We start from the raw sequence: 72,089 nt of genomic DNA on the forward strand, positions 1-72,089 counted from the left end.
TCTCATACTGTTATAGTACCAGGGTAACTACATCTGATGTTCGCGTTCTCTAAAATTGTTTATGTTCTGCACAGTAACAGCAGGCCTGGCTGGCAGCAACAAGCCAGCTACTAGCTGACAGCTGTTAGAAATTTCTCGATATTCTGTAATAAACAGAGTAATCTTTTTTTAAGTCTTATATTCTCTATTATAATTCTGATCATTCTAATATTTTTCAAGTACCAATTACTTAGTCTTTAATTTTTAAAAATAATTTATTTTAAATTCTTTTCAGTGTCTTATGCAAGTTAATTCCCTTTTGACTCCTCTTCCTTCATTCCATGTTGATTTCCATGTATTGTATCTTTTTTAATGTCTTCTCATCCCCCCAACCTCAGAATCTTTGGGTAATTTATTTCAAAGTTGAATGATAAGACACCATCTATTTTAAAATATACCTTTGGTCAAAGATTTGGTATGTAATATAATTTCATCAGTGGCCTTTAGACATGTCGGCACAGTAGTATGAACAATAAGATAATAGATCAGTTCGAATTGGAGGATAAGGCAGAACTTAAGTTCACACAGAAAAGTTCATGTGCATTCCTGTTTACAGAATATAAAGACAGGTTATTAGCTAGTATCAAGTAACTTGAGGTTTGTAATATATTTTTTAAACTCCTGTGTTTTAGATTACTTTTTAAATCAATGAATAGGAAATGCAAACACATGTAAGCAAGTGAGGCAAAACTAAGTGTGTAACCATTGGATTGAGGTTCCTGAAATTATTAAAATATTTTCTAAGTCAAAACAATAAATGTACAACCCTAGAAAAATCCAAGAAACGGTAGTACTAAGATGAGACATATGTAAGTTCCTTAGTGCTTGAAAATGACCCTGACTGAAACAATCAAAGTCAAGATTTTACTCTTTCCTTGAATCATTGTGATCTTAATAACACAGGGCACTGAGAAATCTCTTGTATGACTATAGAGGTGATTAACTCTTTTTGAAAAAAAAAACAAAAAACTATGCCTCAGATGCTGGTGGTGGTTTTAGTAAGACAACATTTTTAATAGGTTCTAAAGTAGATGCTGGAGAAGGCAATGGCACCCCACTCCAGTACTCTTGCCTGGAAAATCCCATGGACGGAGGAGCCTGGTAGGCTACAGTCCATGGGGTCGCTAAGAGTTGGACACGACTGAGCAACTTCACTTTCACTTTTCCCTTTCATGCACTGGAGAAGGAAATGGCAACCCACTCCAGTAATCTTGCCTGGAGAATCCCAGGGATGGCGGAGCCTGGTGGGCTGCCATCTATGGGGTCGCACAGAGTCGGCTTAGCGGCAGCAAAGTAGATGCACTTGAATATACATAAGCAGTTTTGAAATTCATGCTATTCTTCTTGTGAAGTGAAGTTGCTCAGTCATGTCAGACCCTTTGCGACCCCATGGGCTGTAGCTACCAGGCTCCTCCATCCATGGGATTTTCCAGGCAAGAGTACTGGAGTGGGTTGCCATTTCTCTTCTTCTTGTACCTATCTCTAAATTTCACCAAAATGTGTTTATGCAATTATAACTGTTTGTAATTTATTGTATACCAGTTGATGAATCTGATATTTACTTGTGAATTATTTTGGTATCTCTTTTGCTTTGTGTGGGGAAGCCTGGCATGCTGAAGTCCATGGGGTCACAAAGAGTTGTACATGACTGAGTGACTGAACTGACTGACTGACTTGCTTTGTGTTAGTAGTAATTTAATACAAAGCATGTTGTCTGGCATCCTGAAGCATGTATTATATTAGTAAACGGATTAAGGACTAACTGATTTTTATTTTGACTCTTAGAAAATTATTTCATGAGTAAGTGTAGTATAGTGATTACAATGTGTAGAAGAACTTCATGAAGCATGTGGCTATTTTAAGGAGCCAATATAAAACTAGTGTTAGAAATAAAGACAAATGTCATGGATTACCTTAATGAAGGCTTCCCAGTTGGCGCTAGTGGTAAAGAATCTGCCTGCCAATGCAGGAAACAAAAGAGACACAGGTTTTATCCCTGGGTCAGCAAGATCCCCTGGAGAAAGAAATAGCTACCCATTCCAGGATTCTTGCCTGGGAAATCCAACAGACAGAAAAGCCTGGCTGGAAAATAATTGGACACGACTGAAGTGACTTAGCACCTTAATGAAACATTCTGTTGAGATTCAATAAACTATTTCTAATATAAGAATATATAATATAAGAATGCTATACTTTCATCCATCTTTCCATCCCCCATTCCATTGTCATATTTTACTAAAATATATTATTCATGTCAAAATGTTATTGTTGTTAATTTAATATAAAGTTTTTTTTCAAATTAAGGTCTAAAAATAATAGTATAAAATATCTGAGATAGCTCAGAAGGAAAAACTTTCAAGAGGTGGATTGGGCTTACCTGATGGCTCAGGTGGTAAATAAACTGTGTGCAATGCAGGAGACCTGGGTTCTATCCCTGGGTCAGAAAGATCCCCTGGAGGAGGAAATGGCAACCTACTCTAGTATTCTTGCCTGGAGAATTCCATGGAGAGAAGAGCCTGGCAGGCTACTGTCCACAGGATCAGAAAGAGTTGGACACAGCTAAGTGACTAAGACACACACATTTTTTTTTTCAAATTAAGGGATTAAAAAAATAAAGTATAAAAGAACTGAGATAGCTCAGGAGAAGAAAAAAATCATGGGCTGGATTTAACAGCAGAATGGAGAAAAAAGAGAAACTAGTTATTAACTTGCATAGTAGATGAATAGAATTTATCTTGTCTGAAGAATACACAAATGAACTGTATAAAAAAAGATCTTAATGACCCAGATAACCACAATGGTGGGACCGCTCACCTAGAGCCAGACATCCTGGAGTGTGAAGTCAAATGGGCCTTAGGAAGCATCACTACAAACAAAGCTAGTGAAGGTGATGGAATTTTAGCAGAGCTATTTCAAATCCTAGAAGGTGATGCTGTGAAAGTGCTGCACGCAGTATGCCAGCAAATTTGGAAAACTCAGCAGTGGCCACAAAAAAGGAAAAAGATTAGTTTTCATTACAAACCCAAAGAAAGGAAATGCGAAAGAATGTTCAAAGTACTGTACTATTGCACTCATTTCACATGCTAGCAAGGTAATGCTCAGAATTCTCCAAGCTAGGTTTCAATAGTACGTGAACCAAGAACTTCCAGATGTTCAAGCTGGATTTAGAAAAGGCAGAGGAACCAGAGATCAAATTGCCAACATCCATTGGATCATAAATAAAGCAAGAGAATTCAGAAAAACATCTGCTTCATTGACTATGCTAAAGGCTTTGACTGTGTGGATCACAATAAACTGTGGAAAATTCTGAAAGAGATGGGAATACCAGACCACTTTACCTGCCTCCTGAGAAACCTGTATGCTGGTCACGAAGCAACAGTTAGAACCAGGCATGGAACACAGATTGGTTCCCAATTGGAAAAGAGTATGTCAAGGCTGTATATTGTCACCCTGCTTATTTAACTTATATACAGAGTACATCATGAGAAACACTGGTCTGGATGAAGCACAAGCTGGAATCAAGGTTGCCAGGAGAAATATCAATAACCTCAGACATGCAGATGACACCACCCTTATGGCAGAAAGCGAAGAAGAACTAAAGAGCCTCTTGATGAAAGTGAAAGAGGAGAGTGAAAAAGTTGGCTTAAAGCTCAACGTTCAGAAAACTAAGATCATGGCATCTGGTCCCATCACTTCATGGCAAATCGATGGGGAAATAGTGGAAACAGTGACTGACTTTCTCTGGGCTCCAAAATCACTGCAGATGGTGATTGCAGCCATGAAATTAAAAGACACTTACTCCTTGGAAGGAAAGTTATGACCAACCTAGACAGCATATTAAAAAGCAGAGACATTACTTTATCAACGAAGGTCCACATAGTCAAAGCTATGGTTTTTCCAGTAGTCATGTATGGATGTGAGAGTTGGGCCTTAAAGAAAGCTGAACACTGATGAATTGATGCCTTTGAACTGTGGTGTTGGAGAAAACTCTTAAGAGTACCTTGGACTACAATGAGGTCAAACTAGTCAATCCTAAACAAAATCAGTCCTGAATATTCATTGGAATGACTGATGCTGAAACTCCAATACTTTGGCCCCCTAATGCGAAGAGCCAACTCATTGGAAAAGACCCTGATACTGGGGAGGATTGGAAGCAGGAGGAGAAGGGGTGATAAAGGATGAGGTGGTTGGATGGCATCACCAACTTGACGGACATGAGTTTGATCAGGCTCCAGAAGTTGAGGAAGGACTGTGAAGCTGGTGTGCTGCAGTCCATGGGATCACAAAGAGTTGGACAAAACTGAGTGACTGAACTGAACTAACTGAATCTGAGGAATGGAAAGAAAAATGTTTAAAAAAAAAACCAAAAACAACTATCTGATAGACCTGTGGGACAGTATTATAGGTTTAACATACATACAATTAAAGACCTAGAAGACAAAGAGAGAAAATAGGTAGAATAAAATACAATATTTTTACAAAGCCAAAAATAGGTATTAAGTTTCCAAATATCATAAAAGAAATTTTAAAATTCAAAAGATACACCAGACAGCAAGCAGGATAAATTGAAAGAAAACTCCCTAGGCTCATCACATTCAAACTGAGGACTGGAAACCGAAGATAAAGAGAGAATCTTGAATATAGCCAGTGTGTGGGTGGGGTACGGGAGGCACAACGTATATAACACCAAGCATTTTATTGACTGCTCACTCAAAAACTGTGGCGATCAGAAGACAGTGGAATATTTTTAAAGTGATGAAAGAAATTCTGTATAGAATTTTATGTCCAGTAAAAATAGCCTTGAAGAGCTCTGTACCTATTTACTACATATATATATATATATATATATATATTTTAATCCAGTAAATTACCTTTCAAGAATGAGGGTGAAATAAAAATATTACCAAAACAGATACTAAGAGATTCCATCACCTACAGACCTCAATTATAGGACATGCCAAAGGAAACCTTTTCATACCAGATAAAAACCCAAATCTTCAGGCAGGAGTAAAGAGTACTGGAACCATTCTAGAATCTGGGAAATTTAAGGGCAAGATGAAGGCAGATTCATTGCTGTCCTGCGGTTCTTCCTGGGAATCCCTAGCAGGTTTCTCTCAGGGGCTCTGTATTTGAAGAGTAGTTTCTTTCCAGGAAATCCTGTATTCTTCATGTAAACAGGTGCTCAATCTTCTACTCCAGTCCTCTAGGCTTGCACTGTCAGTCTTAAACCCTTGAGTAAAATCAGCATAGACAATAATAGCTAACATTCTTTCATTCAACATTTGTTGGGTTCCTACGTTGTACCAGCGCTCTAGATGCTAGAGATGTAGCAGCGCACAAATAAAAGCAGCCGATAGAATCCTTGCCTTCATAAAACAAAGTTTAATATTAATTTAGTATAAAGTGTAATACTTTAAAAATCATCATCACAACCTAGCACAGTCTTGAAAGAATAACACAATTATAGACAGCACTTGAGATGAGAATAGAGTTAGAGAAATTACTCAGTTCCAAATATGTTGAGAGTATCAAAGATAAAGAGAAGTGAGGAAGCGAACAGAAAAAGATAATGCGATTGACTTAAGGTCAGTCATTACTAATGACTGCACAGTTGTAGATATACTAATAATTCCAACTAGAAAGTTAGAGATTATCAGCATCAATAAGTGAAGACACAACTGTATGCTGTTTATGAGAGAGAAACTATAAATATGAAGTTACAAATATTGATAGATTGCAGTTAAAGTGCTAGAAAAAATATATAATGAAAGTCATAAGAAACCTAACATGGTATATTACTATGAGACAGACTTGGCTTCAAGACAAAGACATGATCAGGCATAGACAGCCTCACAATTAAATTATGTATATGTCCCTAATAGAGCTTCACATATCCACCACAAAATAATAGTTCTGATCATACACATTCTTCCTAACAGTAGAAACATAACTGACAGATTAAAAAGGAAAAAAAAAATAGACAAAAATGTAATCTGAGGCTTAATATTCCTCTCTCCATAATTGTAAGAAATAGATAAAAAATTTCAAGCAGTAGAGATATATGCTTTTAAGGATAAAAATACCAAGGCAAATCAGAAAATATTTTGAACTGAACACAAATGAAAACACAGTATATAGAATTTTATATCTTGAGACTAAAGCAGTACTATGAGAAAAGTTCATAATATGAAATTACAAAGTTCATATTATGAAAAAGTAACATCTAAATCTAAACATTCTAAACTGTCATTCTTAGAATTTTAAAATAGCACAGCCAATGCAACATACACAGAAGGAAAAAAGAGAACATATCCTGTATCACCCTACTTATATGAAGTTGTAGAATTTGCAAAACAAATCAACTGAAATTGGAATACTGCTTGCCTTTCTGGTAGAGGCAGATAGCTGAAAAGGGCATTAGGGAAGGTTCTAGGCTGATGACACTGCTTTGTATTTTGACTGAGGTGTTGATTTCCTAGATGTATAAATTAGTCAAAACTCAGTGAAATATACAATTAAGATCAGTGTTTTTTTTTATATCTACTTGTAACTTAGAAAACAACTCAGAAATGCATTGTATAAAAATATTTATTTATATACCCAAAGGAAAATATCAAAGACTATACTTATCCTTACAGTAGGCATGCACTCTGATCAGTTATATTCTATTTTTAAAATCTATTCTATTTTTTAATTTAATACAGCCAGTTCCACATCTTTTTATTGGTTTCATCAAATTGAGATCACTGCTTACTTCACAGGAAACCATGCCTTAGAATTCAGAATGTATTTACCCTTTATAGGGACAGTGTGATCACTGACTATATGGAATGTAAGATTTGAAACTAATTTGTTTCTATATTTGAAATATGAACTGCATGCTAAAACTATTTTAATGCCTGCATTACTAATTCATTCCGTCTTTATAACCTTCTCCCTTGGAAAAAAAATTGAAGAAATCTAAATGCATTCTTTACTCAGCAGCTGTAATATGATTTTGGACTAAAATGGGACCAATGTTGTTTATCTGAAAGACAATTCTCACAGCTGGCAAATGTCAGAAATTTTCTTTCAGAACTGCTTATAAAATCTGTAGCAAATTCTCTTTTAAACTGCAAAAAATCAGTATCCATTTGTTTTATTTATTTTTTATTTGTTTTAATTGGTTAAGGGTCACACATATACTATACATGCATACACCTACATACATGCTCAAATGCTTTAAATAGACTTGGTAGAAATGTAGGTCAAGAAGCAAAGTGGAATTATCAGAAATGAAGAGTTACCAAGTTCTGATGGTAGTGGTAGTTCAGCTGCTAAGTGGTATCTAACTCTTGCAATCCCTGACTGTAGCCCATGAGGCCCCTCTGTACATGGGATTTCCCAGGCAAGAGTACTGGAAAGGGTAAAGCCATTTCCCTCTCTAGGAGATCTTCCTGACCCAGGGATGGGACCCAGGTCTCCTGCATTTGCAGGCAAATTCTTTACTGCTCAGCCATCAGTTTCTTTCAGACAGAGCAGGTAAGATCTGTCGGAGTGGGATGGAAAGATAAAACTGCTACATTCAGATAAATTATTTTTAAGACATAGTTTCTACTTCAAATGTAGATATTTGTGGGAGGCTCAAATGAACTGTGGTGTTGGAGAAGACCCTTGAGAGTCCCTTGGAGTGCGAGGAGATCCAACCAGTCCATCCTAAAAGAGATCAGTCCTGAGTGTTCATTGGAAGGACTGATGTTGAAGCTGAAACTCCAGTACTTTGGCCACCTGATGTGAAGAGTTGACTCATTGGAAAAGACCCTGATGCTGGGAAAGATTGAAGGCAGGAGGAGAAGGGGACCACAGAGGATGAGACGGTTGGATGGCATCACCGACGTGAAGGACATGAGTCTGAGTAGGCTCTGGGAGTTGGTGATGGACAGGGAGGCCTGGCGTGCTGCTGTCCGTGGGGTTGCAAAGAGTAGGACACGACTGAGTGACTGAACTGAACTGATGTAGCTCTCAGTGAAATTGTGTGTATAAAGTATGAGATGGATAGTGAGTAATTTGTTTTTAAAAGACACATCTTCTGCTTATAAAGACACAATAAAGAGTATGTTGTTACTAGCCCTTTTTGTTCAGATCATTATAAGTGTTGAGAGAATTAAAAGGAACTCAAACTGAATTGTGTCTTTTGCATTTGAGAATTCAAAGTATCTTAGGGGAGGACAGACTATGGTCAAAAAGGGAGTGGATGTGCCCTTTCAAAAAGCACAGAATTGGGCTGAATTTGAGGAAATCTGAGACGTATTGCACTGGCTGAGAAGGGAGGGGGGAAGACAGGGAGGGAGACATGCAATATCGGTGCTTGAGGCTTTGAAAGATAATTGGGTGACAGGTACTTAATGAAGTTTTCCCCAGATGTTACTGCAGCACCTTTAGCATTTTTCAAAAGACTGTTTTAAAGGATTAAATTGCTTTGTCATTGCTTTTGGATGTTCATCTGAATTCAACAACATCCTGAAATAAATATAAAGAGATTTACTTTTATTGAATTATACTAATATGTTCAGAGCTTATATCCTTTTAAAGCACATATCCCAGCTATTTTATGTTTTCAAAATTAACATGGCTCCTTATAAAAGAATGTATATGTCAGATTTTCTTTCGTTTTATTAGAATTTATAGTCCATGGAGAAATTATGCCTAAGTAGTTTGCTTTTGGGCTTCCCTAGTTGTTCAGATGGTAAAGAATCTGCCTGCAAAGTGGGAGACCTGGGTTCAATCCCTGAGGTGGGAAGATCCCCTGGAGGAGGGCACGGCAGCCCACTCCAGTATTGTTGCCTGGAGAAATCGCCATGGACAGAGCAGCCTGGTGGGCTATAGTTCATGGGGTCACAAAGAGTTGGACATGACTGAGCGACTAAGAAGAAGCACAGCACAGTTTGCCTTTAAGTCTAATATCTTACAGTTTCTTATATCCTGGGTTTTTTGCAATTTAACACTTTGTTTACTGTTTTGGCCAAGTGTGCAGAAGCGCCCAGTCTTTCTTTTTACCTGTTAATCCTCCCTTCTCCACATCATTGTCAACTCGGCCAAAATTGATGATTATTTTATGGTGCTAATAAGTTATTTTTTCTTTTTTTTTTTTTTTCTTTTTTCTTTAACTACTAATTGTGGGTTAAATATACTCCCAGAGTTGTGAAGCCTTCAGTATTTCTTGCTAATTTTTAGTCATTGTTAGGTAAGCTCTGTTTCTCCTGGTTTTGCCTTTCCTTTATCCCAAAGGAAGTGTCTTTTTGTGCCATCTATTGGTACAAGTCTGTTTCTAAGACAGTCAAATCAGGTACTATAAATATGTCAACAGACTCCTCGCTCCTTCAACAAGAATTCATCCAGAAGTGCAGAGGGCTAAGGTGACGCACATTAGATCAAGAAACCAGACCCAGTCTCCTGCATATCCTTTGTTGCTAATGAGAACCATTAATCAGATAGTTTAATTTGATGAAATCAGATGGAAGAACAGAGAAACTCATGTCATGCCTCATAGTAGCACTTCATGAGCTGCCCTTCCCGAAACTGAATCTTTTTATAGCACGGGCTTCTGCCTTGGCATGATCTCCTAATTTTGAAAATTGAACTGCCGTTGAGGATGCCTTGTCTCTATTTTATACTTATTAGTAGCACCTCTGGAGGCCAACAATTACCTGAATCGTATCCAGACTAACATTTTAGACAGTTTTCATTTGGCCATTTGGCTGTTTCTGTTGGGACCAAACTTTGCATTTTGGTAATTTTCAGTAACACTGTTGGTTTGCTGCCTAATCCTGGCTCTCTGAAGCACCAGTGGTACACAGGCTTGTAAATGACTTGTACATGAACCCATCAGTAAACATTTTTCCAGCAACATATATTTACCCTTAGATTATATTAATTCTCTTAATTCTATATCTGATGCAAATTAGGATATATGATGACGACAGAGTACTACTATCTGAATAATCAAGATCAAGGCATTAAATCATTTTCAGTGTGTTACACATTGTTGTGCTTGAATATAAACATAATGTAAGAATACTTTACTTTATATATGAATATATTTATTAGGGCATAAATTACTATGAAGTTATGAAAGTAATTATTAAACCTGCTTTATTACTGTATAATTGAATTAGCTATTTTATTTTCAGCCAAACTATTGTGGTGAAATAATGGCATCTCTAACTTGAAGTTATATTTCTTTATTCTCAAGTTCATTTGATAGTTAAAATATCCTTTAAACAACAGTGAATAATGTTTGCAGTTGAACATTGTGTCTTTAAATAGAAGCAGTGATGTCTTCATGATTTAAAATTAGAAGTAATGAAATATACTCTGTATTCAATAACTTCTTTCTTATATATGTTTGGCATATTTAAAAAAAAAAAATTCCGTAGGAAAATAGTTTCAGAAGTTAAAGCTAGTCTTTCCTTAGTGTTACCTAAATAGTAGGAAGACAAATGGAGTTTGATGTCCTGAGGTGCGATTCCAACTACCCTTTTCCTCCAGCCCACTGCCACTGCTATAATTGATACTCTCAAAAATTATCACCTAAGTTACTGCAACAGTCTTTTAAATGTTTCCTTTACCATTATTTCCATCTTGTTTCCTGTGTACTCTGATCACTAATGCCAAGTGATTTTTCTAAAGTTATATTTGATTAGCTCTTCCCTATTAAGCATTTCATGCCTGTTCAATTGCTCTCAGTATAAAATTTTAAACACTTTTACAAGATGGATAAGTTGTAAGTTCTGGTTACTCACTACTAACTCCAGGTCTGTCTTTTATATGAAAATTTGTTTTCCCAGGCTTTTACTTTGCAGATGATATTTCCCAATTTCTCTGATCAGCTGGCTTTCTTTTAGGACTTCCCTGGTGGCTCAGTTGATAAGTAATCCACCTTCAATGCAGGAGATCTGGATTTGATCCCTGAGTCAAGAAGATCCCCTAGAGAAGAAAATGGCACCCTGCTCCAGTATTCTTACCTGGGAAATCGCATGGACAGCCTGGCGGGCTGCAGTCCATGGGATCACAAGAGTCAGACGTGACTTAGTGACTAAACCACCACCACCGATAGACATTAGGGGAACATGAGATGATAAGAGAATAAGATTGTTTTAAATATCAAAGTGTCTTTTGGTATTTCTTCAGCTGTCAGTTGCTATCAACTTCCAGTGGCATTCCCAACACCACCATCGCTGGGCTCACAGAGATAACTAAGAAGAAACAAGTCAGGTCCTTTCGTCAGAGTGACCGCCACATCACTCTTCTAATCCTCTGGCAGACAAATTCTGCCCTGAAACCATAAGAGACAGTCTCCCACATAGCACTGTGTGCCCTGGGACACGTTACTCTCTTTGGTCTGAACAGCCTAGAGATATAGGAGGAGTGTAACTTTCTTCAAAGAACGCAGCTCGTTGTACTGCTTTTTTGAGCCCCTACGTTGTCATAATAACATCTTTTCCTTTAGAGGTTGGAACTTATTCCTATAATTATTGATTTCTAAATAAAAGCAAGGGCATCATTTTGTGCTTAGCTATCCAAGATGTGTTTAATCGATTTCCTGAATTAAACATACATAAGTGCATAAATGCAGTGGTATGATAAACGTTTAACTGCTGGTTGGCATGAGGTAAGGGGATCCATGATTTGTATAATTTGTTCATTTTTTAGGTGTGAATACTCCCGACACAGCAGATTTCAAAGTGCCCTTGTGTGTCACTAGACATGGACTTAGGAAGACAAGTACATGGTTGCCTCACCTTTATGGGCCCAGTTCAGCACACAATGTGTTTTCTGTGTTCTGACTGGACCACAGTGAAACAATAACAGATACCAAAGCATTTTCCGGAAATATACCTTTCTGAATGAAATTCTGAGGTTTCCAGAAACGGAGTTTCTTTGCAATGGAAAAGAAATATACTAAGGATATGGTGTGCCCTGGCATCTGGGTTAATTAAATTACCATCTCTGGCTGTTGAAGATGACGCACCCAGGAAAGCCCAGGCTTTGGTAAGACATGTGACTGCTGCTCATGACTGCTGGAGTGGCAATCACTAGTTGCTGGGATACTTATAGATAATTGAATTGCAGAGCTTATAAAATGAAAAATGTGAGGAAATAAAGCTTTCATGTTTTAGTAGACATTGGTGTTGCATTAATATTATTCCTTGGGCAAGCAATATGACTCTGCTCCACCAGTAAAAGTTTAGTTATCGACCTCCATTAATTATTAATAAGTTTGGACACAAATCTTGTACATGACTCCATTGGGTCCAAGGAGCCAGTCTGTCTTAATTCTCTGGTTCCTGTATATGTGATTAGAATAAACTTGTTGCCAACCAGCAGATTTCCCATAGTAGTTCTACAGTAACAGGCTGAGGGCTTTAAGATAGGTTGTACTATGTGGAAGCCATTTGCTAGCCTCCTTTTTTAGCCAGTCTGGGAAATTAAAAAAAACCAAAAAACAAAACACTGCATAGCTGGGAGAAATTCAATAAGTTAATGCCACTAGGATAAAAAGAAAAAAAAAAAAGAAAACCTTAGAGAAAGGAGGTCAGTGATTTCTGTCACATTCTTATTTATGTTATGAGAAAAAAAGAAAGTGAAAGTGTTAGTTACCCTGTGGTCTGACTCATTATGACACCATGGACTGTAGCCTGCCATGGCTCTTCTGTCCATGGGATTCTCAAAGCAAGAATACTGGAAGTGGGTGGCCATTCCCTTCTCCAGGTGATCTTCCTGACCCAAGGATTGAACCCGGGTCTCCTGCATTGTAGGCTGATTCTTTACCATCTGAACCAGTAGGGAAGCCCCTCATTTAGTCTATTCAGAAGTTTTATCAGTCTCCAAGAATGGCTATAGACTTGAGTGAATTTTTACTTGGTCCTTATTTAAACTGCAGTGCAGTTTCAAGTGTGATACCCTTCCTGGAGCAAGGCCTGGAACGTAATATTAAGCCCCTGATGTGGCAGTTGTTCTTTTTGCTGTTGTAAGGACTACTACATGCAATGTAGTAGAAAAGTGCAAAGATCTTAATTTCCTTGGCATAACATAGAATGTAACACAGTTGATAAAAGCATGCTGCTTAGACTTGAGAATGAGAAAAGAACAAAGTTATGACACATCTCTGCTAAAAAGATGAGAAACAAATCAGGGAAATTCAAAGTCCTTGTACTTCAGTGAAATTTTCAGGAATCCAGTGATCTAAACTGTCATAGTATCCTCTTCACATCAGAACACGTTACTATTATTTATACAGGCTATAACTAAAACAGCCTGTAACTAACACAAAGCTTGTTTGGGCCCCTTAGATTTTAGAAGCAAAATACATTGCACTCAGGTAGTTTCAAAGGCTGCAGGATTTGAGTGTGACCCTGCACCAGAAAAGATTCTGCAACATTTCCAGGATGGAATGCAAGATTTCCTTCTCAACTGGTCTTTGTAACCCAGAAGATCAAACTGTACTTTAATAAATGGGTATGTCATATTAAATTTGTTTAAAAGTCCTAATAGAAGATACACAGAGGCCATCCCTAGAGATTTGGGTTCCTTAGCTATGTGAGATACTTTTCATAGCTTGCTCCTATGCTTTAGAAACTTAATACTTGTCCTTGGGACATATGGTACCCATGTAACCTGAGGTACCAGTATAAATAGTAAGTTGTCACATTTTGGCCTTTGTTGTAGCAACAGTGTGTCTTTCCTTTGAAAATGGTATACATTCTCCTGACTTAGCAAGAGCAATTACCCAGGCACAAGTGAGTTTAGAGTATGTTTCTTATGCTCCTACCATATTCACTCCTAGCTGCCTGCCATTTTGCCCCCAGTTTGCGTTTATTTTTTCACAGGAAATACTTCGAATATTTGTTAAAATGTTTTAAAAGTCTAGATTATACACAGTTCTCTTATTCCAACTAGGTATGGGCTATGACAGCATGAGATGTTATAAGAAGCTATAACATGTTATGTAAGAGGCTGTAAGATGTTATAGATGCTATAAGATGCTTGCAAAGTCAGCAGTATCTTTGTTTGTCTTCATTGCCTGAATCGAGAGATGATCAAATGTTATACTTGTGATCAGGAAATAATGGTTTAACTGAGTAGTCAGGAATTGGGGAATAAGAGGTTGGTAATTTCTCTGACAAGGATGCCTGAGGTTTTTGAATTGATGTTTGTAATAGGAATGAAATTCATATGTATTCATACTGTTTATGTATACCATACACACACACATATAATGTATGTGTATATGCATATATATTTATATGATGTATATGGCCTACTAGATATCACACACTTAAACAGTATGTCCTAATAGTTACTCATGTTTTCTGCTTATCGGAAATATATTCTTTAGTCAGTAAAACAACTTATTTCCACCATGTCTACTGTGTGTTTGATTATATACGGGATGAGGGGTAGAGAATGAGGGCTGGAATAATTATAAATTTATCCTGATTATGAAATGCTTAGAAGTTTATTCCCTGAACAAATCTTAAATTTGATTGAGGGACTTTTAAATCTACAAAAAATTATATGTATATCAGTCAGTTCAGTTCAGTCACTCAGTTGTGTCTAACTCTTTACGACCCCATGGAGTGCAGCACGCCAGGCCTCTGTGTCCATCACCAACTCCTGGAGTTTACTCAACTTCATGTGTATTGAGTCGGTGATGCCATCCAACCATCTCATCCTCTGTCGTCCCCTTCTCCTCGCGCCTTCTATCTTTCCCAGCATCAGAGTCTATTCCAATGAGTCAGTTCTTTAGGTGGCCAAAGCATTGGAATTTCAGCTTCTGCATCAGTCCTTCCAAAGAATATTCAGGACAGATTTACTTTAGGATGGATTGGTTGGATCTCCTTGCAGTCCAAGGGACTCTCAAGAGTCTTCTCCAACACCACAGTTCAAAAGTATCAATTCTTCGATGCTCAGCTTTCTTTCATAGTCCAACTCTCACATCCATACATGACCACTGGAAAAAACATAGCCTTGACTAGAAGGACCTTAGTTGACAAAGTAATGTCTCGGCTTTTTAATATGCTGTCTAGGTTGCTTATAACTTTTCCTCCAAGAAGTAGCATCTGTTAATTTCATGGCTGCAGTCACCATCTGCAGTGATTTTGGAGCCCCAGAATATTAAGTCAGCCACTGTTTCCACTGTTTCCACATCTATTTGCCATGAAGTGATGGGACCAGATGGCATGATCTTAGTTTTCTGAATGTTGAGCTTTAAGCCAACTTTTTCACTCTCCTCTTTCACTTTCATCAAGATACTCTTTAGTTCTTCTTTACTTTCTGCCATAAGGGTGGTGTCATCTGCATATCAGAGGTTGTTGATATTTCTCCCAGCAATCTTGATTCCAGCTTGTGCTTCATCCAGCCCAGTGTTTCTCATGATGTACTTTGCATATAAGTTAAATAAATCAGGGTGACAAAATATATATATATATATATAGGTTTTCATGTTTTTCCATGTACCCAAAAGTCTGTGTATATATAAAGTGTGTGATTCCCAGGTGAAGTTAGTGGTAAAGAATCCGTCTGCCAATTCAGGAGATGTGAGAGATGCAGATTCTATCCCAGGGCCAAGAAGATCCGCTGGAGAAGGGTACAGCATCCCACACCAGTATTCTTGCCTGGAGAATCCCATGGACAGAGGATTTTGGTGGGCTACAATCCATAGTATCACAAGGAGTCAGACATTACTGAAGCAACTTATCACACATATATAAAGCATAAGAAAATAATATGATGTGGAATGTACGTGTAAGGAAGTATGTAGGATACAAATATGTGTGCTCAGTTGCTCGTTCATGTCCAACTCTTTTCAACTCCATGGACTGTAGCTCACCAGGCTCCTCTGTCCATGGAATTTTCCAGGCAAGATTACTGAAGTTGGTTGTCATTTCCCCCTCTAGAGGATCTTCCTGACCCAGGGATCTAACCCATGAGAGACATCTCCTGTGTCTCCTAAATTGGCAGGCTGATTCTTTACCACTGAGTCACCTGGGAAGCCCTAGTATATAAGTACTCTAATGGTATCTTGTGGTTCATTCATTAATTTTATTCCAGTTTGCCTTCTCTAAAGAGTTTGCTACTTGAAGAGGCCTTCTTGACCACTCTGTGGGAAACATAAATGTCCTCTCCCCCTACTACTCTTTTTATTTATCCTAATTAGTTTATTCATATCAATCATGTTGCATAGTTACGTCTGTAATTATTTATTTCCTATTTCAGCCTCAGTTCAGTTCAGTCCAGTCGCTCAGTCGTGTCTGACTCTTTGCGACCCCATGGACTGCAGCATGCCAGGCCTCCCTGTCCATCACCAACTCCCGGAGCTTACTCAAACTCATGTCCATCGAGTCGGTGATGCCATCCAACCATTTCATCCTCTATTGTCCCCTTCTCCTCCTGCCTTCAATCTTTCCCAGGATCAGGGTCTTTTCAAATGAGTCTCAGTCTATCATATACAATTATTTTTAGCTACAGTTCATGACTCCGTCCCTAGCACATTAGACAGTGCCTGTTTCAAAAACACTGGGTGAATTTAGAGAGGAAGATCATTAAATTGAATAGTCCCAGAGATGGTACCTGACTTTATCAACAAGTAGTCAGTACATTATAGCCATGGTTAGTAATTTTACCACGCCTCAGTTTTGTCACTTGCAGAATGGCAGTAATGAAAATACCTTCCCAGAAAGATAGTTTGTCTCTATAAAAGTGACATACTATATCGAAAACATTTATGCAAATGCTTATTTAGATATCGACTCTTACAAAATATTTTTCCCCAATAACTGTAGATACTGTATGCTGTTGCTAATTTGAGTGTTTGCTGCAAATGATGAACATCCATTTAAAAATAAATCTTTGTTTTTAGTAATGCATTGTACATACTGTGTATTTGGAGATACTTGAATATCATAATATAACTATAACTCAGAATTCTCTTTATCAAATAATTTGTCAATTCAAACGTTACTTTGGCACAGTTTATTTATTAATATTTTTCTATGCATTGAGTTTCTGTATTTAAACTGCAGGGGAACATCAAGCTGTGTTTTCAATTAACTCAAAAAAATCTCCTTCCATTTGCAACAGCAAGGAGTCCCATCACAGAGGGTAATATCAGTAATCTGTTTTTCATCTTTTAATTACACAAGAAATCTTCTAACAATGGAATGTTCACAAAGAGGCACAATCCATTATAATCACAGGTAGATGCAGATAAGTTAAAATGTCTTACATTGTGTCACTTTCATTTTTTAAAAAATCTAATTTTTGTAGATTTGATTCAAAGGCAAATAAGCATTTAAAAAACATTTAAGAAGCATGTACTGTTTCTTTACGTTGTAGAGTTGAGCTTTTGTTTTCCTTAATTGGTGATGATTTCTTTCCTGTTAAATATTTTTCTTTATATAATGTTGTAGTTACATGTAACAGCTCATTGAGGCTGAATTTGCGTCCTGTATGTATTTATTATGGATATTATGCTCTTAAGGAAGTAACTTAATATCTGGAGCCTATAATTTCATCTTTAAAATTGAATAATAATAGCAATACCTCATTAGAGTAGCATAATGTTTAAAGAAACTGAAATATCAGGTATAACATTTCTGAAAACAGATACTAGTTTTTAATATTTTCTCATATATTCTCTTTGTTCAAGTAGACAAACTTTCAGCTGCTTTCTGAATTTGGAAACATAGGTATTCAACATGCCACTACAAATTTGACTTCATAAGTAGTTTAGTATTTCATTGTGCTCATAACAGAATAGTGTAAATCTGACCAGTTCACTTCAGTACTGTTGGTAGTCTAAAGCAACCTTTTAAACTTGGCCAAAGGTCTTTCATCATTTGTATAACGTTGGCCAAAATGTCTCCATAATATGTTATAGAAAAACCTGAAGGAACATCTTGGCCAACCTAATATATTACCTTTCTGTTCACCCTCCTTGCAGAGCCTTCACTCTTTTGGTAATTTTTGTTGCATCACTGTCAAAAGATTGTTTCCCCAAAACACAGGTTTTAGTCTTTTGTGATGTATAATAGTGTATTAGACAAAGTCAAGTATATTAGAAAAATAAAGTCTTTTAACTTTGGACTTGGAATATAAAGGAAGAGCATGAGTTAATCCAGTAGTCAGTGTTTTGGGTAAGAATATACAGGGAAAAGAACATCGTGCACAAAACTATAGAGTTTAGAGAAAACAGGGAAAGCTTTTAAATGTAAACAATTGTATGGCTGGGTCATAGGCAAAGAAAGGAGTAGATATGAGAGAAGAGCTAAAACCAAAATTGCATAGCCATTTGTAGAATTTTGTTGTTTCAACATTATCTGAAGTAGGATGCCTAACTACCAAAGGGTTTTAATTATATGTCCATTTTCAAATAGAGGTCTTAGGGAAAAAATAATGCTTCCTACAGGAATGCAGGGAAATAATTAGAGGCTGGGAAAGTGGTTATGGTGTTATTGCAAAAGTGCTGAGCAAAGGTAATAATTATCTGATAAGCGAGAACTAGACTAATACAAGCTTTATTTCTACGATTTTGTGATGAAGAGTGGATCAAACAGAAATTTAAAGATGATGCCATAGATGCTAAGCATTGGCAAGTGGATGGTTGTTGCTACATTTTATTAAACTGGAGTACATAGGGTTTATATAAGCATATTTGAGAGAAAAGATAAATCTAATTTTAGACACATTGAGATAAACTCCTATAAATTTATCAATACAAGTAGACTTGTGTATGTATGTGTTAAATTGTTTCAGTCATGTCTGCCTCTTTGGGACCCCATGGACTGCAGCCCACCAGACTCCTCCGTCCGTAGGATTCCCCAGGCGAAAGTACTGGAGTGGATTGTCATTTCTTACTCCAACAAGTGGACATATGCAACAATTATTGCTGTGATTTGAGAGATTTGGGTTGAAGTTATAAATTTTAAAAATATGACAGTTAATTGAATTCCTTAGTGTGAAGATTAAAAAGACAGTGAGTAGATGACAGACTTAAATAAAGCAGCATGGGAAATTGATTGGAGAAAAAAAAGATTGAAAATTTGGGGATGGAAATAGAAATAAAAACAACAACAACAACAGAAGAAACTAGGTCAATATGCAAAGCAATTGAGATTTAGAGACATTTGGAGTGGTCAGCAATGCTAAAAGTCACCAGTTGGCAAGAAAGTTTTTTTTAAAACACAAAAGAGTTAGTGTTTCTTAAGAGCACATTTACTGGACTGGTAAGAAGACAGACTGTAGATTACTAAAGAGCCAAGAACATGGTGGAAAATGAGAGAAGAATCAACAGCTGCAAATATCTATTTCATCAAACAAAATGTGAGTGGAGAGGAAGGTTTTTAGAAGAGGTTAATGAGGATTGCTGTTAGCTTATTTAAGTACGAGGATCCTCAATCATATTAAAATATTCATAAGGAGTAACTGGTAGTTAGAGAAAAATGAAAATATAAGATTGAAAAGAAATACCATTGGATCCCAGAGAAATCAGTTTTATTAGTCAAAATAATTGAACTTAGAATCCTGTAACCAGCTACGTCAAAAATCACAGTGACTAAACATATGTAAATTTATTTCTTGATCCTAAGACTTTTGATTAATTTATTTAAGCCAGTTATAATCATCCAGAGTCATTTCCCTTACTTAAATTTAACTTGCATGTGGACCTTAAATACATCTATAAATTATCTTCACTGGCACACCTGGATTAGTATTTAAATAACTGGAGACTGTAGCATAGCCAGGTTAACACATCAAAAGATAAATAGTGTTATTAAGAGCAATAACTAAAGTAGTAATGTGCTGAACTATCAGTTGTTTCTTAAGCTGGAATAAGCACGTTCTGTCATATCTTCCAATCTGATTCTAAAAACCACTAGTTTTAAATGCAGCTGTCTGAAGATTCTGTATATTAAAAGATTGTGGAGTTATTGGGCAGGAAAATAGAAAATGACAGAATGTCGACTATGACCATGAAGTTCTTTTCTTTCTTTCTTTTTTTTTTTTGAGTTATCTTCTAATATCCATGTAAGTCAATATTCCAGAATCTTGAAGCAGCTGTGTACAGCAAACACTCCAAGAGAAAACCCTCATTTTCTGTCCAAAAACAAGCAAGAGAACAAGCCCCCTTCCCCATTGGACAGAAATTTTGGGAAAACCCCTTCTTCTTCTTTTTTTTTTTTTCTACTGTTCCAGTCCCACTCATAAAAGAACTAGATCTGTGGCAACAGTGGGAGTGGTATCCATGCTGATATCTAAATTTTTGAGAATAACTTCTGACTAAAGGAACGAGAGAAGGCGGACTTCATGATACTCAGATGTGAAGAGAATCCTCCTTTTCCTTCCCCGTCTTTCTCTTGAGGCTTTGCTTCAAGGCAGTGGCACTGGTATGAAATGTATACTCGCATATGGGATTTCAAACTTCAGAGTGTCAGAAAATGGGCTCCCAGTCAACCAGAGACTTTGAGGAAAACCATGGAGAGTACAGCTGGAGAGAGAAAGCTCTGAAATCTGTGTATAAAATCCTGAGTGGTGTGCCTTTGAAACTGACCCAATGCTGGTATGGCTTAAAAGCCATGCCTTTAAGAGCTAAACTATGGTATAGGGCACTGTTCAGGGTCCACTTTGTGCCCTGGGTAGTACACATGGTGGGTTTACCCAATAGCACTGTTGCATCTTTAGAAATTAGCTGATATCAGAAACTCCACAGGCATCAGAAGCCTACAGAAAAGCTTTCTGTATGAAGTAGATAAGTTGACTTCCTATTTTAAATTAAAAAAAAAACAAATCAGCATTCTCCAAAAGATATAACATCTTTCAGGATTCCATAAACAAATGTAGAAAATGCCAACAATATAGTCCGAAATTCCCTGAAAACATGGGACTCGGAAGACCATAACCCTTAAGGGGAAAAGTTAATAAACGTAGGAAGTTTTGATATCAGAGACTTTAAAGAAGCTACTGTAATAATGTTCTTCAATATAGGCAAATACATATGAAATTAATAGAAAGAAGACTTTGTCAAGAGCTGAAAAGTACATTAATATAAAACTTCCCTGGATAGTCTCAACTGTAGAATGAAAATGACATAAAAAAAAAAAAAACAGTAAATTTGAAAAATAATACACATTGATCTATCTGAGAGACTGAGAAAAGAAACAGCCAACACTCAGGGACGCATAGGATAACAGCAACAGGTCTTTAACATCCAAGTTGAAATCGGAAAAATACAGGGGAAATATTGGTGAATTAAGAAAAGTGAAGTAATTGTAGCTGAATACTTTCTAAACTTTAGGAAAAAGTTAATTTGCAGATTGAAGAATATTGGGGAAGGAAAACACAATAAATTCAAAGCCTGCCACACTCAGATAATGTTGTAACAAAACGGATAAAAACCACAGGTAAAAAACAAAGCATACTTGAAAGCCAATCAGGAGAAGGGGGCAACAGAGGATTAGATGGTTGGATGGCATCACCAACTTGGTGGACGTGAGTTTGAGCAAACTCGGGGAGACAGTGAAGGACAGGGAAGCTTGGTGTGCTGTGATCCATGGGGTCACAGTGAGTGGGACATGACTTAGTGACTGAACAACAAAAATCAGGAACTCAGAACTTTATAAGGAACATTGAATCAAATTGCTTCATATTTCTCACCAGAGAAGTAAAGGTCAGAATACAGTGTAAAAATATTTTTTAAATATTGAAAATAAATGATTGTCAAACTCAGCATCCCATCCAGCAAAACTACAATTATGGAAAAAAATGTGATAGAAAAGACATTTTAAAATTTAAAGAAATGAAGAGCAAAGAAGTAGAAAAACAGGTGAATTTATCAGCAGCAAAGTTGCTCTAATGGAAATGCTAAATGAAATTCTGGCAAAAGGGAAATAATGCCATGGAAATCTTGGAACTTCAGAGGTAAAAGATAGCAACAGTGATGGTAAATGTCTCAACCTAGTAGCCTATATTTTCTTTAAAAAATCTAATTGCTGAAAGCAAATTTTAAAACGTTATCTGAAAGATGTTCGGTATGTAAGAATGTTCATATAACAACTATAAATTAAGATAGGGTTCCCTGGTTGTTGAGCATATCTTCATATGCTTATCCATGTATCTTCTTTGGTTCTTATTTAGTCCAGTGTTTTTAAGAAAACTTTTGTTTTCTGAGAGTATTGAATTGTCACTGAACTTCTACCCCTGTTTTAAATCACTGGGCTTTTTAAAATTGGCGCTCCTCCTAAAATAATTTCTAGTCAAAACTCATGAAGGGGATATGACCAAAAACATGTTGTCATTCTGATTTTCCTAAGACAGATGTTTACTTCACTGAAATTAACTGATAGATATTTCTGTTGGAAAATGTTTTCCAAAACATGATCATTTTATTTTGACAATTAAACTGTGACTGTAACGAAATAAAGACTCATTGTGAGAGAAAATGTTCACTTTGGGAACAGGAAGATAACCTCCATGAAGGGTATTATTCTCCTGTGCGGATCATGATCATGATCGGTCACTCACTCATGTCCGATTCTTTGCGACCCCATGAACTGTAGTCCACCAGGGTCCTCTGTCCATGGGATTTCCCAGGCAAGAATGCTGGAGTGGGTTGTCATTCTCTTCTCCAGGGGATCTTCCCAACCCAGGGATTGAACGTGCAACTCTTAGGTCTCCTGTGTTGGCAGGCAGAGTCTTTACCACTAACGCCACCTGGGAATCCCATTACACTGATAGCCAGAAGCAAAACTATATGAACTTATTGGTATATTTTAATATACATGTTCAGTTAAGTTCAGTCGCTCAGTCATGTCCAACTCTTTGCGACCCCATGAACTGCAGCACGCCAGGCCTCTCTGTCCATCACCAACACCCGGAGTCTACCCAAACCGATGTCCATCGAGTCAGTTATGCCATCCAACCATCTCATCCTCTGTCGTCCCCTTCTCCTCCCGCCCCCAATCCTACCCAGCATTAGGGTCTTTTCCAATGAGTCAACCCTTCGCATAAGGTGGCCAAAGTATTGGAGTTTCAGCTTCAACATCAGACCTTCCAATGAACACCCAGGAATGATGTCTTTTAGGATGGATTGATTGGATCTCCTTGCAGTCCAAGGGACTCTCAAGAGTCTTCTCCAACACCACAGTTCAAAAGCATCAATTCTGCGGGGCTCAGCTTTCTTCACCGTCCAACACTCACATCCATATATGACCACTGGAAAAACCATAGCCTTGACTAGATGGACTTTTGTTGGCAAAGTAATGTCTCTGCTATTCAATATTCTATCTAGGTTGGCCATAACCTTCCTTCCAAGGAGTAAGTGTCTTTTAATTTCATGGCTGCAATCACCATCAGCAGTGATTCTGGAGCCCAAAAAAGTAAAGTCTGACACTGTTTCCACTGTTTCCCCATCTATTTCCCATGGAGTGATGGGACCAGATGCCATGATCTTAGTTTTCTGAACGTTGAGCTTTAAGCCAAATTTTTCACTCTCCTCCTTCACCTTCATCAAGAGGCTCTTTAGTTCTTCTTCACTTTCTGCCGTAAGGGTGGTGTCATCCGCATATCTGAGGTTATTGATATTTCTCCCGGCAATCTTGATTTCAGCTTGTGTTTCTTCCAGCGCAGCATTTCTCATGATGTACTCTGCTTATAAGTTAAATAAGCAGAGTGACAATATACAGCCTTGACGTACTCCTTTTCCTATTTGGAACCAGTCTGTTGTTCCATGTCCAGTTCTAACTGTTGCTTCCTGACCTGCATACAGGTTTCTCAAGAGACAGGTCAGATGGTCTGGTATTCCCATCTCTTTCAGAATTTTCCACAGTTTATTGTGATCCACACAGTCAAAGGCTTTGGCATAGTCAATAAAGCAGAAATAGATGTTTTTCTGGAACTCTGTTGCTTTTTTCGATGATCCAGCGGATATTAGCAATTTGATGTCTGGTTCCTCTGCCTTTTCTAAAACCAGCTTGAACATCTGGAAGTTCACGGTTCATGTATTGCTGAAGCCTGGCTTGGAGAATTTTGAGCATTACTTTACTAGCATGTGAGATGAGTGCAATTGTGCAGTAGTTTGAGCATTCTTTGGCATTGCCTTTCTTTGGGATTGGAACGAAAACTGACCTTTTCCAGTCCTGTGGCCACTGCTGAGTTTTCCAAATTTGCTGGCATATCGAGTGCAGCACTTTCACAGCATCACCTTTGAGGATTTGAAATAGCTCAACTGGAATTCCATCACCTCCACTAGCTTTGTTCGTAGTGATGCTTTCTAAGGCCCACTTGACTTCACATTCCAGGATGTCTGGCTCTAGGTGAGTGATCACACCATCGTGATTATCTGGGTCGTGAAGATCTTTTTTGTACAGTTCTTCTGTGTATTCTTGCCACCTCTTCTTAATATCTTCTGCTTCTCTTAGGTCCATACCATTTCTGTCCTTTATCGAGCCTATCTTTGCATGAAATGTTCCTTTGGTATCTCTAATTTTCTTGAAGAAGTCTCTAGTCTTTCCCAATGTATTGTTTTCCTCTATTTCTTTGCACTGATCACTGAGGAAGGCTTTCTTATCTCTCCTTGCTATTCTTTGGAACTCTGCATTCAGATGGGAATATCTTTCCTTTTCTCCTTTGCTTTTCGCTTCTCTTCTCTTCCCAGCTATCTGTAAGGCCTCCTCAGACAGCCATTTTGCTTTTTTGCATTTCTTTTCCATGGGGATTTTCTTGATCCCTGTCTCCTGTACAATGTCACGAACCTCTGTCCATAGTTCATCAGGCACTCTGTCTATCAGGTCTAGTCCCTTAAATCTATTTGTCACTTCCACTGTATACTCATAAGGGATTTGATCTAGGTCATACCTGAATGGTCTAGTGGTTTTCCCTACTTTCTTCAATTTAAGTCTGAATTTGGCAATAAGCAGTTCACGATCTGATCCACAGTCTGCTCCTGGTCTTGTTTTTGCTGACTGTATACAGCTTTTCCATCTTTGGCTGCCAAGAATATAATCAATCTGATTTCAGTGTTGACCATCTGGCGATGTCCACGTGTGGAGTCTTCTCTTGTGTTGTTGGAATAGGGTGTTTGCTATTACCAGTGCGTTCTCATGGCAAAACTCAATTAGCTTTTGCCCTGCTTCATTCTGTACTCCAAGGCCAAACTTGCCTGTTACGCCAGGTGTTTCTTGACTTCCTACTTTTGCATTCCAGTCCCCTATAATGAAAAGGACATCTTTTTTGGGTGTTAGTTCTAGAAGGTCTTGTAGGTTATCATATACATGTTAATGATAGTTTATAATTTCATTTTAGGGACCAAAGCTGTACTTTTATATTAGAAAGTATTACATATAAAATATGTTTTTATTATCTTTAGTAGAGTAATACAGTTATTCTTAATTTTCTAAATTATTCTTTGTGAACTCCTTTTTGATTGCTAAATTATAAATATTGATTACATATAATAATACCTCCTGTTTTTAAGTTACATGTAATCAAATATTACTGCAAAATATTATTCATAATTTTTTTTAGAATTTTCTATATATGTGGTATTTTGTACTCTATTTACTATAGTCTAAGACCTGTTATTTTCTGACCCATCCATATTTCATCTCTCGCACATAATTACCACTAAACGTAAAGTATCTTGTTTTATTGTGTTCATAAAAGATGCTACTTCCAGAAATAACCCTAAATGTATGTAGTTTACTGTCCATAGAGATTAATGTTTGCTTCACTACACTTTCCATTTTTATTTTGAAAATATGAAAAGATACATTTTAAAACTGGTGCTCAAACATACATGAAGTAGGTAAAACAGGGTGGCTGTCCTAGATAAGTAAGAATATGCAATGTATATAATTAACACAAATTTAAAGGGTTTTTTTAAGCTTTTTTTAATTGTCTGTGTGTCCATAGATCAGAAGTCCAGGCACAGTGTAGCACAGCTGGCTCCTCTGCTCCAGCTTCACGGGATCATCAGCAAGGCTGGGTATCTTGCTCTAGGCTCTGGGGAAGAGTGCACGTCCAAGCTTTATTTTAGGATGTTTGCAGAATTTGATTCCTTGTGGTAAGACTGAAATACTTGGTTCCCATCTGGGTATCAGTTAGGAACCACTCTTGTCTCCTAGAGGACTTGTCTGATACATGCATGTAATACACTTACATCTCAGAAGCTGCAGTGTTATGTCAAACTTCTCTCACTCTTAAAATTGTCCTGATTTCCTCTTCTGCATCTCTCTTGCCTTCTGAGCAGCATCTCTCTGACTCCTGCCAGAGGGAGTAATCTGTTTTTAAGATCTTATTAGGGTGGACCCTCCTAGGTGATCCATAATCTCCTTAATTTAAGATATCCTTAAAGTTAATATAATTTTTGAGGTCCTTATTGCTATGAAACATAACATGTTCAAAAGTTCCAGGGATTAGGATGTAAACTATTTGGGTGATCATTCTACCTACCACACTTAGAAAGTAGACTGAAGTCACTGATGTGTCATAGATGCCAGATGTTAAAGATTTTTAATACTTCCATCTAAAATTGGCCTCTATCAACTAAGAAAGCCTAGTTGAATTCTATAAACATCTAATTCAAATTGGCTGAATAGCAAAAATTAAAAGCATTATATATTGTGAACTATGCAATTAACTTGCCATAAATTTATTTTTAAATGGCTTAAAGATAAGCAATGAAATAGGATACAATCTACAAATCTGAACAAGTACAGTTTGAAGATATCCTGCAGTTGGGTAATATTTAATAAAATTTATGAACTTAATAAAATATAACTTTTTCCTTGAACACCTGTTGTGAGTAAAGGGAAGAATTCTAGTCTCTTATCAGGCAAAACTCCAATGAATGTTCCATCTGCAGTCGTTCATTGAGATAGTCCACTCATGTTCATGTTGAAAATCATGGAAACTCTGCCATCCATAGTGGGAACAATTTGATTGCAGTCAAGCTTCTGACCAAAGGTATTGAAATTAGGTATATTTGATATTGTCCATAATACGTGTTATTTCCATCTATCCTAAATCACACCCACTAAGCTAACTTTAATGAAAGTCTTTCAAGAATCAAGGAAAGAATGGCATTATGATTTTAAAGTTTATCTGAAAATCTCCTTCTGTGAGGTTAGTTCATGCCACTTTTTATAATTTAGTTCTCTCTGTCATCCTGGCAATTCGACAGTAAGACCAGTGTTCTTTTCTTGGGTTTGTGTGACTTGTCAGTATGACAGAAGAGAGGAAAATGGGAATAGCTTTCTTTATTATTTGATGCAGTGTTTGGGGAGCTATAAGAAGAGTTCACCTTCTCCCAAGTAGGATAAATAGCCTTTTATTCTCAGAAGTTGTGTTGGTTTTATGGACATTATATTCACTTGAGTTAAGATACCAAACATAGATTAGAGTAAGCTCTAGGTCATTAGAAATTTCAAAGAAAGAAATGAGGAAAGTAGCCATCCAAAGAAGAAAAGTTAATTTAGAAGTTGTGTATTTAAATCTTACGGTGTTTAATGCTAGCTTGTCTAACAATTCAATTATCTCAGTGTTCAGCATTAAAAAGGGTTATTTCTCACCCACAGTATCCCTAGAAGCTCAGGAGTCCAGACATTTTCTTTTGTTTTATTTTGTGATAATGACAATTTTAAATGTGATGCAGGCCACTTTTGCTCACATTCCGTTGTTCAGAACTCAGTCATGCGGACCCAAAGGGAAGTGTCCAGAAAGAGAATATTTAAATGCTTGATGACCGTTCAACATAATTCTTTCACAGAAAGTTAGAGACATTGGAACAAATGAGATGACTAAGCTACAAAAAAGAAAAAACAGAGAATTAATAGAATATCTAAGATGATACATATGGTTAAGCTGAGGTCCAGAAGGTTATGAGAATCAGTGTTAGATTTATGGGATGGGGGGGAAGCTCCTCTCAAAGCTTTTGTGGTTGTGTGTAGACTGAGGGTAGGAAACACTTCTAATTGTGAATCTGTTCCACACAGCGTCATTATTTGACATTTCTTGCCATACTCTGTGCCCCAGACCTCATTTTCCTCTATGTTCACATCTAATACTACTTGGAAATTGTGGTTTTGTTCCACTGGGTTCAAAAGGGCAGTCACTGGGACGTACATGTGTATGTGTGCTTGTGCTCGGTCATGACTGTAGCCTGCCAGGCGCCTCTGTCCATGGAATTTTCCAGGTGAGAATACTGGAGTGGATTGCCATTTCCTACTCCAGGGAATCTTCCTGACCCAGAGATTGAAACCCGCATCTCTTGTGCCTCCTATATTGGCAGGTAGATTACTTACCACTGCACCACCTGGGAAGTCCAAAGGGTACATGGAACTCTATTTTTTTTTTTTTTACTTTTTGTTTTGAAACAATTCTAGACCTACGGGAAGTTGCCAAAACAGAAGGATGCATGGAAGTCTACTATTTGAACAACTTCCTGCAAGTCTAAAATTATTTCAGAACAAGAAGGAAAAAAACCTGATAATAATGTACATAATTTATCATGGTGAACTAAAATTTGACATTTCAAAGATACAACTTGGTTCAGTTCAGTCGCTCAGTCATATCCAACTCTTTGCGACCCCATGGACTGCAGCACGGCAGGGCTCCCTGTCCATCACCAACTCCCAGAGTTTACTCAAACTCAAGTCCATTGAGTCAGTGATGCCATCCAACCATCTTAACCTCTGTCGTCCCCTTCTCCTCCCACCTTCAATCTTTCCCAACTTGGTAGGAATAGGTAAAGTTTGCCCCTCCTTCTACCTCCTCCACCCCATGGAATGTCCTTAGAGTTGTATGCCAGTAAAATTACTTTTGTGTTATTTCCTAAAATTAGATTCATGTGGGGAAGAGAAGGTCATCTATCTATGTGAAGGACTAGAAAAATATTGCTTTGAGCTTCCTTACTGAAGAAAAATCTAGGCTTTCTCATGCAAATGTAAATTACAATTGTCCTACTTTCTTTCTCTCTGTCTCTCCTTTTACCTGCTCTTCCTGTCTCATCTGCATTAGTCAGGGTTTTCCAGAGACATAAATTCAGTACAGTAGGATGCATCTCTGTATACATACATATACATACATATGTGTGTATATATACATGTGTATACACAGATTTTTAAGAAATTAATTCATGTGAATGTCAGCTTGGAAATCTGAAATCTACAGGACAGAAAGGCAAGTTGGAGATTAGGAGATGAGTTGATATTGTTGTCATGAGTCCAAATACAGTCTGAAGACACAATATCTATTTTCAAGATACCTTAGTTTTTTTTTTTTTTTTCAATTTCTTTTATGGCCTTCAAGTGATTGGTGAGGCCAGCTCACATTATGGAGGGCAGTCTGCTTTATTCAGAGCTACTAAGGTAGATCTCAGTCACATCTAAAAAATACAGCAACATATTGACTGTTGTGTGACCAAACATTTGGACATCCCAGCTTAGTCAAGTTGATGCATAAAATCAGCCATTTACTTACCAGTCACTTGTCTGTCATCTATTTATTTGCCTGACTACCTTTGTATTTTAGTTTTCTATTACTGGTAATGAATGACCACAAACTTAGCTTGTAAAACTGCCATTCACTATCGCATTTCTGAAGTTCAGAAATCTGAAATCGGTCTCACTGGACAAAATCCAAGTTACTGACTATATTCAGTAAGTAAAATGAGTATCTTCCTTTTGGATGCTCTAAGGAGAATCAGGTTCTTTGCCTTTTCTAGCTTCTAGAGGCCACCTGTATTCTTTGGGTCTTGGCTCTATTACTCCATTTTCAAAGTCAGCAACATTGGACGGGAGCTTTCTCATATCACCTTTTTCTTGGTCGGATCATCACATCTTTTTCTCTGATCCTGACTGCCCTTTTCCCTCCTTATTTGTAAAGGCTGTTTTGGTTACATCAGCCCATCTGAATAATATGGGATCATCTCCCTATCTCAGGTCAATTTATTAGCAAACTTGGTACTATTGGTAGCCTCAATTCTTCTTTTCACACAGCATATTTATAGGTTCTGGACATGGACATATTGGTGGGCCATTATTCTTCTTACTAACTCTCTTTGATCAGCATAATCTTTTAGCCTCTATAACTTTTTATAATATTGGTATAAAGTTATTAAACATACATTGCCCAGAGTTCTTATGAGGTTTAGGAGTATTTAATATTCCACAAAAATTCAACAGAACTGAATAAACAGGAAAAACATGTTTTTTTCATTCTTCATTGAGGAGAGAATACTACCAGTCAAGAAAGAGGATATCAAAAAAAAAAGAAAAAAGATATCAGATGCATTCTTCTTTTCTGTTAGTTAAACATGGTACGTGCTTATCTGAGCAGGAACAGAACATATAGACACAGGACTGTGCTCATTCTTCTTAAAGAAACTCTCATGTTCACCATGAAGCAGAAGGTATTTTGTAGTGCTCGTTGGAAGGAAGCAAACATTCCATAGATAATAATTGTTAAATACTGAGTATTTAAAGGCATTCTCAATGTAAGATCCTGGTGGTGGTTTAATTGCTAAGTCATGTGCATCTCTTGCGACCCCATGGACTGTAGCCCACCAGACTCCTCTGTCATGGCATTTCCCAGGCAAGAATACTTGAGAGAATTGCCCTTTTCTCCTCCAAGGGATCTTCCTGACCTGGGAATTGAATCCATAACTCCTGCATTGCGGGGAGATTGTTTACTGTTGGGTCACCAGGGAATCCCTTGTAAGACCCTACTCATTAGTTATTATTGAGCATCCTGAAACACGAAATTTATTAATGTGAAAATAGTGGCATATCACTGTGTGGTGTGCAAGCTTGGTTTTGAGATAATCCAAGCCTGGACTATAATATAAACTCTGATTCTTTCTTGTTACATAATTATATCTTCATTTTCACAGGCTCTTGGAGAACTTAAAATGAGATCTAGAATGACAAAAACCTGTAAACAAATTTTTATAGCAACCTTATTTGCAACAGCCTAAAACTGAAAACAATCCAAACATCATCAATGGGTGAACAGTTGAACACACTGATACATTGATACAGTGGAAAAGTACTAAACAATAAAGACAAAATATGGATGCATACTACAAGGCTGATAGACATCAGGGCATTATGCTTATAGAAAAAAAGTCTCTAAATATTATATACCATATGATGTCATTTGCACAATATTCCCAAAATAACAAAACTGTGGAGAAGGAGAACTGACTAATGATTACCAGTAGTTAAGGACAGAGTGAATTGTAAATGTAAAGGTATCATGAGAGAGAGTTCCTTAGTAGTGATGGAAGAGTTCTGTTCCATCTTAATGGAGAGGATGGTCACACTAATGTGTACATAGAGTAAAATTGCCTAAGAGTACACATAGATATACAGTTGCATATGATTAACAGTATTGCACCAATGTCAGTTCCTAGGTTTTGATGTTGTGTTAGTTACATAAGATACCATTTTGGGGGAAGGTGTTTCAAAGACTCCTCGGACTCCATGTATAATTTTGTACCTTTTTGTACGTCTGTAATCATTTCAATTAAAAGGGAAAAAGGAAGAGATCTAGTTTGAGCCACTTAACACAAGATCTGCTGCATAGTGAATGCGTCTGTTCAACGAGTTGGAGAAAGAGTTGTCACATCAAGTTGGGAACATATATGTACAGAGAGAGGTAATGGGAGAATGGGAAATCTTAATAAGCAACTGACTGGCTTGTGCTCAGGGAAAACTGATGTTAAAATAACTTTGATGTTCATACATATATTTTAAGTGGATTTCATTTTTATGTTGATTTACCGAACTCTTTCATGATATTCTCTATAAAAATGTTATCCTGATAGATTGTCTAGTGTTTTTCATCAAGCTTTAACTACAGATTTTATTTGATGAACAAGGTAATGAATCAATCTTAATATGGGGAAAAAAAATTTCATCAGCAATGTGATCTTTTCTTTCTTCTTTCCTTATTATTTATTTATTTATTTGATTTCCTCCATCTGTGATTTACTGAGTAGGATTCTGCAGTGTATCAAACACATCAAATACAGTGTATCAAATACATCTCAGATATCTCTGAGGATGATAAAAATTGTGGACTTTACTGTCTGATATTTCTACTTTGTTTTTAAACTCTATTTTAACATAATTGAAAAATAAGTATAAAATAGCTCACTAAAATTATTTACACACATAGGTGATAAATAATCCACACTTTCATGAAATTATCAATAGTTTTTCTTTATTTCTGTATTTCTTTGTCATTTTTCAAAAATGGTGATCTATTTTAAATACTTTCAAATATATAGGCTGACTTTTTAAAAATATATTCATATTTTGATTTCTTAATTGTTAAATCTTTCACCAGTCTGGAAATGTTTTGAATTCTAATATCCAGGGAATATTATCAATATACTAAGCTCTCTAAAACCAATTCATTTAATAACAAAAAATTACAAACACAATATAAACCTTCAATATTGCAATGATACTGAATAAAGCAATTAGTCAGTTGTAATATAACCAAATAAATGTTCAATCAGTAGAGTTGATTTGAATTGAAACTAAATAATTTTAGACTGATGGTAGCTATAATTAAGATTCCTAAATTGTTCTCCCCACGTAGAATTAGAATGGTACCTTCTATATCTATAACATGAGGTGTATATTTCCAATACAAGTAACTATCACATTTTATTGTAATTAATATTTTATTATCAGCTTTTTCTTTCTTTTCTTTTTTTTTACTAGGCTGTAGTCTCCTTGAGGGTCATTTTTTTAAAGCCAATAGCTAGTTCAGTGCTAACTCATTATTCTCCAATAGCTCAATATATGATAACATATAAGATAATTAATTGTTTTATACCACAATCACTATTGGAGGTAATGAACATTTCAATCTCAGAAGATCCACTAGAGTTCCTATATTAAATTTTCTACCATTGGCCTTTTTTGAATCCCATTTCACTCACTTAATAGCTGTACCAGATTGCACTCATAGTCTAAACAGCCTCATAAGTTAGACAAATTTTAAAGGAGAGGCTCAACTTCCTCCCTCTGTTCAGCACCTAGACAGAATAGATACCTGAAAAGGTGTCTTCCTATTTCTTTTCACAAGGACTTAATTCCTCAATTTCCCAAGTATTTGCTAACCTCTGTCTTAGTGTTTAATAACATATCATGACACATTAAAAAATAAAGGAAAAGAGAAGTATGAAAAACATGTTTCTGATCTCGAAAAGTTTGTAATGTTATTGAGATGACAGAATACACCAATATACACAGGGAAGAGAGAAAAGTTGAGGTGCAAAAATTACCATACCACTGCTAAAATGTTTGCAAGTGCTATCAGCCTGTGTTAAAGTTCAGAGAAAAAGTGGTTTGTGAATACTCCAAGGAGAAAATAGGATCGACAAGGTATCTTGAAGAAAAAGCTGAGTATGTTGAGGACATGTTTTATCTTAGATACCCTAGAAGAAAAAGTATACGAGTGACTTACTCAAAAGAGCATGAGGGGGAAAAGGACAAAAGAGTGTGGACTCAAACAAAGGAGTAGGGACCTTGAATCTCTTAACTGTCAGTGTGTATGTAAAAGGTGTATGCATATGTGTAATGAGAAAAAGTGAAAGTCGCTCAGCAGTGTCCGACTCTTTGCGAACCCATGCACTATATACAGTCCATGGAATCCTCCAGGCCAGAATACTGGAGTGGGTAGCCTTTCTCTTCTCCAGGGGATCTTCCCAACCCAGGGATTGAACCCAGGTATCCCACATTGCTGGCAGATTCTTTACCTGCTGAGCCACAAGGGAAGCCCAAGAATATTGGAGTGTAGCCTATCCCTTCTCCAGGGGATCTTCCTGACCCAGGAATCAAACCAGGGTCTCCTGCATTGCAGGCTGATTCCTTTACCAACTGAGCTATCAGGGAAGCCTGCGAAAAAGAGGAGGTAACAAAAATTCCAAAGTGCTTCCTGCTCTGGGTACATGAGGAGGATGTAGGCTTCTGTAGTCTTGGGACCATTTTCGCTAAAGAAAACCACTGCTGCTGTATATTTGAAGACAAAGTACACTGAAGTCCAGGCACTCAAAAACGGAAAAAGGGGCACTGAATCATCTTCATGGGGTGCAATCACTATGTATTATGTGCATATGTCAGGTAGGAGGGGGGCTGCTGATAACTTACAAGAGAAGCAGAAATGATAGCCCTCTAGGGGGGAAGAAGACCCCTTCTTGAAGCATGACACCACTGACCTGCAGTCCTTTTCATCGAACTACTCTTCCACGGCAGAACTGAGATTCTATTTACAGCGTTTTTGGAAAGTTATTCTTCAGCTTTGCCTTTAACATTTCCAGAAAGAAAGAACTCAGTGTTTCCTGGTTTAGCCACTGTTAGCAAGAATGCCAGTCTCCTTTTGGTTTGTTCAAATTATAGGGCTCTTATTCATTCCCTTGTTCACAGGTCATAAGGGATTCCAATTACCAACTAGGATGCTTTCTCTTGAGTTTTTTTTTTTCCCCTTTTTCTATTCAAAAGAGAAACTCCTATAGTTGTGCTTTTTTATGCTCCCCTGAAGTCAAGCCGCAGGCTGTTACAACCCCACTAGCTTGCATTTTATCACAGATCGCTTAGTCTGCCAGTTAGATACTTGAGACAGCACAGTGTGCTTATTTTTAAGTGTCTTTCAGCCCATTTATTTCACATATAAACAAGACCATGACTTCAGGTCATTTCAGGTCGAACAATTTCATGACCTCAGGATTATCTTGCCAGTTGTCCCCTTACTCCCAGGTAAGTAGAAACATGTTTCATCATATCTAGAATCTTGCTCTCATGAACCTAACAAAATTAGGGAAATTAAATATATTTCCCTATACTTTCAGAATCCACCTGCCAATGCAGGAGATTCAGGAGACATAAGTTTGATTCCTGGGTCGGGAAGATCCCCTGGTGTAGGCAATGGCAATGGCTACCTGCTCCAATATTCTTGCCTGGAAAATTCTATGGGCAGAGGAGTTGGGCTACAGTCCAAAGGGCTACAAAGAGTCAGACATGACTGAGGGCCTGGATACCCACACTTTTCAGCGACCTTCTCCTGCCATGCGAGTTTCACTTTGTTGTTGTTATAGGCAGGGCAGAAGATGAGGAAATTAAAAGGAAATTTGAGAAATGTTGACTTCTTCAGGAAAAAAAATAGCATTTGACGCATTTTAGTTATATATTAATTCATATATAAAGTTTCAAATCCTTAGTAATGTCATGCATTTTTATATATCCCAACGAAATTGGGTTTAATAATATTCAGATAAACTAACCTTGGAAAATATTTACTATTCTGTGAATTTTCAAGTGTTTATCGTAGTTTCACTGAGGATGCTTTTACTTTACTACTAACTAAAAACATACTTAATGTGCATGTGGGTTATGTATACTTGTTTTTTGATACTGCATTTCTGAGTTTTAAACTGAGTATTCATTGAGAAAGTGAGTGCAAGTTTCACCTCCTCCAAATTTATCCACCTTAGCCCTTGTCACAAACCCAGTGTCTGGATCCTGAACTTTTGTTTTAATTTTCCAGTGGGTGCCTAACAGTTTAGGAAACTGATGGTTATCCCTGGAAACAGAACCACTCATAACCGTGAGAAAACAAAATCTATATAGGGGGCTCCACTAAGTTTTCCCATAGAATGATGAATATTTACTAATCAAATAATGTATTTTACTTATTAAAAATGACTCATTTTCTTTTTTTTCCTCTCAAACAGACCATAATTCTAAGATGACATTTCAAAGTTGTATTCACTATTATATATCATCCCTACTGCCTGTCATGTATTAAATGTTCAGTAGTTACACAGTAAATGAAAGAATTTTGTTCAAGATAGTAATGAGTTTTCTTATACAGTTATATATTTACAGTGATCTCTTCCATCCTTGTTAAATTAGCTCATCCTCTAACACGTCTACTCAATTATATATATATTTGACACTATCTGAAAATTGTTGAATCAATTTTACATTAGAGTTGCATCAGTTCAGTTCAGTTCACTCGCTCAGTCATGTCCGACTCTTTGTGACCCCATGAATTGCAGCATGCCAGGCCTCTCAGTCCATCACCAACTCCCGGAGTCTACCCAAACCCATGTCCATCGAGTCAGTGATGCCATCCAACCATCTCATCCTCTGTCGTCCCCTTCTCCGCCTGCCCCCAATCCTACCCAGCATTAGGGTCTTTTCCAATGAGTCAGCTCTTCGCAAGAGGTGGCCAAAGTATTGGAGTTTCAGCTTCAACATCAGACCTTCCAATGAACACCCAGGATTGATCTCCTTTAGGATGGATTGATTGGATCTCCTTGCAGTCCAAGGGACTCTCAAGAGTCTTCTCCAACACCACAATTCAAAAGCATCAATTCTTCGGCGCTCAGCTTTCTTCACCGTCCAACTCTCACATCCATACATGACCACTGGAAAAACCATAGCCTTGACCAGACGGACTTTTGTTGGCAAAGTAATGTCTCTGCTTTTAAATATGCTATCTAGGTTGGCCATAGCCTTCCTTCCAAGGAGTAAGCGTCTTTTAATTTCATGGCTGCAATCACCATCAGCAGTGATTCTGGAGCCCAAAAAAATAAAGTCTGACACTGTTTCCACTGTTCCCCATCTATTTCCCTTGAAGTGATGGGACTAGATGCCATGATGTTAGTTTTCTGAACATTGAGCTTTAAGCCAACTTTTTCACTTTCCTCTTTCACTTTCATCAAGAGGCTCTTTAGTTCTTCTTCACTTTCTGCCATAAGGGTGGTGTCATCCACATATCTGAGGTTATTGATATTTCTCCCGGCAATCTTGATTCCAGCTTGTGTTTCTTCCAGCCCAGCATTTCTCATGATGTACACTGTGTATAAGTTAAATAAGCAGGGTGACAATATACAGCCTTGACGTACTCCTTTTCCTATTTGGAACCAGTCTGTTGTTCTATGTCCAGTTCTAACTGTTGCTTCCTGACCTGCATACAGGTTTCTCAAGAGACAGGTCAGATGGTCTGGTATTCCCATCTCTTTCAGAATTTTCCACAGTTTATTGTGATCCACACAGTCAAAGGCTTTGGCATAGTCAATAAAGCAGAAGTAGACGTTTTTCTGGAACTCTTGCTTTTTCAATGATCCAGCAGATATTGGCAATTTGATGTCTGGTTCCTCTGCCTTTTCTAAAACCAGCTTGAACATCTGGAAGTTCACGGGTCACGTATTGCTGAAGCCTGGCTTGGAGAATTTTGAGCATTACTTTACTAGCATGTGAGATGAGTGCAATTGTATGGTAGTTTGAGCATTCTTCGGAGAAGGCAATGGCACCCCACTCCAGGACTCTTGCCTGGAAAATCCCATGGACGGAGGAGCCTGGTAGGCTGCAGGCAATGGGGTCGCTAAGGGTCAGACACGACTGAGCAACTTCACTTTCACTTTTCACTTTCATGCATTGGAGAAGGAAATGGCAACCCACTCCAGTATTCTTGCCTGGAGAATCCCAGGGACAGGGGAGCCTGGTGGGCTGCCGTCTATGGGGTCGCACAGAGTCGGACACGACTGAAGCGACTTAGCAGTTAGCAGTTGAGCATTCTTTGGCATTGCCTTTCTTTGGGATTGGAACGAAAACTGACCTTTTCCAGTCCTGTGGCCACTGCTGAGTTTTCCAAATTTGCTGGCATATTGAGTGCAGCACTTTCACAGCATCACCTCTGAGGATTTGAAATAGCTCAACTGGAATTCCATCACCCCCACTAGTTTTGTTCATAGTGATGCTGTCTAAGGCCCACTTGACTTCACATTCCAGGATGTCTGGCTCTAGGTGAGTGATCACACCATCGTGATTATCTGGGTCGTGAAGATCTTTTTTGTACAGTTTTTCTGTGTATTCTTGCCACCTCTTCTTAATATCTTCTGCTTCTGTTAGGTCCATACCACTTCTCTCCTTTATCGAGCCTATCTTTGCATGAAATGTTCCTTTGGTATCTCTAATTTTCTTGAAGAGATCTCTAGTCTTTCCCAATCTGTTGTTTTCCTCTATTTCTCTGCATTGATCGCTGAGGAAGGCTTTCTTATCTCTCCTTGCTATTCTTTGCAACTCTGCATTCAGATGGGAATGTCTTTCCTTTTCTCCTTTGCTTAGAGTTGCATAAAATATTCTAATTCATGTGCAGTCATTCCCTAAATTCTGCTGTAAATGGTGTTGCTTGAATGGGTTTGTTTATATTTCTGTTCCCATAATTAGTAGAAATGGTAACCTGGGACTCTTTCAACATAAAGAGTATCCATGTTTTTTATTACTATATTCAAAGTAATCTCTTGGAAATAATTTGTAATGGTATGTTATATGTGACTTACGTCTGATTAGGCCCAAAAGCACATGAGTGGAATTTGGAATTTACTCAAAGAAGAAAGAGAATCAGCTAGTAAAACCCAATGAAGCTTCCTTATTTCATTTTTGTTTCAGTGTTTAAAGGTAATATGAATGTTAAAAGAATAATTTGAGGAATAATTTATTGGCTTGCAGTAAAGATTCTTAGATAGAAGGAAGGTAGCAAGGCTGCTAAGAGATTGATATATGTTCCAAGTTGGTCAAATCTAATTAAAATTGACATGTTGGCTCAGATGGAGAATATGGTCTATTCAAATAAACTAAGGCATATATTTTGTTGCTCTATTTAATTTCTATTGTTATGGAATATTTTGATCATACCGTATTTTAACTAAAGAGGGAAATTATGGCATCTTCATAATCTGTAGGAGTTGGAAAAAGTTATGGGTATTACATTTAAGATTTAAATATTCCAGTAGTTTTCAGAATCTGTGATGGTTTTGTGTCTGTCTTTTAATTTTTCTAGGCTAAAAAAATGGGAACTTAAGAGTGCTTTGTCCTGTGCTATTTTCTAGTCCTAAAATATTTCTGTGGAAATAAGGATTCATATGTACTTAATGAATAAATATGTTAGCAAACTATTTGAAGATGTAATGCAATATCTTACATTAATTTTTGTAAAGAACTTGGGTTGAAATTGTGTATCTAGCTCTGAATAGCTCAAGTATATAAAGTTTTTATTTGTTACAAGGAAGTTCCAGGTAGAAACAATAGGATTGTTGATAATCTTCATCGTAGAATTATTAGAAGTATTCCCTGATGATCAGAATTTTTCTACTTTACTTAAGCCCAGTGTACCATGCTTGACTCAGGACAGTTGTTCAGTAGATATGCATCTGATGAATGAATGTATATACCCTGTATATATACCCTGTTGAGCTTTTCGTTACATTTCATGAATGAGGTCAGCATCCAGACATTATAAACAGTAATAGTCAATCTAAGGAGAGAGCCCCTTGTGATTGCAATAATTGTAACATTGCAGTTCTTTTATATTTTACTTTAGTGTTAAGTTATAAGCCATTAAGTAGTGAAGTGCATTTGTATTTTAGACATTTCAAAAGCTGAATATTTCAAAAAATAGTAGATAGTCAGGAAGGAATAAAAAGCTTGAACGAAAAAAATGTGCAGAGTTATCAAAAGAAAAGAGCAGACTGAGTATCTGAAGACAGTAGAAAAGTGTTATATGTTCCGCTCTAGAACCTCACTTGTGGAGTAAAAGTCATTGGGCTAGTAAGTGAATCTAAATTTTATATTGATTTTCATTTGCATCCTTTTAATTCTACAAATGTTATCTCCAAGCGTATGTGTGCAGGATCCTTTGCTGGACGTAGTGGAGAATATATTGTAACAGAGTGAGAAAGAGAAGGATTGAGGGAGATAATACTCCTGTTAAATTTTTTTGAGAAATGTGGTATTATTCTATGAATATTTTAGCTTCTACATCACGCATGATCTCATAAAGAAACTTAATAACCATCCCAATACTTTATTGGAAGCTTTCACAAACAGCATGAGGGGCAGCAACAATAATAATAGCAGAGTTGCTTGAAGGAATTTTCTTGACTATTTATTGAACTCTAGTTTGTGTCATTATGGTATTGAAAATTTTTGACAGAGTTGATGTACCAGATACAGTTCTAAAAATAGGAGAGTGTACTAGAAACATGAGACCCTTAAATTCAGTGATGGTAACAGGTGCAGCGTTAATGAAATACATTAGCATGTTAAAATAAACAAGGCTAAACATAGTCAGATGGATAATGATCAACATCTTTATTTACTGAATTCCATAGCAGAGACTAAAGATATCAGAGAAATGTACCTTTAAAGTGAGATGTGTAATCTCAGAAAAGCTATTTTAGCTTTTGCAGATTTTAAAACTTAGCTGCTGTTTTTTACTGTCTGCACAGTTAAAGCATAAAGAGCTGGTAAAATTGTTTCTATACTTCAACTAAATGCAATTTTGGAGTTACTGAATAGTTAATTATGCAAAGCCCCGATTTATCAGTATTGACCTGGAGAGCACAAAACCACAAATACAAAGTTCTCCTGTGGAGGTTCAACAAATAACCAGATGAAACCCCTTCCCCAAGTCCAATTTTATGTCTTCCAACCAGTTTTCATATGGGGAACATTAGAAAATTTTCCCTCAGAAGATTATGTTTTGAATATAGAATATGTCTCTGTTTGGAGAGCGCTGAGTGTATCATGGAGTGAGTGAGTGCTCTGTTGTTTTCTTGAAAGCTTCAGGAGAGAGGTGGAATGTTCTAGAAGATTATGGTTAGCTGACAGTGATCTGGAATGAAAGCCCTTGAGATAGGTACATTTTGCAAGATGAGACTGATAGCTCCAGTGGACTGCCAAAGGCCCTGTATGTGGAGTTTATATAGCCTGGAGAAAAAACAAGGGGACAGGAAACCTTGATAAGGAGGCAAAAATGGAAAGTTTTCTTTACCAAATTATTTGCTTGGGTTAGGTGAAAGGAAATTGCACTTTGCAATGACAAAAAGGGGTAACCTGCACGGTCGCACAGAGTCGGACACGACTGAAGCGACTTAGCAGCAGCAGCATGTTTTCAGAAGACATTATCCTTACAGTTCATTCATTTAGTACCTTGCTAGGGGTGAATTCCTACCAAAAATTTTGTGATTTAGGGAGTAAAGAAAGCATATACTCTGAGATGTACAGTGTGTCATGGGCTTATGACACCACCATCTCCAAAGCAGAACCTGAGCACATGGTCTGTTATTCTCAGTGATCAAAGTGTTTTGTTTATATAAGAGCCAACTTATCATTTACATAATAGAATAAAATGAAGAGAGGATGTGCTGAGACCTGTAGGTTCCCTTCACCCTCGTTGATACTTAGCAATAACTCAATATGCAATAACTCAATATATTATGAATCACAAAAGTATCTTCAGTTCCTTTTATTGTTATGACATGAATTTTTTTTTTAATGGATGATTTTTTTCTTTAACTGTATAAACCCACAATCACCAAATTCCTTTTTTGATGGAACTAACTAGAATTAAAGAACTAACTAAAGAGAACATTCTGAGTTAGATAAAAGAGAGGGAACTTCTGTTATCCATAGGATGGTAAGAAAATCTATGTCCGCAAGAGCCTGGCAGGCTACATCCCATAGAGCCGCACAGAGTCAGACACGACTGAAGCAACCTAGCAGAACACAGCACGGCACAGAGAGAGGAAGAAAGAGGAATATCGAGAAAGACTAGGGAGAAACACTGGGCTATTGTTCAGCATGCTGACGTTTTAACATGAAAATGATTATTTTTGTCTGTATGGATAGGGCAGCATAGTGTACATACAAGCCATTACAAAGATGCCCCACAGCTGGATAAGTGTCCTTTGATAATGGCTTGGGCGAGGTGACGACAAGAGAGGGGATGACAGAGGATGAGATGGTTGGATGGTATCACCGACTCAAAGGACATGGGTTTGGGTGGACTCTGGGAGTAGATGATAGACAGGGAGGCCTGGCGTGCTGCGGTTCATGGGGTTGTAGAGTTGGACACAACTGAGCAACTGAACTGAACTGAACTGGGAGAGTTGGACCATAAAGAAGGCAGAGTGCTAAAGAATTGATGCTTTCAAACTGGTGCTGGAGAAGACTCTTGAGAGTCTCTTGGGTAGTAAGGAGATCAAACCAGTCAATCCTAAAGGAAATCAACCCTGAATATTCCATTGGAAGAACTGAAGCTAAAGCTCCAATACTTTGGCCACCTGATGTGAAGAGCTGACAGAAAAGACCCTGATGCTGGGAAAGATTGAGGGCGGAAGGAAAAAGGGAGGACAGAGGATGAGATGGTTGGATGACATCACTGACTCACTGGGCATGAGTTTGAGCAAACTCTGAGAGATAGTGAAGGACAGGGAAGTCTGGTGAGCTGCGGTCCATGGGGTCGCAAAAAATCAGACATGACTAAGCAACTGAACAACAATGGCTTGAGAGACCAAATCTGATGCTTTGAAAGCATTGACCTTCTATTTATTTTAAGACATAACAAATTTTTATAAAATTTTACTTACCTTCTAGACAAAGAATGTTGCAAACCACTGTGCACATTTACATTTTGCACTGCATTCTCTAAATGTTAACTGTTAATAGGAATTTGCTCCAAAATATTTTACTAAAATCTTGAGACCCTCATAATGTTGCACAGATTTGAGTAATCCAGTACCATTCCAGGGCAGTGATGCTAGTAGTAATTAATTCCTGATCATGTCTCTCAAAGTCAATGTATTTAAGGTCAGAATTTTGATTAGAAGGGGTCCGACTTTTTAATATCAGTGATCCGTTTGAAACTACATTTTTTTATCTTTATTCATATTCTCCAGTAGTTACAAACACAAACTATAAGGCATTTTGAAAATGACTCATTTTTCCAGTGATACAGTAGCAGAGGATAATTGGTCATAAATGCCCTGCATTCACTTCTCTATTTTGATTCTTGTAATAGAGCTTGTGAATACCAACAGAAAACCTGCGTACAAGGTGCATGATAGAAAGGGTGAATCCTATGCAAATGCACACAGACATTCATGAATGTAATGGTTAGTAGAATATTCATTTATCCCCCAAATGCTTCATTTTTAATACAAAAATATAAGTCCATAAAATTAAGTTACTACTACATGAATGGATTATCAATAATAACAACAGATAAGACACATCTCCTACCCACAGTATAAATGAGGAACAAAGAAGACTCTCAAACATTATTTATTCCCAAGAATAACCTATGAATGTTAAAACAGACAAAAAACTTGACTGTGTTTAGGCATTCATATAATCTGGATTTTCAAAGAAAGGCAACATCGATCAATTTATTTGATCTTTGACTCTGAGAACTAGAATGTAAGGAAATACTTAAAATTTCATAAGAAAAAGGTGACAGGCAATAATATTTTATAAATCAGTGATTGTATAATTCCAGGAAAGCAACACAAGAATTTTTGAAAAATGTCTGTGGTTTATGTTTTTCTTCAATCCCTGAAATAGGATCAAAGTAGGCATTAGGCAGAAAAAACTCCTTTCCCAGATTTCTCCAAAATGATTTTAAACTTATTTCAAAAATATCTGATTTGACTACATACAAGGAAATGCCTATATTATAAAGAGTCATAGTGTTGACACACTGCAATTGCTGATATCTCAAAACTATAAGCCATATTTCTCATCTCTAAATATCGTGCCTATATCAAATGTAGAAAATGTGTCAGTTTGACTTTTAGATTCTGAAAATGGTGTACAAAATGACAAACTAATGTGATCAGCAGAGTATTGGAATTTCATTTAAAGAAATACACGGTTTTGTCCAAGCTCCACCCAAGAGACAATAAGTTCCAGAGCAAGACATACCACGCAGATTCTCCAGCAACGCAGGAACATAGACCTGAGCATCAATATACAGGCTGCCCAGAGGCACACCAAATCCATAGACATCTCAAAAATTAATACTGGTCACTCCATTACACTCTAGAGAGCAGAAATCCAGCTCCACCCACCAGAACACCGACACAAGCTCCCCCAACCAGGAAACCTTGACAAGCCACCTGTCCAACCCCAACCGCAGTGAGGAACCTCCACAACAAAGAGGAACTTCATACTACCAGAATACAGAAGGGCCACGCCTAACACAGCAATCTAAACAAGATGAAAAGACAGAGAAATACTCAGCAAGTAAAGGACAATGAGAAATGCCCACAAAGCCAAACAAAAGAGGAGGAGATAGGGAATCTATCTGAAAAAGAATTTAGAATAAGGATAATAAAAATGATCCAAAATCTTGAAAGCAAAATGGAGTTACAGATAAATAGCCTGGAGACAAAGATTGAGAAGATGCAAGAAATGTTTATCAAGGACTTAGAAGAAATAAAAAGGAATCAATATAGAATGAATAATGAAATAAAGGAGATAAAAGACACTCTGGAGGGAACCAACAGTAGAATAACGGAGGCAGAAGATAGGATAAGTGAGGTAGAAGATAGAATGATGGAAATAAACGAAGCAGAGAGGAAAAAAGAAAAAAGAATCAAAAGAAATGAGGAAAACCTCCGGGACCTCTGGGACAATATGAAACGCCCCAACATTCGAATCATAGGAGTCCCAGAAGAAGAAGATAAAAGGAAAGGCCATGAAAAAATACTCGAGGAGATAATAGTTGAGAATTTCCCTAAATTGAGGAAAGAAATAGTCACAGAAGTCCAAGAAACCCAGAGAGTTCCAAACAGGATAAACCCAAGGCGAAACACCCCAAGACACATATTAATCAAATTAACAAAGATCAAACACAAAGAACAAATATTAAAAGCAGCAAGGGAAAAACAACAAATAACACACAAGGGGATCCCCATAAGGATAACAGCTGATCTTTCAATAGAAACCCTTCAGGCTAGAAGGGAATGGCAGGACATACTTAAAGTAATGAAAGAGAATAATCTACAACCCAGATTACTGTACCCAGCAAGGATTTCATTCAGATATGAAGGAGAATTCAAAAGCTTTACAGACAAGCAAAAGCTGAGGGAATTCAGCACCACCAAACCAGCTCTCCAGCAAATGCTAAAGGATCTTCTCTAAACAGGAAACACAGAAAGGATGTTTCAACACGAACTCAAAACAACAAAGTAAATGGCAACGGGATCATACTTATCAATAATTACCTTAAATGTAAATGGGTTGAATGCCCCAACCAAAAGACAAAGGGTTGCTGAATGGATACAAAAACAAGACCCCTATATATGCTGTCTACAAGAGACCCACCTCAAAACTAGAGACACACACAGGCTGAAAGTGAAAGGATGGAAAAACATATTCCATGCAAACGGAGACCAAAAGAAAGCAGGAGTCGCAATACTCATTTCAGATAAAATAGACTTTAAAATAAAGGATGTGAAAAGGGACAAAGAAGGACACTACATAAAGATCAAAGGATCAATTCAAGAAGAAGACGTAACAATCATAAATATATATGCACCCAACATAGGAGCACCACAATATATAAGGCAAATACTAACAAGTATGAAAGGGGAAATTAACAATAACACAATAATAGTGGGAGACTTTAATACTCCACTCACGCATATGGATAGATCAACTAAACAGAAAATTAACAAGGAAACACAAACTTTAAATGATACAATAGACAAATTAGATTTAATTGATATTTACAGGAGTTTCCACCCCAAAACAATCAATTTTACCTTTTTCTCAAATGCACATGGAACTTTCTCCAGGATAGATCACATCCTGGGCCATAAATCTAGCCTTGGTAAATTCAAAAAAATTGAAATCATCCCAGCCATCTTCTCTGACCACAATGCAGTAAGATTAGACCTCAATTACAGGAAAAAAACTATTAAAAGTTCCAACATATGGAGGCTAAACAACACGCTTCTGAATAACCAACAAATCACAGAAGAAATCAAAAAAGAAATAAAATTATGCATGGAAACGAATGAAAATGAAAACACAACAACCCAAAACCTATGGGACACGGTAAAAGCAATACTAATGGGAAGGTTCATAGCAATACAGGCGTACCTCAAGAAACAAGAAAAAAATCAAATAAATCAACTAACTCTACACCTAAAGCAACTAGAGAAGGAAGAAATGAAAAACCCCAGGGTCAGTAGAAGGAAAGAAATCTTAAAAATTAGGGCAGAAATAAATGCAAAAGAAACAAAAGAGACCATAGCAAAAATCAACAAAACTAAAAGCTGGTTTTTCGAGAAGATAAACAAAATTGATAAGCCATTAGCCAGACTCATCAAGAAACAAAGGGAGAAGAATCAGATCAACAAAATTAGAAATGAAAATGGAGAGATCACAACAGACTCCACAGAAATACAAAGGATCATAAGAGACTACTACCAACAGCTATATGCCAATAAAATGGACAACTTGGAAGAAATGGACAAATTCTTAGAAAAGTATAACTTTCCAAAACTGAACCATGAAGAAATAGAAGATCTTAACAGACCCATCACAAGCACGGAAATCGAAACTGTAATCAGAAATCTTCCAGCAAACAAAAGCCCAGGACCAGACGGCTTCACAGCGGAATTCTACCAAAAATTTAGAGAAGAGCTAACACCTATCCTACTCAAACTCTTCCAGAAAATTGCAGAAGATGGTAAACTTCCAAACTCATTCTATGAGGCCACCATCACCCTAATTCCAAAACCAGACAAAGATGTCACAAAAAGGAAAACTACAGGCCAATATCACTGATGAACATAGATGCAAAAATCCTTAATAAAATTCTAGCAAACAGAATCCAACATCATATTAAAAAGATCATACATCATGACCAAGTGGGCTTTATCCCAGGAATGCAAGGTTTTTTTAACATCCGCAAATCAATCAATGTAATACACCACATTAACAAATTGAAAGAAAAAAACCATATGGTTATCTCAATAGATGCAGAAAAAGCCTTTGACAAAATTCAGCATCCATTTATGATTAAAACCCTCCAGAAAGCAGGAATAGAAGGAACATATCTCAACATAATAAAAGCTATATATGACAAACCCACAGCAAACATTATCCTCAATGGTGAAAAATTGAAAGCATTTCCCCTAAAGTCAGGAACAAGGCAAGGATGCCCACTTTCACCACTACTATTCAACATAGTTTTGGAAGTTTTGGCCACAGCAATCAGAGCTGAAAAAGAAATAAAAGGAATACAGATAGGAAAAGAAGAAGTAAAACTCTCACTGTTTGCAGACGACATGATTCTCTACATAGAAAACCCTAAAGACTCTACTAGAAAATTACTAGAGTTGATCAATGAATATAGTAAAGTTGCAGGATATAAAATTAACACACAGAAATCCCTTGCATTCCTATACTCCAATAATGAGAAAACAGAAAGAGAAATTAAGGAAACAATACCATTCACCATTGCATCAAAAAGAATAAAATACTTAGGAATATATCTACCTAAAGAAACAAAAGACTTATATATAGAAAACTATAAAACACTGATGAAAGAAATCAAAGAGGACACAAACAGATGGAGAAATATACCGTGTTCATGGATTGGAAGAATTAATATAGTGAAAATGAGTATACTACCCAAAGCAATCTATAGATTCAATGCAATCCCTATCAAGCTACCAATGGTATTTTTCACAGAACTAGAACAAATCATCTCACAATTTGTATGGAAATATAAGAAACCTCGAATAGCCAAAGCAATCTTGAGGAAGAAGAATGGAACTGGAGGAATCAACCTGCCTGACTTCAGGCTCTACTACAAAGCCACAGTCATCAAGACAGTATGGTACTGGCACAAAGATAGAAATATAGATCAATGGAACAAAATAGAAAGCCCAGAGATAAACCCACGCACCTATGGACACCTTATCTTCGACAAAGGAGGCAAGAATATTCAATGGAGAAAAGACAATCTCTTTAACAAGTGGTGCTGGGAAAACTGGTCAACCACTTGTAAAAGAATGAAACTAGAACATTTCCTAACACCGTACACAAAAATAAACTCAAAATGGATTAAAGATCTAAATGTAAGACCAGAAACAATAAAACTCCTAGAGGAAAACATAGGCAAAACTCTCTCCGACATAAATCACAGCAGGATCCTCCATGACCCACCTCCTAGAATATTGGAAATAAAAGCAAAAATAAACAAATGGGACCTAATTAAAATTAAAAGCTTTTGCACAACAAAGGAAACTATAAACAAGGTGAAAAGACAGCCTTCAGAATGGGAGAAAATAATAGCAAATGAAGCAACAGACAAACAATTAATCTCAAAAATATACAAGCAACTTCTGCAGCTGAATTCCCGAAAAATAAACGACCCAATCAAAAAATGGGCCAAAGAACTAAACAGACATTTCTCCAAAGAAGACATACAGATGGCTAACAAACACATGAAAAGATGCTCAACATCACTCATTATTAGAGAAATGCAAATCAAAACCACAATGAGGTATCATTTCACACCAGTCAGAATGGCTGCTATCCAAAAGTCTACAAGCAATAAATGCTGGAGAGGGTGTGGAGAAAAGGGAACCCTCTTACACTGTTGGTGGGAATGCAAACTAGTACAGCCACTATGGAGAACAGTGTGGAGATTCCTTAAAAAACTGGGAATAGAACTGCCATATGACCCAGCAATCCCACTGCTGGGCATATACACCGAGGAAACCAGAATTGAAAGAGACGCGTGTACCCCAATGTTCATCGCAGCACTGTTTACAATAGCCAGGACATGGAAGCAACCTAGATGTCCATCAGCAGACGAATGGATAAGGAAGCTGTGGTACATATACACAATGGAATATTACTCAGTCATTAAAAAAAAAATACATTTGAATCGGTTCTACTGAGATGGATGAAACTGGAGCCCATTATACAGAGTGAAGTAAGCCAGAAAGAAAAACAACAATACAGTATACTAATGCATATATATGGAATTTGAAAGATGGTAACGAGAACCCTATATGCGAGACAGAATAAGAGACACAGATGCATGGAACAATTTTATGGACTCTGAGGGAGAAGGTGAGGGTGGGACGTTCTGGGAGAATAGCATTGAAACATGTATATTATCATATGTGAAACAGAACACCATTCCATGTTCGATGCATGAGACAAGGGCTCAGGGCCGGGGCAATGGGATGATCCAGAAGGATGGGAGGGGGAGGGAGGTGGGTGTGGGGTCCAGGAGGGGGAACACATGTAAACCCATGGCTGATTCATGTCAATGTATGGCAAAAACTATTGCAATGTTGTGAAGTGATTGGCCCCCAACTAAAATAAATAAATTTATAAAAAAAAAAAAAAAAAAAAAGAAATTAAAAAAAAAAAAAAAGAAAAAAAGAAATATACGGTTTTGAAAGATTAATCATGTTATACAAGTGGAGATTAATAATGGAGCATGTAGCCTTAATATTAAATCAAAGACATTTTTATGAAATATATTTTCCATGTTTTGCTGCAGATATACACATGTATGTGTAGATGTAAATATAGTGTAAATATAGACACACTTGTCTGAATCACGTTACTTAGCAAGCAGTCAGTATCCAAGCCAGTAATGCTAACAAAGGAGAGGGGTTATCGTTTAGGAGCTTCCTATTGTGATATCTAAGACTGAGTGAAGTTTTAGAATTTCTAACACTGAAATTAGATGAAATTTCTAGAAGGAAAGTAGTTTGAACAATTCTTTATTCAAAAAATACTTGATATTTAAGATTGAAATAATCATCTGAATGTTAGCACTATGAGTTTTTTTTTATTCACCAGAACATTCTCAGCCTTCATCACATTTTGTGACACACAGAATGTGCCCATTAAATACTTACAGAATGAATCATTCATTGGCAATTTTGAAAAAATCTTATTTTTATATTTTTATATTAAGTAGAGGCAGAAGATTACAAAAATTTTCCCATTATACTTGAAGTGTTGCTTTAAATTACTCCCCAAATAACAAAAGTTACTTTATGATATCAAACCTTATTAATCCAACAACAAATGTATATTAAATACCTATTATGTGCCAGTCACTGTGTTAGGTCATTATGTATGTTATATATGCTGTGTATTGTTCTCATACAATAAGCAAGGTAAGCTTCTTGTATATAGAGTCAAGAAGACATACACATATGTAGGAATATCAGTAAATTATAGCTTATATATGAATAAGTTCTTATAATTGAAGGCTTATCCTTCATAAACGTTCTTATAGAAATGAAGAAATTTTCAAATTCCTTTCATTCTTTGTTCACACCCTTTTCCTTGCATCTAAAGATGAATACATTTCAATTTGTTGACAAACTATTATAATTTGTTATTCACATGCAATGTAAATATTAGTGTTTCGTTGTCTTGAACCGAGGAAGTCATATCTGTTTTCATAGATCAGTCAGACATGATAGTGTCTTCTAAGGGCATCCCTTTAAAATTTCTGCATCATGTCATCACTGCCTAGCTGATGTAGTGAGTTATGGGCTCTCTCCTCATCACAAAGGTCTAGACTGCCATCTACTTCTTTGGCAGGAGAGGTTTTACAGTTTTATATTTACTACTAATAAATTATTAGGAGCACAAAATGTTATATAATAGTGTATAATAAAGCAGATATGGAGCTTTCTAAAAGTAAAATCGTATCCATTCTGAGAATACAGGTTATTGTTTCTGCCACTGAACTTGTAAGAGTAATGCAGAAAAATTAAGAATAAACTACCTGATGTTATTTTTATAAAGTACACTTACTACTTGTGAGTGTGCCTCAAAATCCATGGCAGCCCAGATTTCCAGAAAAGCCCTAGGTGACTGAAGGATTTATTGGCAAGCTGTACAGCTAGCACAGCTGGAATTTTCAAATAACCTAGAGGCTGTAGAATCATTAGCTCCCTAGTTTGCAAATTCAAACAATTCAGGTCAACAAGGCTGCTATACATGAGAAAAATGAGCCTATGTGCGTAGATTGTAATCTTGCAACATTAAGGGGTTTATATGATAAGTTGTCTCTTGGCAGAGATTAGTTTATAGCTAGATTAAAAAAAAAAAACTCAGATATTTGAAAATAATACCTCACACACAAATAATGTCTTAAAACAGAAAACATACTCTATGAATGAGAGATGGTCATACCAAAATAATCAGAAAAGATCACTTACGCTTGCACAAGCAAATAAGTAGTATTAAAAATACAAGTATCTAAAATAGAATGTTTAAGCCAAGAAACCTATGTTAGGTTGTCTGGAAAGAGATCTTTCAGTCCCTAAAACAGACAAAAACAAAGGTTTACTTTGTAATTTTTCTTTTACAATTTGAATTTATTTTTTCTGCTTTCCATCAGGATTACAGGATTCAGCAACATATTTACAGTAGCTAGGACATGGAAGCAACCTAGATGTCCATTGACAGATGATAAAGAAATTGTGGTACTTATACACAATGGATTATTACTTACCAATAAAAGGGAATATATTTGAGTCAGGTCTAATGAGGTGGATGAACCTAAAGCCTATTGTACAAAGTGAAGTGAGTCAGAAAGAGAAAGACAAATATTATATATTAACACATATGTATGGAATCTAGAAAGATGGAACTGATGAACCTGTCTACAGGGCAGCAGTGGAGATGCAGACGTAGAGAACAGAATTTTGGACACAGTGGTGGAAAGAGAAGTAGGATGATTTGAGAGAGTAGCATTGAAACATACACACTACCGTATATCAAGTAGATAGCCAGTGGGAATTTGCTGTGTGACACAGGGAACCCTAAGCCAGTGTTCTGTGATGGCCTAGAGGGGTGGCATGGGGAAGAAGGTGGGAGAAAAGTTTGAGAGGGAGGGAACAGATGCATGCCTATGGCTGCTTCACGTTGACTTTTAGCAGAAGCCATCATAATATTGTAATTTTCCTCTGATTAAAATAAAAATTAAAAAAAACCTTTAATGCTGACTATTTAACATTTTATAATATTTCCTCTGATTAAAATAAAAATTAAAAAAAAACCTTTAATACTGAGTATTTAACATTTTATAATAGATCCTTACTTTCACAAGGATCATTGTTAAGTGTGGAAACTTGAAATTGGCCAGATGGGAGGAAGAACTTTGGAAGTACACGGAGAGGTCTATACACTGAAAATTTTGCAGTTCAGTTGATAAGACATGTGTTGAGCATGTACTGTGGGGAAAGTGCTGTGCTTGGTACGTCCTGTAAAGATACAGGAATGGATCAAATATCCTTGCTCTCTAGAAACTCCAAGCACAGTTGGAGAGTTTGCCTAGTAAATATGGTTAAAAATATGTATATGCATATATATGTTTGTGTGTGTACAAAATACAAAAGTCTGATTCTTTAAGGAGATGTTGATTTAAGCTTAGAAAACTATGTTTGAGTGAATGAGTTTGAATTCTGATTCAAATGTTAATAAAGCATTTAGAAGTAGTACTTCCTAGGTTTTAGAATTGTAAATGAAATGTGGATCAGGAAGAATAAAAGGGGTCTGTAAGAGTAGTAAGTTGATCAGTGTGCCTGAGAGGTGAGAGAGGGGCAGGGCAGTGTGACATCATCTCAGAGTGATAGCTCCTTATGGAATATTGTGATATTTGCATACTCTACTACTGGCTACAATAATACTACAGGGAGTCATAGAAACGTGCAAATCAGATGTGGTGGGTATTAATATATGAAAGATAATCTACTCACATAGTCACGTTCTGTTTGTCTCTTGGGGTTTCTAGTTTGTGTAGACCCCCTGACATTTCATAAAGAGAATTGTGAGGAAATCTTCTCTCGAGGTGGTCTTGAGATTGAGAATAAGAGAGTTCTTCTGTTTGTTCCTTATGGTCACAAAGAAACCAAATTCAAGGGTTTAATGTGGTTTGTCCTTTCATGGCTAGAGATTATGACCTGTCTCATGAAATATACGGTAAAAAATAATTGAGGAGTGTAGATCCTTTTCTGTTTTCACGATGCGGATTATATTTCTGTAATATGAAATACATTCTGAAGGAGAATGTTACTCAGTTTTGTTTTTATTGTCTGTAAAGAAAATATATAATAAAAATAACATACAAAAAGGTGAAACTATGTCCATGTTAATGAGAAAATTATGTTAATGTTTTTCATGGATAATATGATTTTCATGTGAACGGCTGCCGCTTCTCTCTGTTGTGCTTTTGTTGTTTTTCTCTTTTACTTTGCTGATTCTCTCAAATTTAGCTTTTACCTGTGACTTTAGTTAGATGAATCTTTACTTTTAATGAATTTAGTTAAATGAATGATTTTGGATTGAAGACAATAAAATAGAAAAATATTTACATAATTCTTGAAGTTGAGCGAACCAATCTTCTAAAAACTGCTCTTTTAATACTAAGATACTGTGTCTCTATCTGGAGACCATTCATGCTGTATTACTTTCATACCAAGATAAATACATTCAGTTTAATACGGGATTCAGCTTGATATGTGTAACCCTGACTATTTCCTTTCCAAAGCTGTTTTTGTCATTTGATTTGTTTTCTGGATATTCAGTATGAGAACTATTAACTGCATTTGTTTTTTCACACTTATGCCCATATGTTTAAACATTACCTTTTTATTTTATTTTTTGTCACCCTCACTGAATTACTCATATTTTGTAAAGTACATATCAAATACTAACTTAAAATACCCTGTAAAATAAGGTTCCTAAGAAAAGTTCTAGTAGTTTATGATACAACATTCTCACCACAGGCATCTCAAAACATGACCACAGGCAAAAAATCAATACAAGAAAGGGTGACATTTATATATATATATATATATATATATAGGTTAGGATTACAAGTGAGTTTTAAAGATGGGAGGAAAAGTTGAAACATATTTATGGTGAGAATTATCAATGCTTTTCTCTCTGAAAAAGTCTGGCTAAATTCTGCTAGAAGAAAATTACCAGTAGATGAAGAAACTATGGACATGAGGTAATTGTTTTATTTTTCTTTAGACACAAAAGGCACATACATGCGTGTGTATGTGTGTGTATAATTCCAACTCATCCAAATATATCATTAAAATACTTTTAGCATAATCTAAAGAATGAAGGGAGTGGTTAGTTGCTGGCTTGAACTTGGTAATGTTCAGCAGTATAAAGCAGTGGTATGGTTAGCAGGTGTGTGCGTGCTTAGTCAGTCATGGACTGTGGCCTGCCAGACTCCTCTGTCCATGGGATTCTCCAGCCAAAAATACTGGAATGGGTTACCATTTCCTCCTCCAGGGGATCTTCCTGACCCAGGAATCGAACCCGCATCTCCTGCGGCTCCTGCATTTGCAGGCAGATTCATTACCACTGTGCCACCTGGGAACCCCCCAAAGTAGTTAGACTTCCTTACAAACAAGCTAATCTGACCTCCTGATGTTTTTGGCTAGTGGAAGCATAATGGAACATTTTTACCTATCAAATATTTTCAACAGAATATACTTTGTCTAAATGGTTTATAAAAAACCTTGACATTATGAATTTGTAAGACTGCTAGAAATGTCAGTGATGACTTGTAATTATCAGAGTGTAAATGAAGATATTCTGTGACTAAAATAATGCCACTTTTGTGTAGGTTATGCCCTGATACATCTCTTAGGAACAAGTATGAATTTAAATAAGAGTCTGCCCTGATGTGGAAAGAAAGAATCTGAGAGGTTAAAATGCTTATCTCAAGTTGGTTGACCTCTGGTTTGTGATAGTTTGTGTCCTTTGAACTATTTGTAAAACTTCATTGATGATAAAAGATACGCATTCTGTGAGTTGACTTTTTTGTTATTCAAGTTAGCATATCAAGTCAGTTTTTGATTTGCACTTAAGAATTACCAAAGGATGCTAATAATCCCAAGCCCAAGTATTTCTGTCATTCAGAAAAAACCTGCCATAAGAATGACAGTTGGTGAAAGTTTAGGGAGAAGTTTTTTTAAAAACATTAATCCTTTGTAATTATACAATCCAGCAATTATAGATTTTTATATTTATCCCAGAATACTGTAAACATGGAATTACGAGTATTAAAAAGCTGTTCAAAAAATTAACATACTGTGTGATGTCATTTATATAACACTTTTGATATGACAAAAATTTAGAAATTGAGAACAGATAATATAGTCAGGGTTTAGTGGAGAAGGTTCGAGGAGACTCTAAGGACGTGAGTGTGTCTGTCAAGAACACAAGGATAGTTGTCACGTTGAGCTGTTCTCCAACTTGATAGTGGTAGTGGATATAGGAACCTACAGATTTGATAAAAATGTGTAGAATTAAATACATACTCATTACAGATGAATGAAAGTAAAACAAGATATCAAAATATGAACCCTGGTTTTTAATCAATGTTAATATCCTCATTGTGGTTTTATTGTTTCTTAAAATGTTGCTATTGGTGGGAACTGTATATAGATAGTGTACATGTGATCACTCTATATTACCTCTTAGATAACTCTACAATCATCTCAGTTAAAATTTTAAATATTTAGATTTTTACCTTAAAATTTTCACCCAATGTAAATATTATTAGAAATACAGGACTCATGTTTTAGAGTGAATGTTTGTGTGCTCCCCAAATTCATACTTTGAAAGCTAATCCCTAATGTGATAATGGGCTTCCCTGGTAGCTCAACTGGTAAAGAATCCTCCTGCAACACAGGAGATCCCACTTCGATTCCTGGATTGGGAAGATACCCTGGAGAAGGAAATGGCTACCCACTCCAGTATTCTTAGGCTTCCGTGATGGCTCAAACGGTAAAGAATCTGCCTACAATGCGGGAGACTTGGTTTCAACCCCTGGGATGGGAAGATCCCCTGGAGGAGGGCACGGCAACACACTCCCATATTCTTACCCAGAGAATTCCCTAAACAGAGGAGTCTGGCGGGCTACAGTCCATGGGGCTGCAAAGAGTCAGATACGACTGAGTCACTAAGCACAGGAAGATGTGGTAATACTATGAAGTGGCACTTTTGGTAACTGGATAGGTCATAGGGGCAAAGCTCTTAATAATAGGATTAGTGCACTTACAGAGAAGACAATGGAGAACTCCCTCACCCTTTCTGCCATGGGAGGACACAGAAGGTGGTTGTCTGTGAATGAGGAAGCAGGTCATTGCTAGGCAGTGTCTTGATCTTGGAAATCCCAGCCTGTAGAATTATCAGAAATAAATTTCTGTTGTTTAAAAACTACCCACTTTGTTATTTTGTAATAGCAGCTCAGACTGAGACATCTTATTTAGAAAATAAAATGCTGTTTATCTTATTTATCATAGAAAAGGGAATTACATATAGAATTACATATAGAATGTATTATTTAACCTTCACGTAAAAAACATATGTAGAGTAGATTGTGTTTGTTCATACAAAGCCACACAATAGTTGAATGGTAGTTCAGAAATATAAAGATTTAACAAAACAAAGACTGTTTCAGTGAATTTGAGCAGCTCAACCATGGAATACATTGCCTTTTTGCAACAGTGTACTTTGTTAGAGGAAAACAACAGATTGGGAAAGACTAGAGATCTCTTCAAGAAAATTAGAGATACCAAGGGAACATTTCATGCAAACATGGGCTCGATAAAGGACAGAAATGGTATGGACCTAACAGAAGCAGAAGATATTAAGAAGAGGTGGCAAGAATACACAGAAGAACTGTACAAAAAAGATCTTCACGACCCAGATAATCACGATGGTGTAATCACTCACCTAGAGCCAGACATCCTGGAATGTGAAGTCAAGTGGGCCTTAGACAGCATCACTACGAACAAAGCTAGTGGAGGTGATGGAATTCCAGTTGAGCTATTTCAAATCCTGAAAGATGATGCTGTGAAAGTGCTGCACTCAGTATGCCAGCAAATCTGGAAAACTCAGCAGTGGCCACAGGACTGGAAAAGGTCAGTTTTCATTCCAATACCAAAGAAAGGCAATGCCAAAGAATGCTCAAACTACTGCACAATTGCACTCATCTCACACGCTAATAAAGTAGTGCTCAAAATTCTCCAAGCCAGGCTTTAGCAATGGGTGAACCGTGAACTTCCAGATGTTCAAGCTGGATTTAGAAAAGGCAGAGGAACCAGAGATCAAATTGCCAATATCTGCTGGATAATCGAAAAAGCAAGAGAGTTCCAGAAAAACATCTATTTCTGCTTTATTGACTATGCCAAAGCCTTTGACTGTGTGGATCACAATAAACTGTGGAAAATTCTGAAAGAGGTGGGAATACCAGACCATCTGACCTGTCTCTTGAGAAACCTGTATGCAGGTCAGGAAGCAACAGTTAGAACTGGACATGGAACAACAGACTGGTTCCAGATAGGAAAAGGAGCACGTCAAGGCTGTATATTGTCACCCTGCTTATTTAACTTATATGCAGAGTACATCATGAGAAACGCTGGGCTGGAAGAAGCACAAGCTGGAATCAAGATTGCCGGGAGAAATATCAATAACCTCAGATATGCGGATGACACCACCCTTATGGCAGAAAGTGAAGAAGAACTAAAGAGCCTCTTGATGAAAGTGAAGGAGGAGAGTGAAAAAGTTGGCTTAAAGCTCAACGTTCAGAAAACTAAGATCATGGCATCTGGTCCCATCACTTCATGGGAAATAGATGGGGAAACAGTGTCAGACTTTATTTTTTGCGGCTCCAAAATCACTGCTGATGGTGATTGCAGCCATGAAATTAAAAGACGCTTCCTCCTTGGAAGGAAGGTTATGACCAACCTAGATAGCATATATAAAAGCAGAGACATTGCTTTGCCAAGAAAGTTCTGTCTAGTCAAGGCTGTGGTTTTTCCAGTGATCATGTGTGGATGTGAGAGTTGGACGGTGAAGAAAGCTGAGTGCTGAAGAACTGATGCTTTTGAACTGTGGTGTTGGAGAAGACTCTTGAGATTCCCTTGGCCTGCGAGAAGATCCAACCATTCCATCCTAAAGGAGATCAGTCCTGGGTTTTCATTGGAAGGACTGATGTTGAAGCTGAAACTCCAATACTTTGGCTACCTCATGCGAAAAGTTGACTCATTGGAAAAGACCCTAATGCTGGAAAGGATTGGGGGCCGGAAGAGAAGGGGACGACAGAGGATGAGATGGCTGGATGGCATCACCAACTCGATGGACATGGGTTTGGGTAAACTCCGAGAGTTGGTGATGGACAGGGAGGCTTGGCGTGCTGCGATTCATGGGGTTGGTTGCAAAGAGTCAGACACGACTGAGCGACTGAGCTGAACTGAACTGAACTTCATTATCATGTGAAATACACTAGGATATCTAGTAGGAGACAAGAGTTGAAGGTTGAAATTTGTTAATTTTGGACATGACAATGTCACAGTTCTCTCAACATTAGAATTGTTTTGGTTTTATTCATCAGCTTATTTGTGGGATAATTTGGTGAGTAAATGCTTCATTTCTTACTGAGTTGCAAGTGTGTACTGGGCATTGATGATAAAACAGAGAGCAAAATTAGATGAACGTCTTATTTTCATTGAGTTCACATTCTAATGAATTAGACATTAATTGACTTGTGAATAATGAACACATTAAGAACAAAAGCAAATCTAAGAAGTACTATAGAAGAAAAGCAAAAGGTACTAATGGGGGAAAAAAAACCTAATTATCTCAGTTTTCCTTGATAAAGTATTATTGGAGCTGAGTTCTGGTTCAGTTCAGTTCAATTGCTCAGTTGTGTCCAACTCTGTGACCCCATGGACTACAACACGCCAGCCTTCCCTGTCCATCACCAACTCCCAGAGCTTGCTCAAACTTATGTCCATTGAGTCAGATATGACATCCAACCATCTCATCCTCTGTCATCCCCTTCTTCTCCTGCCTTCGATCTTTCCCGGTATCAGGGTACTTTCCAACGAGTCAGTTTTTCATATCAGATGGCCAAAGTATTGGAGCTTCAGCTTCAGTATCAGTCCTTCCAACGGATATTCAGGACTGATTTCCTTTAGAATTGACTAATTGGATCTCCTTGCTGTCCAAGGGACTCTCAAGAGTCTTCTCCAACACCACAGTTCCAAAGCATCGATTCTTCAGGCTCACCTTTATTTAAGTCCAACTCTCATATCCATATGTCACTACTGGAAAAACCATAGCTTTGACTAGATGGACCTTCATTGGCAAAGTAATGTCTCTGCTTTTTAATATACTGTCTAGGTTGGTCATACCTTTTCTTCCAAGAAGTAAGCGTCTTTTAATTTTCATGACTGCAGTAACTATCTGCAGTGATTTTGGAGCCCAAGAAAATAAATCTCTCACTGTTTTCATTTTTTCCCAATTATTTGCCATGAAGTAATGGGACCAGATGCTATGATCTTTGTTTTCTGAATGCTGAGTTTTCAGCCAGCTTTTTCACTCTCCTCTTTCAACTAAATCAAGAGGCTCTTTATTTCCTCTTCGTTTTCTACCATAAGGGTGGTGTCATCTGCATATCTGAAGTTATTGATTTTCTCCTGGCAGTCATGTTTCCAGCTTGTGCTTAATCCAGCCTGGCATTTCACATGATGTACTCTGCATATAAATTAAATAAGCAGAGTGACAATATACAGCCTTGACATACTCCTTTCCCTATTTGGAACCAGTCCATTGTTCCATGTCCAGTTCTAACTGTTGCTTCTTGACCTGCATCAGATTTCTCAAGAGGCAGGACAGGTGGTCTGGTATTTTCATCTCTTAAAGAATTTTCCACAGTTTGTTGTGATCCACACAGTGAAAAGCTTTGGTATAGTCAATAAAGCAGAAGATGTTTTTTCTGAAATTCTCTTGCTTTTTCTGTGGTCCAACAGATGTTGGCAATTTTATCTCTGGTTCTTCTGCCTTTTGTAAATCCAGCTTGAACATCTGGAAGTTCTTGGTTCACGTTCTGCTGAAGTCTGGCTTGGATAATTTGGGGCATTACTTTGCTAGCATGTGAGATGAGTACAATTGTTTGGTAGTTTGAACATTCTTTGGCATTGCTTTTCTTTGGGATTGGAAGGAAAACTGACCTTTTCCAGTCCTGCGGCCACTGCTGAGTCTTCCAAATTTGCTGACATATTGAGTGCATCACTTTCACAGCATCATCTTTTAGAATTTGAAATAGCTCAGCTGGAATTCCATCACCTCCACTGGCTTTGTTCATAGTGATGCCTCCTAAGCCCACATAATTTGCATTCCAGGATGTCTGGCTCTAGATGAATGAGTTTTGGTAACTGAACAGATTTTGTATCCTCAGAGAAGAGACACTCAGCAGTAAAGTGGAAGGAAGGGCGCAACTGAAGGAAGAAACAGAAAGGACAAAGGTGTGGGGAATTAACATGGAGGACCTCCGTGGGGTGAGTTTGAAGGCAAGAGGTAGCTTGACAGTTCAGGGTTTAAACATGTTTTTCCCATTGTAACAACAACTATGTGGTCTTCAACACGCTGTTGAAATGAGGACTCTTATTTCCCTTATTTGGGAAAGGGATATAATGGAAGGTGAAATAATTATATTTCTTGGTCAAAGAAATAGTCATCTTTATAAGCTCATTTTATCGCTGTGCCTCCATTGTGCACACTAGAAATGAAATAATAGTTTTTGATAGATATAATCAGATAAGATTACTATATTATTTCAAGTAAATGGCAATAACTTGGCCTGGAAAAAAGAGAAAGACTTGTAGAGAATTTGAGATTTTTTGATATATATTTTATGTATTTGCACAGTTGAAAAGTTGTGACAGAACCCTAATAGTCTGAAAAGTCTAAATTGTTTACTATCTGGCCTTTTTCCTAACAAGTATTACCTACCATTGTCAAACAGATAGAAAATGCTTAATAAATGTATCTGTGTTCAATAAAACTTTCTTTACTAAAACAGGCTATGGGCCAAATGACACAGTGCTCTCATATTAGTATTAAACATTTGTTACCTCAAACCAGCCTGCCCATACATGTGTTATGAAGATACGCACAGGGAGATTTAATATATTTTAAAGCATACTTTCACAAAAACAACATAGAAATGAATCTAAATAAGGAAAGAAATGAAGAAAGGGGATAATGGTGTAGTAAGTATAACTAGCAGAGTCAAAAATAGCATATCAAAGTAAAATTGAAGAATGTACTGGAGAGATTGATTTAAGGGACAAGATGGAAGTAGTTTTGAATTAGACACATAAGAGTTGATAACAAGTTCCACAGTGACATATTGGAAATAAGGGACAAAGTAAATCCAAATGGGTTGTGTATATTTATGGTAATATAGTCTAGTATATCAATGCAAAAAGTCAAGCATCAATTAAGATGGAACGCTTATGTAATGATAATGTTTTGAGTATCAGGGTACAAAGAATTGGACATGACTTAGTGTCTAAACACACATACACCCTCTAAAACTATACGTAATACATAATATTATAGACATATTTATAGATACATATAGATTAAGCTATTCCTATTAATATGATTTAGACACAGATATATATCCACACATATATATTCTATTATGTATGTGTAAACACGTATATACACAGAAATACACATTTGTAGATATTTACATAGATATAGATGGGCTTCCCTTGTAGCTCAGTTGGTAAAGAATCTGCTGCAATGCAGGAGACTGGGTTTAATTCCTGGGTTGGGAAGATCCCCTGGAAAAGGAAATGGCAACCCATTCCATTATTCTTGCCTGGAGAATCCCATGGACAGAGGAGCCTGGTAGGTTACAGTGCAGTCCATGGGGTCGCAAGAGTTGGACACAGCTTAGCAACTAAACCACCACATATAGATATAGATATGTGGCCAAGCAATCTTTGTTACTAAGATAAAAAACAAATCACCTATTTCAGATCCGAATAATGTCATAGTTTCTCAAGTAAAAAAACTAAAAATGCATTATCCACAATCGTATTATAAAGTTTGAGTACACCTAAGTGATCTCTGCATGAATAAATACCATCTTCATGATACAGGTGACTTCTCTGAAAGTGAAAGTGAAAAGTCACTCCGTCCAACTCTGCAACCCTATGGCTATACAGGCCAAAATATTGGAGTGGGTAGCCTTTCCCTTCTCCAGGGGATCTTCCCAACCCAACCCAGGGATCGAACCCAGGTCTCCCGCGTTGTGGGCAGATTCTTTATCAACTGAGCCACAAGGGAAGGCCAAGAATACTGGAGTGTGTAGCCTATCCCTTCTCCAGAGTATCTTCCTGACCCAGGAATTCTCTGAAGTAAATCGTGTAAGGAATACAAGAGAACATCTATTTTATTATCACTCCAAATGACTAGAAAAATAGCTTTGAAATAAAGCACTACAGAAAAATATGTTTTATATAATTACAGTTATAGAACATAATTTAGGTATAAACTCTTATTCTAGGTTTTCTGACATACGAGCTGATTTATGGCAGGTTGAGATCCATCAGGTAACAATACACTTGCTGACACTGTGCACACCATGGCTGTCATTTAAAGTATTAATGTAATTTATATTACCAGAAAGATGGTAAAACATTTCTCTCTTCTCCATGAAATAATCCCTCAATTAGTATGTAGTTTTATTTATTATGCACAAACTCCTTTTAGCCGAGTTCATTAACTGATATTACATTTGCTGAGGCGCCAGAACTTGATTAGCCAAATTACTTAAAACATTTTGCCCAAACAAGAGTAGACTAATCACAGCATTATCTTCTTAATTACTCAGCAACCTATTTGTGGTATTTGCTGAGATTTGCGATGTCATAAAAATCTGATTAGCATTTATGGTATAAACTAAATGTTTGCTTTACAGTATGATTTAAGGTGAAGTGATAGTTTCTGTAGTAGGACTTTTCAGAGCCTTCCTCTAAAGGCTCAGCAAAAACTAGCCATCATCTGTAAGATGGCGATTATAGAAACAGATTCTATCCTTAGATGTTCTGTTAAAACTTTTTTTTTTATCACAAGACAATGAGGTGTTCTATTAAACCGTTTTTTTTTCTAGAGATTTCACATTAATGCCACCTGATACATCCTTACTTGAAACATCATTTACACATAGTTTGTAATTAAAATCAGTTTATACCTATTAAACATCTTAAGACTTTTTACTAAACGGAGTAAAGAAGGATAATTAGGATTTAAGTCACTGTTTCCCATTCCACTCTGGATAAATAGCTAGCACCTTTTTGTCTAGAAGAAATAAAGATTTGGAAACTTTTACCCTTTGGGGATCTAGATTTTGTGGTTACTTGACAACATTGGATTGGGGAGAAAATTGAACCTGAGTTGGATATTGCTGTTCCAAAGAGGAGCGGAGAAGGAGACAAGCGGGGAGGAAGAAAGGAGAGGAAAAAGTGAGGGGTATCTGTACCACCAGCTGGCAACCAGCTTTCATTTTACACTTCACACAGCTAGTGACAAGGGTGTGCATGCCAGAGTTTTGTCCCACCTGCACATTGCTAAATGGCTTGTTTTTTCATATATGTATATATATTTTTTCCCCTCCAGATTTGTGCCTCTTGTTAAATACTCAATTGAGGTAGGGCACTATAGATCCCTTTGTAGTTAGTCTGAAAATAGATAAACGTTTCAGTGTTTAGGTGCACTCCAAATGTCTCACCTCCTATTCCAATGACCTTCCTTTCTGAATATTTACATTCTAACTCACTCATCATTTACTACATGGTAGGGGGTTGGTTTTCGCTCTGTCTCTTTGCATTGGGTTGACCAAAAAGAGTTTGTTCGGTTAGTAGACACTTTCAGTAATGTTCTTGGTGAATATGAAAAATATGTCTTTTGCTTTTATATAAAACTAAACAATCTTTTCAGCCAACCCGGTATTTTATTAACTATATTGTTTAGTGTTTTGTGCCCATTATGCATTGGAATTAAAAAAGAAGGACAGGGATTGATTGAGTATTGTTTTTCATTGTTACTGGTTTTGTGTTTTGTTTTTTTTTTTTAATTTTAAGGGATTCAAATATAGTTTTCGAGTCAACTGGCTACAGAACTTTGCCAGAAAAAGTTTGATTATTAAAATTTGCTTCCCAGACTTGGGCTCACTTTCACTAACTGGGAAGGGAAAAGGTGGCATTGTCTCACTCTAGTCTTCCTTTACATAATCTGAGTGTCAAGAGGAGGTTGCCCACAAAGCATAAGCCTAAACATTTGGGGCTTCCCAGGTGGCTCAGTGGTAAAGAATACACCTGCCAATGCATGAGACACAGAATATGGCAGGTTCAATCCCTGGGTCAGGAAGATCCCCTGGAGTAGGAAATGGCATCCCATTCCAATATTCTTTTTGTAAAATCCCATGAACAAGGGAGCCTGGCTGTCTACAGTCCATGGGGTCACAAAGAATCAGACACGACTGAACACAGTACAGTAGCAAGGTACTTGATCTTACTTCTACAGGGTCCATCTTGCTCAATTTGTGATGAAATCAAAATCTCCGTTATGATGAATCTTATCCTACAATACCAGCAGCACCCAAAGACAGTTAATCTACACTTACATAATGACACTTAGGGTAAAAAAAATCCAAACTATCCATTAACTGTTGTCAGTATTACATACAGCTAAGAGACATTCTTTCATAATTAATAACTGCAATGACTAAGAAAAGAGAGTAATCTCTGTGCCTATGTTCCTTATTTTTTTTTCCTTCTAGTTTTATTGAGATGTAATGACATACAGCACTATATAAGTTTAGGGTGTACAGCATAATGATCTGAGTTACATACATCATGAAGTGATTGTTACAATAAGTTCAGTGGACATCCATCATCTCCTGTAGGTACAGTTTTTTTTTTTTTTTTTTTAATTTATTTCTAATTGGAGGACAATTGCTTTACAGTTTTGGTTTCTGTTGTACCACAATGTACATCAGCTATAAGTATACATATATCCCTTCCCTTTTGAGCCTCCCTACCAACCCCCATCCCACCCCTCTAGATTGTCACAGAGCACCAAACTGAGCTCCCTGAGTTATACAGCATCTTCCCACGTAGAGAGCAGACTTGTGGACACAGAAGGGAAGGAGAAGGTGGGATAAATTGAGAAAGTGGTATTGACATATATACGGCACCATATGTAAAATAGATAGCTAGTGGGAAGCTGTTCCTTATCTTTAAAAAGGAATTATTTTTGCTGGATTGAATTTTGTCCCTAGTAAATAACATGCTGCAGTCCATGGGGTTGCAAAGAGTCAGACTCAACTGAGCAGCTGAACTGAACTGAAATAGCGTGTTAAAATATATGTCACACTGCCTAAATGTAAGGAGACATGTAATACTTGATTAAAGAAGAAATAAAACAATGCATGGGGATTTAGACTGCCTTTCGGCAGTCCTCACTACTCTCCAGATGGATTGGTAGAGTGCAGATTTTTGAACTTTTCTAGTTTATTAAGCTGTTTTAATGCATAGAGAACATTATCTTCCTGGACTAAGAGAATTTGCAACAGCTTCCAAAAGTCCCTGTTGATCATTAGTTTATGTATTAGGTGTGTATGGTTTAATCTGTATATTAATATGGTGAGTTAGAATGGAATCATGGATTATACTAGCACAGTGACTGTACTGACAGATATACTCTGTTTCACTCTCCCCATCTGTTTACATGGCATTGTGCCCGCTCATAAGTTAATCAAATGTTTCCTGAGAGGGGCTGCCAAAAAGACATTACTTTGGAAGGGCAACCAAGAAATTTTGGGAATGCATAGGCAATATAGGAAAGCTCCTTTAAATTAATATGTTGAATAATTGCAAAAAACCTGAGCATTATATGATAATTTGTGAAGAAATGGGAAGTTTTTGGAGATTTTTTTTTTAATAAAAAATCTTTTAGGTAAATTACATAACTTACTTAAGAATACACATTTAACAATTGAAAAAAAAATCAGTGTAATGTAATTAAAAATAAGTCAGAGTAAATTTTGTATCAAGTAGCCGTTTTTAGAGGAGAATAATGTTATTCAATGATGCATTTAAATACTTCTAATTTTCTCTTTTTTTTAAGAAGATGGCTGAATCTAAAAAGGGAAAAAAAAATGGTAAGATAGTCCTTTTTTTTTCCTTTGACATGAAAGGGTTTCCATGGTTGTATGACAGCTTTTTCCTTGTGTAATAGAGAAATATATGATTAAGTGACATTTTTTTCACTTGGTAATAAGAGGTTACGTTTTGAAAATATGTTTTTTAAAGAGGACAATGATTTGTATGTTTTCCTTATTTACTGTAACCATAGTACTCTGTTTAGCCAAGATACTCTTTACTTTTATATAACACTGATATTGTCTAATCTCTAATTTTTTTCTGATCAATTTTATTGATATTCTATACCGAAGAGTCTATTTCTCAGCTCAAAGATGTCTAAGAGCTGCTCATGCTGAAGGAGTTTCATTTCAGTTAGCAATGAGCATTTTGCAAATCCAGACCCCTTATGATAAAAAAAAGTTCTACCATGTAAATATAGAAATTTATCCATAAAATAATTCCATAGGTTATGCATTAAATGTGTATTTATTCTATCTTCAAGTACAGGTGTGAATATCACATTATATGTTTAACATCTCAGGTTTCACTAATAACTAAATTTGTCTGGTAATGGTGGCTTTTGGAAAAGCTTCAGGAAGGCAATAACATTTGCACTAGACCTTGAAAAATGAGTAGGCATTAAGCCAGTTTGTGTTGTATAGCATTGGTGTGCTAAATAGAAAGCACTTGGCACCTTCTATTGCCAGCAAGAAAAATGTTTTATATGGTAGAGGTCAGGAATTGAGAATAAGGAAGATGTATGATGCTGTGACATATATTGAGGGGAAATTACCTGAAGCCTTAATATCCCATGTTTCAATTTTAAACATTTGTTGGAAATAATTTTTTCAGTTTAAATACTCACATTGTTATAATGTTTAGAATTAAGGAAGTCTCGTCTCCTTTTGATTCTCATGCATAAATTCCATTAATGCTAATAAGCTTACTAACCTTGATGCTAATGTGATAATGTGAAAGTCACTCAGTCGTGTCTGACTCTTAGTGATCCCATGGACTATACAGTCCATGGAATTCTCCAGACCAGAATAATGGAGTGGGTGGCCTTTCCCTTCTCCAAGGGATATTCCCAACCCAGGGACTGAACCCAAGTCTTCTGCATTGCAGGCGGATTCTTTACCAGCTGAGCCACTAGGAAACCCCAAGAATACTGGAATGGGTAGCCTATCCGTTCTCCAGCGGATCTTCCCAACCCACGCATGGAACCAGGGTCTCCTGCATTGCAAGTGGATTCTTTACCAGCTGAGCTACCAGGGAAGCCCATAAATGATGTTATATATCTCATATTCATACTAATGGGGGAACCAATAAAATTTCCAGCAATGATCTCATAATATCCATATATTTCCATGTAAGTCACTTTCTGGTCAAATTATCATATATCAGAATATGTCTGGTGCTAAGATCACAAATGCCCTTTTACAAACATAGAATAAATGAAAAAATACAACAAATTTAAATATAGCAAAATTCTAATTATAATAAATCTCTAAAATAGCATAAGTTATGTTGAAAAGCAACAGAAGTGTGCATTTGTAAGAGTGTCATTGTTTGTTCTTGATTCATCAGATTTCATTATGACAAAAAAGAATCTCAGAATTTGCCAGGAAAATTTGATAAATGTGAATAATTATTAGGCACAAAGAATAAAATAGAAACAAATTTAAGCTTATCTAATTTGAAGGAGAAAACAGCTGCTAAAAAATTGCAAATAAAAACACTCCTGTTAACTTATTATTTTTAACCACATAGTGAAAATTTCACTTGTTCCTATCTAGGAGATAAACATGAACTTTAATTATCTGCAAGTTAACAGTATTTGCTTTACTTCCCACTCTTCTATAACTCCAACTTTAAAAGGAAATAATATTGCCACTTAAGCAAATTTTAAAAATTCTAAAATATGGCATTTGTAGTTTTTTAAATCATAGAGCTGCCTGTTTATATTTTTAAAAGTTTGAAGCTATGTACAAATATGAAAGAGATGCGATTGTAATCAATTTTTGAATGAGTAAATAGTAACATTAAAATTATTTTCTAAAAAAAAATTTAGGACATCTGTTAACTCCCTAAATTTTCATCAGTGTCACAAAATATCTATATCACTCTATTGCTACCATTATATGTAAATGATGAATCAGACACATATATTAAGATTATATATATATAAATGTGCATTATATATTCTGATGGAGTGACCAGAGTAACCAGTTAGTACAGTTAACTCACTTTCCCATATCCCTTCTTGTCCAACATATAAATGTTGGCATAAGGCTTATGGATTTTATAGCAGTACGAAATATTATTTAATTTTATTCCCTAAAAGATAAGCAACTGAACTTATGATCATAAGTTAATATATTTTAATTATAGTGTTAATCTGAAATAATAACTTAAAAAAATCTTAGGAGTCCAATTTAATGAATAAGCACAATAGGTAAGTGAGAACCAGTTTTAATAGATTAATTACATTATTATGGGTTAACAACTCAACAACTATTGAATTGGATTAAATTTTACACTCACTAGATTAATGTTAATGATGATTTGAACACTAGTGTAAAAATATACTTTTTTCAGCATATAGGGCAATTTTATTTTTTATAAATGGAGTGTGTGAATTGAAAAGCAAAACAAAATATAAATGTCAGAGGAAGAGAGAAGTATTTGAGAGTAAGTTAATGAGGCTGTAAAAATCCTGTATATTCTGATGAAACAAATGATCATGAAACTCCATGACAGCTACTTAAGTATTTTTTTTTTTAATCTCACTCTTTTAACTTCAGTCATGGGTAAAAAAAAATATGAGTGTCAACAGACAGCTGAGAGCATTTCAAAGGAAAAAAAAAAAACTTACATATTTTCAAAAGGATGCAAGCAAAAACCAAAAATGAATTTGAGACTTTACAAACTCATACTAATATTGTAAGGAGAAACAAAGGGTCAAGAAAGCCAAGAAGAATAATATGAACAAAGTGAGATATTTACCATAAAACATACTGAGTCTTATTACCATATTTATTAATGATGTGTTGCATTGGTACAATAATAGGAAAAACTGATGAGAAAGCAAAATAACCTCTAAATAGAGATATAAATATAAACATTTAGTTTACAGAACTGGCCTTGGAAGTGACTGAAAAAAAAACCATAGAATGTTCACTAAATGTTTTAGAAGAAGTACTAATCCACCTGGAGGGAAAAAAAGAAAACAAACTTCAAATGTGATTTTTTTACTGTACAGCAGTCACAAAAGTAAGCCTGTATGGAAAAAAAAAAAGTAAAATTATATATTTTAAAAGGTGATACAAAATTTAGGAATTTTAATCTATTAAATAGGATGTAAAACTTGCCAATAATATAGGAAAATTTTAATATATTTGAATACTTTCAAAATACATTTGTATATAAAAATATATAAAATGAAAGAGAAGACACAAACCAAACACTGGGAAGAAGCATTTGCAATAAGAGAATACTAGCCAAAATATATAAAGTATTTTTTAATCAAGAAGCAAAATATAAAAATAATAACCACAAATGGAAAAAGGGTCAAGAAGAGACATTTCACAGATGGTCATTGTTGCCAGCACACATATGAGAAGTGTGAATGTCTGTGGTGAAGCCACATATGGATATAATGTGTTGTCATGACTTTTGGTGAGATCCCAAGAGTCATAGCCTAATCACAATCAAGATGCTTAGATAGTTTGACACAGTTTTTTTTTTTAACATTTTTTTATTTTATACAATTTTTACACTTTAAGTACTTTTTATTGTGTAAGTGTATGGTAAAGAAACCTGTGATAAACCTAGACATCATATTAAAAAGCAAAGATACTGCTTTGCTGACCAAGTTCCATATAGTCAAAGCTATGGTTTTTCCGATAATTGTGTATGGATGTGAGAACTGGGCCATAAAGAAGGCTGAACACTGAAGAATTGATGCTTTCGAATTGTGGTGCTGGAGAAGACTCTTGAGAGTCCTTTGGACTGCAGGGAGATCAAACCAGTCAATCTTAAAGGAAATCAGTCCTGAATATTCATTGGAAGGACTGATACTGAAGCTGAAGCTCCAATACTTTGACCGGCTTATTAGAAAAGTCCCTGATGCTGGGCAAGATTGAAGGCAAGGAGAAGGGGACGACAGAGGATGAGATGGCTGGATGGCATCACCTTCTTGATGGACATGAGTTTGAGTAAGCTTTAGGAGTTGGTGATGGACAGGGAAGCCTGGCATGCTGCAGTTCATGGGGTCGCAAAGAATTGGACACAACCGAGCAACTGAACTGAATTGAACTGAGAACATCCAGTTTTTTAGGATAGTCCTTTTGTTTCTGTCTTTGGAACCCCAAACAGAATGCTACAAGAGCCAGGCAGAAAACTTAAATATGCTAATTGTGTGGACTGCAAGATGAGATGGTTAATTTTATATCTCAGTTTGTTTAAGCTAAGGGATGCCCAGGTAGTTGATAAAACATTATTTCCGAGTGTCTTGTCCCACTGTTTCTGGAATTGATTAACATCTAAATTGAGAGACTGAGTAAAGAAGATCCACTCCCACTAATGCAGGTGAGCATGATCCAATCCACTGAGTGCCTGAATAAAGCAAAAAGGCAGAAGGGCAAATTTGTGCTTGAAGTGGGACAGCCCTCTTCTACCCTGGAACACTGGTTCACCTGGTCCTCGGGCCTTTGAACTTAGACCAGAATCTCACTATCAGTCCACCACTAATTGGGTTTGGACTTAGACTTAACTGTGTGTGCTTCCCTGGTTCTCAGGCCTTTGGTCTTAGACTGAATTATACCACTGACTGCCCTGGTTCTCCGTGTTTCAGACAGTGGCACATTGTGAGACTTCTTGGCCCCCAAAATCAAGTGAGCCAATTGCTGTAAAAAATCTTCTCCTCATGGATCTACTATATTAATATCTATATCTGAGTTTCTCTGGACAACCCTAAGTAATACATAAGGCTTAGGAAACTGGGAGGAAATGGATACATTCACTGCCGAAAACAACACAGATTTGAAATTGTTAAAGCATAACGACAGATAAAATATGTTTGTTTGCAGCAGTTGTCAGGCATTAGTTTATAAACCATATTTTTGTGTTTTAAGTTCTACTTTATTCTTCCAAGTGACAGTTGTGCCTAGCAGTTCCTTGAAGTGAATATAATACTGACTATTTTGAGAGTAGTTTTATTCTATGCTTTTTAACTAATAGATAATTTTAAGCAGTGTTAGGTTTGCAGAAAAATTGAGCATAAAGTGCAAAGAGGTATTATAAACCTGTTCCTCCCCAGTGTCCCTATAAGTAATATTTTGCATTAGTGTATTATTTATTTTTTTTTACAGTTAATGAACCAACATGGGTACATTTTTTAATTAGAGTCCCATCGTTTAAATTAGGCTCACCTTGTGTTGTACATTCTGTGGGTTTTGACAGCTGTATAGTTGCAGGTATTCAGCATTATAGCATCATAGAGAATAGCCTCAGTGTCTTAAAAAAGCCTCCCGTGCTCCACTTATTCATCACACTCTCCCTTCTTTCAATGTCTGTCCACCACGCACAATTTTTCTATTTTTATTATTCATCTTTTTCAGAATGCTATATTGTTGGGATCATTCATATTTTACCTTTTCAGATTGGCTTCTTTCACCTAGCAATGTGCATTTAAGTTTGTGTGTGTTGGGGCAAGGGAGGTTGTTGAGAGTTCATTTCTTTTAATCATTAGGAAGTATTCCATCATATGGATATACCACATAGTTTTTAATCCATCTGTGTACTGAAAACCATCTTGGTTACTTCCAAGTTTTGGCAATTATGAGTTAAGCTTATAAGAGCACTCGTGTGCAGGTTTTTTTCAATGTCCATTTCCCACTCCTTTGGATCAATACCAAGTATTATGATAACTGTACTACACGGTAAGAGTATAAAGAGTTTTATAAGATAGAGCCAACTGTCTTCCACAGTAGCTGTACCAATTTGCATTTCCACTAGCAGCAAATGAGAGTTACTTTTGCTCCATATCATTGCCTGCATTTGATGTTCTGGATTTAGTCATTGTATTAGGTACATAGAAGTATCACAATGTTGTTCC

This window comes from Giraffa tippelskirchi, chromosome 12 (assembly GCF_054371585.1).
Source record: "Giraffa tippelskirchi isolate mGirTip1 chromosome 12, T2T-mGirTip1v1.2.pri, whole genome shotgun sequence".
Lineage (NCBI taxonomy): Eukaryota > Metazoa > Chordata > Mammalia > Artiodactyla > Giraffidae > Giraffa > Giraffa tippelskirchi.